The sequence below is a fragment of the Citrus sinensis genome, chromosome 1, assembly GCF_022201045.2.
Source record: "Citrus sinensis cultivar Valencia sweet orange chromosome 1, DVS_A1.0, whole genome shotgun sequence".
Lineage (NCBI taxonomy): Eukaryota > Viridiplantae > Streptophyta > Magnoliopsida > Sapindales > Rutaceae > Citrus > Citrus sinensis.
The window spans coordinates 14877876-14949964 of NC_068556.1; the positions used below are offsets into that span (position 1 = coordinate 14877876).

At 33.4% G+C, this 72089-nt stretch overlaps 2 protein-coding genes across 2 annotated transcripts; both read left to right on the forward strand.

The window, feature by feature from the left end:
• Positions 1-24030: 24030 nt before the first annotated feature.
• LOC127903231 (secreted RxLR effector protein 161-like) lies at positions 24031-24711 on the forward strand. Its single transcript, XM_052443893.1, has one exon. The coding sequence runs from the start codon at positions 24031-24033 to the stop codon at positions 24709-24711; it is 681 nt and encodes a 226-aa protein (XP_052299853.1).
• Positions 24712-37155: 12444 nt separating this feature from the next.
• Positions 37156-38883, forward strand: LOC102613234 (protein MOTHER of FT and TFL1). The gene is made up of 4 exons (XM_006490681.3): positions 37156-37418; positions 37561-37622; positions 37744-37784; positions 38394-38883. Exons 1-4 carry the CDS (start codon positions 37224-37226, stop codon positions 38612-38614), a joined length of 519 nt encoding a protein of 172 aa, XP_006490744.1. The 5' UTR covers positions 37156-37223; the 3' UTR covers positions 38615-38883.
• The last annotated feature ends 33206 nt before the right edge of the window (positions 38884-72089 follow it).

The window sequence follows — 72089 nt, forward strand, 5'->3', positions numbered from 1 at the left end:
AGTTTGTTTCCAAATCTTTATAAAAACATTTTATAAAACTTGTCAAAATAGATCCATTTACAGGATTTGAAACAATATTTGTTATTATCAAAACTCTCAAAGCTTTTTCAATTGAAAACCATTAACATGAAAATAACCAAAAATCATTTTCATAGAATAAAAGTGAGAATGATGATTTAAAAAGTATATGAAAATTATTTTGAGCTTTTAAAAGATTAATCAATCTAAATCAAGTTTGTTATCATCAAAATCAATAATAAAGAAATATTTATGTTTAACAATCTCCCCCTTTTTAATGATGACAAATTGTTCAAGAATATATTTGTGCAATTTTGCTCCCCCTAAATATGTGCTCCCCCTGAGTAAAGATTTTTAAGGAATGTAACTTCCCTTAAATATGTGCCCATCAATTTTTAATCTCATAAAAAATAATTGTAAACTGAATAGATAAATTATCTCCCCCTTCATCATAAAAAGAAATGAGCATGAAAAGATTTAAAAGCGAAGTTCAGAGATTAATCATATTGGAAAAATTTCGGAAGAATCTCCCCTTAAAAATGAACATATCCTCAACAATACAAATAGTTTAAAAAAAAAAACTTCCATATATATATGCCAACTTATCAACCAACCTCCATCCCAACAATCAAACATATCATCAGTATAATCAAGAACAATTATCAAACATATCATCAAAATCAACGCAATCATAAATAAAGTCCACATATCCAACAAAAAAAATCATAAAAGCATCACAAACACAATAAAAAAATAAGTGTCACAACGAACTACATGAAATGAGTAATGTCTGTGCGAAAATCAGAGGGGCAAAACACTAAGACGGGGGCTGTGAAGAAGAATTGCCTGGGTCATAACCAAAGTAACCAAGAATGCGGCGCTGGCCAGCAATTAACTCCATTTGCTGATCTAACATTTACTGCCAAAAGGTCGCAAAGTCAGATTGAAGCTGCTGGGACAGGACATCCACTTTGTTAGAAAGTTGCTGAAAGCGATCCGCAGGAACGGTCGATGCTGTAGGAGGGACGACAGACTTGGCTGGCACGTCATCCTGAGAGGAAGCTGTTGTTGATGCTGGTGCTGGTGCTGGTGCTGATACTGCTGGTGCTGCTCTGCGAGAGACACGTGGTCTAGCCCCAAGGCAGAAATCGGGTAACTCATCCTCGGAATAGATGTCATTTAATATACGATCATTCGCTGGTGCAAGCAGAGTATCTTCATTCTTAGAGGATATTGTTTTTTCCCACTTTCCACGTTTCTTAAAAAATTCGATCACAGAAATAATCTCTCGACCGAGCTTACGGGTCTCGAGATAAACAGGCTCAGTGATAGGTACTCTAAAGAATTTCAAGATCCTAGTAATGATGCTGCCATAGGGAAGAGATCGGTTGGAGACTCTAGGTGTGGACCACATATGACAAAGGATAGTGTAGGATAAACTCACATGCTGTCTATGGATGATGGAATCTAATAAACCAACATCAAGTCAAGTAACCTCATTAGTGTGACCCTGTCTAGGGGTGACCATGTGTTGGAGAATGATATGAAGTATTCGAATTTGGAAAGTGAGGAGTTGAGACCTAAAGGACAAAGAACAGACTACGTCATCGAAAAGTTCCTGACGCCTACAAATGTTCCGTACACTATCCACATGACAGAAATCACTAAATTCAAGTTCTTTCCTAGCGGTGTAAATGTTTAAGCGTCCATAAGAAATTCCAAGAATACTACATAATTCTGATTCATCAAACGCAATACGAATTCCTCCTACGTAAGTATAAAGTTCAACTTGACGGGAAGAGGAGAGTTCCATATTAGAATAAAAGACACGGACTAGATTTTCATAGATGGGCTCTTCTATACTTAAGGCTTCACTCCAATGGCTAAGCAATTGAGTAATAGTACGACCACAAATGGTAATATCTGAAAACTCTGTAATGTTAAGAGAAAATGAGGGAGTTACCGGTTTGCCCATGAATTTGTCACGAAATCGCTAAGTAGAGGTGTCATTGGAAAATTGGAGGCTCTTAAAGTCCTGAGAGGGAGGCTTGGAGGGACTGGAACGACGCGGAGCAGTGTGCTTGGCTCGAGCACGCCTCTATGGTCGTTCTGCCATTGATGAGTTTGGAGAATTTTGAATTGGGAGAAATAAAGTTTGAGTGATGAGAGAGTAATGACAAGTTGAAATGTGATTGAAATTGGAAGAAATTTGGCTCAATTTTGGCGAGAGTACGGCTGGTTTCTAGGGTTGGAAATTTGGGATTTCTCAAATTGTTAATCAAAAACGAGTTTTGATCGGTTAAAAAGGTTCTAAAGAAGATGAGAAAGGTTTTGAATGGTTAGATTTGGTGAGAGAGAGTAAGAAAAATGGTGGATTTGAGAGAGAGAGAGCAAGAACGAAATGAGAAAGAAGACGAAGGACTGTTCACTTATCGCGGGATAACGGCAAGCCGTTATAGATATATCGGTGAGCCGACAGCGTCCAGAGAGCTCCCCAAAAATTTTCATTAGGACAGCGAGCCGTTTATAGATATATCGGCAAGCCGACAGAGTCCAGAGAGTTTCCCCAAAATTTTTCATCAGGACGGCGAGCCGTTAATGTGTTATCGGTGAACCGATAGCTTCCAGAATGCTACCCATTGTTTCTGCCCTAAAATGGTTAGCTGTTTATTGAAATAACGGAAATCCGTTTTCTACAACGTATGATTTCGCACATTTATTTTAGTATTTGGCCAACAATTAATACATTTCAAGATCATTTCATTGATCCAAAATGATTTAAGTGCCAATTCAGTGCATAATTCATGTACATGTATATATTTCAACAATTTATTTATACATTTTTCAAAAATACACACACTTCACATGTATATTGAGCATTCCATAGATATTAAAACATCAAATCATAAATCAATCAATTTTAATAGACTCAATAACATGAATTAGTATGTTAATGCGAAAATTTCATCATCCCAAGTTCATGCCGAATTTTTGAAAATTGTTCTTCGCAAAGTAGTTTTGTAAAAATATCAGCAAGTTGTTTTTTCGTAGAAATAAACTCTAATGCAATATCTCCCTTTTAAACATGATCTCTTAAAAAATGATGTTTTATTTCTATATGCTTGGTTCGAGAGTGTTGAATGAGATTCTTTGAAAGATTTATAGCACTAGTATTATCACACTTAATAAGAATTTGTTCTAGGTTAATACCATAGTCTCTAAGTGATTGTTTCATCCAAAGAGCATGTGCACAACAACTTTCTACAGCTATATATTCAGCCTCGGTAGTTGAGAGTGCAATAGAATTTTGTTTCTTGCTAAACCATGAAACAAGTGAATGACCTAAGATATAGCATGTTCTACTAGTGCTTTTCCTATCAACTTCATAACCAGCAAAATCCGCATCCGAATAACATGTTAAATCTATATGAGTTCCCCTAGGATACCAGCATCCGAATAACATGTTAAATCTATATGAGTTCCCCTAGGATACCAGAGGCCAATATCTATGGTTCCACTCAAATAACGAAAAATTCTTTTAACAAGCAACAAATGAGATGGGGTCTACTTGCAGTTAAATAAAGTAAAGATCCGATCATACCTCGATACATTTTGATATCCACTTTCTTGCCTTTTTCATCTTTGTCAAGTTTGGTTGTTGTGCTCATTGGAGTGTTTTTGGTCTTTGAGTCATCAATGCCGAATCTTTTGAGTAGATCTTTTACATACTTGGCTTGATTTATGAAAATTCCTTCCTCATTTTGTTTTATTTGCAGCCTAAGGAAGTACTTCAACTCTCCCATCATACTCATTTCAAATTCATTACTTATGCAAGATGAAAATTCTTTACACAACAATTCATTAGTAGAGCCAAAAATAATATCATCAACATAAATTTGAACAAGTATGTCTTTGTCCTTATATTTGACAAAGAGAGTAGTATTCGCTTTACCCATTGAAAAATCATTTTCCAACAAGAAATTTTTAAATCTATCATACCATGCTCTAGGTGCTTGTTTTAAGCCATACAAAACTTTAAATAACTTATAGACATGATTTGGAAATTTTTCATTTTTAAAACCAGGGGATTGTTTTACATACACTTCTTCTATTATAAAAAATTCAAAAAAGCACTTTTCACATCCATTTGAAATAAAATGAAATCTTTATGACATGCAAAAGCCAACAACATTCTAATTGATTCTAGTCTAGCTACGGGTGCAAATGTTTCATCAAAATCAATTCCTTTTTCTTGGTTCTAACCTTGAGCCACTAATCTAGCTTTATTTCTTACAACCACACCGGATTCATCCATCTTATTTCTAAATATCCATTTAGTACCTATGACGGATTGATGTTCCAGTTTAGGAACTAATTCCCACACATTGTTTCTTTCAAATTGATTTAACTCCTCTTGCATTGCCATAATCCAAGATTCATCATTTTCCGCATTCGCAAAGGAATTGGGTTCAATTTGAGAAATAAATGCGTTATGCTCACAAATATTTCTAAGTGATGATCTAGTTATAACACCTCGTGAGGGATCTCCTAAAATTACATCCTTAGGGTGAGAAGAAACATACCTCCACTCCTTGGGGAGTGCTTGAGAAGTACCTTCATGTTGCTCCATATTTGTTTGCTCTTCTTGTTCATCCTCTTGATTTCTTTGTGGTGCATTATGTTGTTTATCCTTTGATGGTTCTTCTTGTAACTCTCCATCTGCATCATCATAATTTATTCATTTCTCCGCAGAGGAAGGGTTAGACTCATCAAATGTAACATGCATAGATTCTTCTACAACTAGTGTATTTTTGTTATAAACTCTATAAGCTTTGCTTGAGTTTGAATATCCAAGAAAAATACCAACATTAGATTTTGGATCAAATTTGCCAAGATTGTCTTTTGTGTTTAAAATAAAACATTTGCATCCAAAAACTTTGAAATAACCAATATTGGGTTTTCTATGTTTCCAAAGCTCATATGGAGTTTTGTTGAGGTTAGGTCTAATCAACACACGATTTAAAACATAACAAGCGGTATTGACGGTCTCGGCCCAAAAATACTTAGGCAATGAATTTTCATTCAACATAGTCATATCCATTTCTTGAATGGATCTATTCTTTCTCTCAACAACTTCATTTTGTTGTGGAGTTCTAGGTGATGAAAATTGATGCTTAATGCCAAAATCATTACAAAAAATCTCAAATGTATGATTTTCAAACTCTCCTCCATGATCACTCCTAATGCATGCAATACCATACCCTTTTTCATTTTGTATTTTCTTACAAAACACTTTAAAGGCATCAAGAGCATCATCCTTATTGGCTAAGAATAATACCCATGTATATATAGAATAATCATCCACTATCACAAATGCATAATATTTGCCATTTAGACTAGCATATCTAGAAGGCCCAAATAAATTTATGTGAAGAAGTTGAAGTGGTTTTGAAGTATAAAAATGATTTTTATTTTTGAAAGATGTTTTGATTTGTTTTCCAAATTGACAAGCTTCACAAATCTTATCTTTTTGAAAACCAATTTTTGGAAGACCTTTAACTAAATCATTTTTCAAAATTTTCGAAATCAAATCCATACTTGCATGTCCTAACTTTTTATGCCATAACCAACTATCATCATGCAATGTGGAAAAGCATTTATCAAGAGTAGATGCACATTATATGTCAATGATATAAACATTATCACATCTATTCCCAACAAATAAGATTTTGCCATCACATGAATTCTCAATAACACAACTAAATTTATCAAAGATAACTTTATAACCTTTGTCACATAATTGACTAATACTAATTAAGTCGTATTTCAAGTTCTCAACCAAACATACATTCTCAATTAGAGTTAAGGAAACTTTACCAACATTTCCAATTCTAAGAATTTTTCCTTTTGAGTTGTCTCCAAAAGATACGTCTCCACCATTTTCAATTTTGATGAATCTTGAGAACCATGCGTAGTTTCCGGTCATATGCCTTGAACAACCACTGTCCAAGTACAATTTATTTTTCTTCTTCTTCAAGCCCTAGAAAGAAAATCTCAAGTTTTAGGTACCCAAAGCTATTTGGGTCCTTGAGAGTTAGTAGTGATTCCTTTTGGAACCCAAATGCATTTCATACCATAATATGCATTTCTTTTTACTGGACATCTATTTTTCATATGACCATCTTAATTACAAAAATGACATACAATTTGATTGTTACTAGATGTACTCTTCACAAAGTAGTTTTTATAATATTTTTGTTTCAAGTTTGGCTTATAACCAATACCTCCTTTGTCAAACACACATTTTTGTGAATTAAGCATGTTATCCAACATCTTTTGCCCATTTGTAAATTTCAAAACAATCTCATTCAACTCATTGCTCTTTTTCTTAAGCGTTTCGTTTTCATTTTTCAAATCATCTATGTGTGATTCTAAATGCTCATGTGAGATGCTAGGTGTCTCATTTGATAATGCAATTTCATTATGCAATGTTTTGTTCTCTACTTCTAGGCATGTAATTTTTGCATTTAGAGATTCATTTTCATTTTTAAGCTTTGCCATTTGTTTTTTAAGACATACATTCTTTTTACCGATCTTCATCAACTCATTATGCAATTCTTTAAAGGCATCATACAATTCATCATAAGTGGGATCACTTACCTCATTGAGATCATCATCCCCTCCTATTGTCATAAGTGCTAGGTTTGATACTTCTTGCGATCCTTCTTCATCACTTGAATCTTCCTCACTATCATCCCAAGTTGCAACCATGGCTTTCTTCTTGAGTTTGTTGATAAGTGGGCACTTCGATCTTATATGGCCAGGCTTCCTGCATTCATAGCATGTGATTACCTTTTTCTTTTCCCTTTGGTTCTTGAAGTTTCTGAAATTTCTTCGCTCTCTGGTTTTCTTGAAGAATTTTCTGAACCTCCTTGCTAGCATGACCAACTCTTCATCATCCGGTTCACTCTCCCCATCACTCTCATATTTTGAAGCTTTGAGAGCAATGCTTTTCTTCTTCTCCTCATGCCCTTTTTCTGCTGCCAAATCTTCTTCATATGAAATGAGAGAACCAATTAAATCATCAAGAGATAAAGTATTTAAATCTTTGGCCTCTTCAATAGCGGTTCTTTTAGGTCTCCATTATTTTGGAAGTGACCTAATGATTTTCTTAACTTTTTCGCTATTTGAGAAGGTCTTTCCTAGGGCTTTTAGGGTGTTTACTATGTCCGTAAATCTCGTATACATAGAGTACACACTCTCATTTTGTTCCATTTGGAACAACTCATACTATCTAGTGTACCTATTAATTTTCGACTTTTGCACTTGATTTGTGCCTTTATAAACTACTTCAAGTTTGTGCCAAATTTCATTGGCACTTTCACAACTAGATACTCGATGAAATTCTTTCTTATCAAGTGCACAAAATAAAGCATTCATAGCTTTGGAATTTAGAGAAGCTTTTATCTTTTCCAATTCATTCTATTCCCTTAAAGGTTTTGGAATATCTTCCCCGAATTCATTTTTAGTTAGGGGCAAAAAGGGACCATCACATACAACTTCCCAAATTTCATAATTTAGTGCTTGTAAATAAATTTTCATCCTAGTTTTCCAATATAGGTAGTCATTTAAGTCAAAGAACGGTGGTCTAGTTGTGGACTGTTCTTCCCTAAAGGTTGAGTCATTTTGGGTTGTCATGGATCTTTTACTCTAGACGGTTAAGTCCTAACAAGAGAACCAAACTCTGACACCAAATGAAATTCTAGTTATGCAACCCAAGAGGGGGGTGAATTGAGATTCTAAAAATTATTCAATTCTAAAACAAAATATCATGCAAATCTAAAACGAATTTAAAGCAATAATAATTAAATCAATCATAATATAAAAAGATAAGGGAAGAGAGATTCAAACATGAAGATTTTTACGTGGTTCGGCCAATCTTGCCTATGTCCACGCCTCCAAGCTTTCCGAGCTTGAGGATTTCACTAAGCAAGCCTCCAAGGCTTCAAATGCTTACACTTGACTTCCAAGGTGTCAATGAACTTTTACAACAAGAGATTATCCCCAATCTCTTAACCCAAGCGTATCCCAACACTTACAATCACTCAAAGTAAAAGATTACAAATTGTTTTTCTCTCACACAATATTTAAGATTACAAATCAATGCCCAATGTGTAAATAGATGAAGCAAGAATGTGTTTAAAGCTCTATGAAGATTGTATTCTTGAATATAAGCTCAATGGTCGTGTTGTGATCAAATTTTGTTTGAATTTAAATGAGCTTATTTATAGTTGGAGCTGAAAACTAGCCGTTATTGACTTTCTGCTCACTGTCAGATCGCTGTTAACTAGATGTCGGATCGCTGTTTGACTGGTCAATATGACCGTTGGGCTGAATTTTCAAATTGTCGAATCTCCGTTATCTAGATGTCGGATCACCGTTTAGGTCCAGAGGCTAATCTTCAGTTCTGTTTAATATCGGCGAGCCGTTTATCAGAATTGTCGGATCGTCGTTTAGGTCCAGAGGCTAATCTTCAATTCTGTTCGATTTCGGCGAGCCGTTATCAAGCTTGTCGAATCGCCATTTTCCACATTTACTACTGCAGTGAACATTTTGCAATAGAACAATTTGTTTCCAAATCTTTATAAAATCATTTTATAAAACTTGTCAAAATAGATCCATTTACAGGATTTGAAACAATATTTGTTATTATCAAAATTCTCAAAGCTTTTTCAATTGAAAACCATTAACATGAAAATAACCAAAAATCATTTTCATAGAATAAAAGTGAGAATGATGATTTAAAAAGTATATGAAAATTATTTTGAGCTTTTAAAAGATTAATCAATTGAAATCAAGTTTGTTATCATCAAAATCAATAATAAAGAAATATTTATGTTTAACAGAAACATGTGTCACCCAAGTGACATTAACTCTTTATTGTTTTTGTTATTTATATCAATTGTTCTCGTTTTACCCTTTCATTGTTACAATTAAGGGCAAAAGTTAACAAATTGTCAGATGTCTGCCTATTTTTAAAAAGTGTAGCACCTTTTTTATATTTGTTAAAATGTGTGTCATCCAAGTGATATATATATATATATATATATATATATGTGTGTGTGTGTGTGTGTGTGTGTGTGTGTGTGTGTGTATGCATGCATGTATGTATATGAGACAAGATTATTCCATATAGATGTCAAATCCAAAAAGAAGTACAAAATTGAATTTTATTTAAATGTTATAAAATTAAGTTCTTGTTTGTTGATCAATCTACTATAATAAAAAGGGCTAATATATGTAATGTTTTTCCCTTAAAAAATAGTTTATAACAATTTTCTTATTGTTTGAAGTCCAAATAAATGGAAGTTATATATATATATATATATAGACACGCACACACACATATACATATATACACACACATATGAATATTCATTTTAAGATTTAATTGTCAAATTGCTTGTTTCTACCAACAAAAGGAATTTCGGAACTAGTAATTTATTAGAAATATTTGAGAGATTAATTTTATACTGTAACTTTAAAAGATTATCAACATAAATAGCCCATTTTTTTTTCATTTGGATGAAAATATTTAAAAATACGATACAAGTTATAGAAATAAAAAAAAAACTTGATATTTTGAATGGCTTATTTAGTTACGAATCAAATTTCTTACACACAATTATAGCTTATTTAAATTTTTTCTTTTATTTTGCCCAAAAATTTAAGAATATGCGTTTCTTTCTAACAAGAAAAGAAAAAATAATGAATAACAAGAGGAAGAATAATTTTCATACCTCTCTATAGGATATTTTAACTTCAATGTACGTGACCCAAATCTTAGTTTTTCCGAAAAAGTTAAGAGTGTCAACCAAGCCATTGGCTGGGTGACTAAGTGGCAAAGACTCTCTCAATCATAAAGGCAATGAGTTTAAGTACCATTGAATTCATATTTCTTTGAAAAAAATTATTTATACATGTGGGCTGATCTCGCTTATATTTGGGGTAAATTTTCGTACTATGTTCAGTAGACCTCCCAACTATGTGATAATGGTATTAAATATGTAATTATTTAACTTAGAAGATGATCATTTTGTTAACTTATAAAAAAAATGTATAATAATCTTTTTAACAATCTTGTCAAATGCAGGATAGTCTTTTCATCAATCATGTGCAAGGCATTTGGTTCTTGTTACGTGGAAAATTAACGTGAGCCCAACTATTAATTGAATTTAGCTCTAATTAATAATATTTAAAATTCAAAGTGAATTTAATTCATATTCAAAAAGTAGCTCTCAAGAATTAAGGTTGCTGGAAGATTAACAGAGCAATCCAACACAATAACAATTAAATTAACGAATATATCGAACAATAAGTGATTAAAGTAAGAGTAGAGAGTTTAAAGAAAGAAAATGTAACAATTTTACGTGATTCAAAAACATTAAACTGAGAGTTCCAAACCAACTGAATTTAAGGATCCCACGAGAATAACCTTCTGCCTCCAAAGCTTAATTCTTTACAATTGTCTTCTAAAATAAATCAAAGGATCTTTACAAGTGAGGTGTATCTTTTACACTCAACCGCAAGTGTATTCTAAATAGTTACAATCACTCAAATAAAGAGCTTTTTACAATCAAGAATTAAGTTCTAGATCAATATGGAATTGTATAAGTATGTAAATGAACGCCTTAAAGTATTAAAAATGATCCAAGTTTTTGCTCAGACAAAAATGATCAAACTCGTTACATTTAGGTTTATATGGGTTTTTCCAAAAACTAGCCACTACTCTCATAAAATTTAAATAGGTACGATATTGGTTAATCGGTAGAAATTAATGACTAGCAGCTGATTGTTGACTTATCAAATGATTGTTAGGAAGAGAGTTCACGTTATCGGTTGACCTGTAAATTAAAGTAGTTTTTTTTTTTTTTTGAGAAAAAGTAGTTAATCACTAAAAAAATAAAGAGTTTTATCGGTTAACTAGTAAACGTTATCAGTTAGCCGTTAAGCAAAAGCAGACTTTGAAAAGTTTGCATTCTGGTCCATGATTCTCGAACTTTGATGAAAGTTTGAAAGTTCTCATAAGATTTCGAAACATAAGAAAATAGGTCTTCTGTCATAATATCATAAATAGCATTAGAACCACATAATCTGCCAAACTTTTTCAATTTTAGCCCATATACTCAGTAGAAATTCCTTTTGATAACACATTTAATAATTTTTTTTCTTCAAAACAATTTAAAACAAATAAAACGATATTGTCGCCTCTTGTTCATTCAAATTCTAAATAAGAACTAATGATTTTCAACCCAAGACTATAATCTCAATTTAACAGCAAGCGCGTGCAGCATGCGATAGCGGTTTGTGGATGAAAAAAGGGCTGGAGGGTTGACATTTAGTACGGGTTTCAAGTCGGAAAAGCGAGAAGAGTTTTAGTGGGCTTGCGGTCTGCAATGGAAATAGTTGGTTCTTTTGTTTGGAGAAGATTTCAAAGGAGACCACATTTTTTTTTTCCTTCGGTTGAGATTAGTAAATTCAAAAACGATAATATTTTTAGCTGTGTTTGAGATCTGAGTGGGGTTTGAGTAGACATATATTATTTCTCTTCCTTGTTTTTTTTTGTGTGGGACCCACAATGTTTTTTTATGGAGTGGGACCTGTTAACATTTAAAATTGTTAAAATATGTAGGACACCTACATGGGGCCTACACTCTATAAAATACAAGTAGGAAACAAATTTTGTCTGTTTTTCAATTTTTTTTGGTCTCTTTGAAATTGATAAATCTCGCAAAAATGTTCCTCCATCTTCATTCCAGAAAAAAAAAAAATGTTCTTCCACCTTCATTTTTGCAAATAAAAACAGTGTACTAAACCAAATACACCCTTAATTCTTTTACAAAAATCATATTGCATGTCAACAAGCTGCTGTTACTTTTCAAACTAGCCAAGTGTCCTTACTCGTTAACCATCACCATTTTCAATCTTTTCCTCTTTTTTGTTTCTTCTATAATTATTTTAAGTCTACAATTTTAAGTGGAATTTTTCACATTTCTCTAGTCAAAAGTGTTTATTACCTTTTTTTTATTATTTAGAATTTTTTTAAAATTACTGAATAAGTTCAATCAATTATTTAGTTCCAATAATCATCTTACTGTAATCTTTGATTGCCCAGAGAATTTGTACACAACAGTTATGGATGTTGTTTACACTAGATGAATACACGAACTACCATAATTTCTCTCAATGATTTCGGCATCAACTTTATTTTCAGGTATCGATTCTTCCTTAAATCTTTTTTTTAATATAAAGAGCATTATTATAATTTTTTCTTTAATTTTAAGTTTTTTTTAATGTTGATGATTATTTATTGATTTTCGTCAGTCGCATGGGATATGCTAGAGGATCTTTCAAAAATAACTGTGTGCTTCTGTCTATCTTTAGAACTAATGGTTACGTCATTAATGATTAATTTCATTATATATTGGTCCATTTATTCTCATTTCCTCTTTTCTTTATTCCAATTAGAATTTTTTTCCTAATTTTACAAATTGCTCTAATTAATGTTCGTGGAAGAAAATTGGAATAGATTTATGAGTGCCCTTGATTGGTATAGTAGAAAATTAGATGCTAAGCTTTTGTTATAAAATCTTTAATTATTATTATTTTTTGGATACCAACTTGCTTGGAAAAATTTACGAAAAATAGCCATAAAATTGTAAGATTTTTCAAATTGGCCCGTCAAACTTTTTCCTATTATAATTAGCCAAATGCTATTTTTTTGGACTAAATAGACCTCATCACTTTCACTTTCAACAAATTCATAAACAAATGTCATTGCGACAAAATCCATAAAAAAATCAACACCTCAATACTCCCAATAAATTATCAAACCTCATCACTCTCAACAAATCACCAAACCAAGTCAAAAAAGTATTACATAACTGAAGATATAATCATCATTGGAGAGCTTCTTATGATTAATATATGATCTTACACAATGTAGACTTTTAATATATTAAGTTTAGGATATAGGATCAAAATTAACATAGGTTTTATTGCAAATGTTGTTATTTTTCATCATAAAGCAACATAATTTCTTAAGATACTTAGTTTGAGTTGAGAAATCCAAGAAAAAAAATCATTGAAAACAACAAAATTTGAGGTAAAACAAAGCCAAGATAATGTGCAATGGTAGTGGGACAAGTGCTTGTGGCACATAATCACAGTATGTGTGACAACCATGTAAAATATGTCGGGTACCTTCCATAGGTACATTCTACATCTGTCTACTTTTGGCATATGATATATCGTTTTGAAACTTACAACGAGACAGACCAAAGAATATGCATTCACACAAAAAGATAGTTTTAGTATGACTGTCTTTTGGTGCTATAAGTCCTATCACTTTAATATGCTTTAATTTATCTCATCGTAAATTTTGAAACAGTATATTATACACCTAAAACGGGCACATGTAACCTAAGTTATGACCTCCGAAAGGTGCTTGACACATTTTACATGGTTGTCACACATACTATGAATATGTCAACATGCAACTTTATGTGAATGCTTGTCGCACATGAACTTCCCTATCGCACAAAATCTAGGTTTTGTTTTACCTCAAATTTATATTATTTTCAATGATTTTCTTGGACTCCTCAACTCAAACTAAGTACCTTAAGATATCACATTGTTTTATGATGGAAAATAATAACATTTACAACATCAATTTTGAACCTAAATCTAAAACTTAATACATTAAAAGTTTATATTGTGTAAGAACATACACTAACCCTAAGAAACTCCTCAATTAATAATTATATCTTTAGTTATATAATACTTATTTGATGGGGTTTGGTGATTTGTTGAGAATGATGAGGTTTGATGATTTGTTGGGAGTGTTGAGAGTATTGAGGTGCTGATTTTTTCTGGATTTTGTAAGAGTGGTGTTTGTTTGTAAATTTGTTGAAAATAATGAGGATTATTTGTTTGTAAATTTGAGGGTTCAAATTTGAAAAACCCTAAAATTTGCATAAATTTGCCATTTGTTTGACACATTTCTTTCATGTTCCAATAATTTTGTCATTTCTTAATGAAGGTTCTTAAAACCTTCAATTGTCTGATTCACAAAGAATTAAGAAAGAAACAGATAATAGATAATAATTTGAGATCAATACAAGTTATATTTGTTATTCAAGCTAGTGATGTTTGTTATTCAAGCTAGTGATGTTTGTTGAACATGTGGTGCGATATAAGTGGCTATATTTTCGATATTCACACCATTCCCTCAGTGTATTCTACACTAAATTCATCCGTTGTGACAGGCGTGTCTAGAATGCATCCGTTGTTCCACTTACCACTGCATACATGTCTATATTTTTTACATGCAGAAATGCAAAAGCCATTTTCTTGGCTTTTGCATATATGTACGTTTTTCATTCAAATTCTAATAAGAACTCAAATGATTTTCAACTAAGAATATAATGTTAATTTAGCTACAAGGGCATATGGCATGCGGCGTCTATTTTTTGATGAAGAAAAAGGCTAAAGTGTAGTATGGGTCACAAATCCAAAAAGCAAGAAGCATTTTAGTAGATTTATGGTCTGAAAGGAAAATAGTTGATTCTTTCGTTTGGATAAGAATTCAAACGAGGCAACATTTTTTTGGTTGAGATTAGTATATCCAAAACAATAATTCTTTTAGCTCTTTATTCGAGATCTGAGAGGGGTTCGAGTAGATAGATCTTATTTCTCTTCCTTTTTCTTCAGTATGAGATCCACAAATATAATTTTGATAAATGGGACCCACAAAATTAGCATTTAAAAATGCTAAAATGTGTAGAACATTTACATGGACCTACACTCTATAAAATACAAGTAGAAAACAAATTTTATATGTTTTTTAATTTTTTTGGTCTTGTCAAAATTGATGAAACCAGTAACAATATTCTTCCATTTTCATTTTTGCAAATATAAATAGCGCATTGAACCAAACACACCTTTAATTCTTTTACAAAAATTATATTGTATATCAACAAGCTGCTGCTACATTTCAAACTATTCAAGTGTCTTTAATCGTCACTCTGCCTTTACCAAATATTTCAATCTTTTCCCTTTTTTTCTATGATTATTTTATTTATGCAATTTTAAGAGGAATTTTTCATCTTTCTCTAGTAAAAGGTGTTTATTACTCTCGTTCTATTATTTACAATTTTAAAGAATACTAAATGATCTTAGTTAATTCTTTAGTCCAACAATCATCTTACCATGATTTTTGATTGCTCAGAGAATTCGTACAGAATAGTTAAAGATGTTGTTTACATTGGATGAATACATGAACCATCATAATTTCCCTCAATGATTTCGGTATCGACTTTATTTTCAGGTACTGATTCTTCCTTAAATCTTTTTTTTTTAATATAAAAGAGCCTTATTATATTTTTTTCCTTTAATTTTAAGGTTTTCTAGAATGTTAAAGATTATTTATTGATTATCATTGATCATATGGGATAGTTGGAGCATCTTTCAGAAATAACTATGTTCTTGTTTCTACTTTCAAAACTAATGATTATGTTCATTAATGATTGATTTCATTATACATTGGTCCATTTATTCCCATTTCCTCTTTTCCCTCTCCCAAGTAAGAATCTTTTTTCCCTAATTTTGCAAATTGGTTTAATTAATGTTTGTGGAAGAAAATTGAAGAAGATTTATGAGTGCCCTTCATTATTGTAGAAAATTAAATACTAAGTTTTATATGTAAAATCTTTATTTATTATTATTTTTTCGATACCAACTTGTTTGTCGTATTTCATTCATGTTCCAATAATTTTGTCATTTATTAATGAAGATTCATTAAACCTTCAATCGTCTGATTCCCAAATAATTAAGGAAGAAACAAATAATAGATAATACATGTTTACTTCACAAATTTTGAAGTTGATTAGTAATTCTTGAAGATTTCTCGTATCTGGGTTTGAGATTTACTTGCAAAATATACTTAGATGCTCAAGTTATTTTTTGTGCTTGGAGAATTTTCTAGATTTGGATTTCACTTGACACTGCTATAAAATTCATTGAAAGATCGTTTTCTTTTATCCTTTTGGTCTTTATTTATAGACCGCAGATGCGGAGTGGGTGTAGATTTCAAATTTGAATCTAAATCTCTACCATTCGTCCCATCCATTTAATTTTCACCATAAGATTTAATAACTATTTTTATCCAAATTTTAATTGTTTGTACATGATTCACGTGCTGTTTATTGGTTATTGCTAATATTGGTAGGTTTCATCATTGCTAGTTTTCTCTAGATTTTTCATATACATTGTCGTATATTTACTAATCTTTAATTCAAGATTAACGTGAACCATACATGTAGTGATTTCTAATCCAAAATTAGTAGAAGTCATTTTTATGTTGATCTATTAGTCTGAGATCAATACAAGTTATGTTCGTTATTCAAACTAGTGATGTTTGTTGGATAAGTGTAGTGTAAGTGACTATATTTTTTGGCATTCACGCCATTCCCTCCTTAGTGTATTCTATTCTAAATTCATCAATTGTGACATTGTTGCGTAGAATGTATCCATCATTTCACTTACATTGCATACGTGTCTATTTTTTTATCCATATAGGATTTATTTATTGTGACATTTGCGTATAGAAACGTATCAGTCGGTTTTTTTGCTTTTGTAGATGTGTCCGTTTTTCATTCAAATTCTAATAAGAACTAAAATGTTTTTTTAACCCAAGAATATAATCTTAATTTAGCTATAAAGCCATATATCATGCGGCTACTTTTGGATGAAAAAAAGGCTAGAGGGTTGACTTTTAGTGTAGGTCACAAGTCTTAAAAAAGGACTTTTGTGGGTTAATGGTCTGAAATGGAAATAGTTGATTCTTTCATTTGATAAGATTTCAAACAAGACAACATTTTTTTATATTGAGATTAATAGATTCAAAATAGTAATATTTTTAGCTCCTTATTCAAGATCTGAGTGGGGTTGGAGTAGACAAATATTATTTTTCGTCCATTTTCTTCAATGCAGGACCCACAAATATTTTTTGATAAGCAGCACCCATAAAATTAGCATTAAAAATTGTTAAAATCTAATATCTGCACTCTTATGAAATACAAGTAGAAAACAAATTTTATGTGTTTTTCAATTTTTAGTTTCTTTGAAATTGATGAATCCTGCAAATATGTTCTTCCATTTTCATTTTTGCAAATAAAAACAATGCACTAAATCAAGCACGCCCTTAATTCTTTTACAAAAATTATATTGCATGGCAACAAGTTGTTGTTACTCTTCAAACTAGCCAAGTGTCTTTAACCATCATGCCTTTACCAAATTACTCAATCTTTTCCTCTTTTTTTTTGTTCTATGATTATTTTATTTCTATAATTTTAAGAGAAAATTTTCATCTTTCTCTAGTAAAAAGTGTTTATTACGCTCTTTCTATTATATATTTAGAATTTTAAAGATTTTTGAATGGTTTCAATTAATTTTTCAGTTATGATAATCGTCTTACCATGATCTTTGATTGCTCAGAGAATTCGTATCGAACAGTTAAGGAGGTTGTTTATGCCAAATGATTACATGAATCATCATGATTTCTCTCAATAATTTCGACATCAACTTTATTTTCAGGTATCAATTCTCCCCTAATTTTTTTAATAGTAAATAGCATTATTATAATTTTCTTTAATTTTAAGGGTTTTTTAGAATATTAAAAATGGTATATTAATTTTTGTTGGTTGTATTGGATATGTTGGAGGGTCTTTCAGAAATAACTATGTGCTTATGTCTATCTTAGAACTAGTGGTTATGTCAATGATGATGAATTTCATTATATGATGGTCCATTTATTCTCACTTTCTCTTTTCCCTCTTTAGTTTTTTTTTCCTAATTTTGCAAACTGCTTTAATTAATGTTTATGGAAGAAAATTAAAAAAAGATTTATGAGTGTCTTTGATTGGTATTATAGAAAGTTAGATGCTAAGTTTTGTTATAAAATATTTATTTTATTATTATTTTTTCTATACCAACTTGTTTGACATATTTCATTCATGTTCTAATAATTTTGTCATTTCTTAAGATGCTCAAAATATAGTTGCGTTACACAATTTCAATTAGCTAGAATCTATCCCAAAAAAAAAAAAAAAAAAAAAGCTAGAAAGTCTTGGGATGTTTCCAAAGTTTAATTTTCTAAAATTTTAAATGTTAATTTTCACTAATAACTAATGATGCACATAAGACATGAGAATATCTTTCCTACTATAACGTATATCTTGCATTTGATAATAATTAACTATCTTTTAATGTGACATTCAGTTTTTCACTTTTATTAATGATAAATGTGTCATTAACATGCATGTCCTCATACTCTCCATGTAGATCTCATCCAAAAAAAAAAAAAATTCAAACACACAACTTATCAACTAGAACCATTTCCAACACCAATTAAGTTCGCACAAAACTTGAATTTGCCTGTTGGAATCACCTTGTTAACATGTTAGCATGATTCACATTTGTGCAGATCTTTGTCATTGTAGCCTTATCTCTCTAATAAAATGTAGCTTCACATCAATGTGTTTGGTCATTTCATGATAAACCTGGTTTTTAATGAGCTAAATTGGACTTTGGTTGTCACAAAAGATATGAACTACTTTTTGTTTCAACTAAAGCTCATTTAATAGCCCTTTAAGCCACATGCATTCCTTCACTGCCTTTCTTGCTACAATAAATTCAGCCTCAGTAGATGATACATACATTATAAGTTGCAAAGTTACCTTCCAATTGACCAGGTAGTTATCCAGCATGAACAAGTAACCTGAAATTGATTTCTTTCTGTCCAAATCTCCTACGGATCAGAGTCTACATAGGCCCTAACTTCATCAATTTCTCGTTTGGACTTCCCAAGCACCATACCATGATCAAAAGTACCTCTCAAGTACTTCATAATCCACTTCATAGCATCCCAACGTTCCTTACTAGGATTACTCATAAATCTGCTTATTACAGTTTCTACATAAGCTATGTCTGCTCTAGTGTAAACCATTGCATACATTAGACTCTCAATAGCTTGTGAATATGGTATTTTACCATTTAAAACTTTTTAAATTCTAAACTAGTAGACATATCATCAGAGAGCTTGAACTAAACTCCCAAAGAGGTCAAAGCTAGTTTTGAATTCAACATCCCGAACCAGTTTAACCCCTTATTGATATATCTTTCTTGGCCTAACAATAAACCTATCCCTATTTATATCTATACCAAGAATCCTCTTGGCACTGCAAAGTCTTTTATCTCAAACTCTCTTTTGAGCAAATTCTTAAGCTTCTCAATATCACTAGAATTGTTGCTAGCAATGAGCATGTCATTAACATACAACAGAAGATACACTACTCCACTTGAGTTATGCTTGCATAATAGATATAACTATCAAACTTATTACTTTGGTAACCATTAGAGAGCAAGAACTAATCAAACCTCTTATACTACTGTCTAGGAGATTGTTTTAAACTATAAAGAGCCTTGTGTAAGAGACAAACATAATATTTTTGTCCCTTTACTTCAAAATCCTCAGGCTGCGACATTAATATATTTTCTTCAAGATTGCCATAAAGGAAGATGGCCTTTACATCCATTTGTTCAAGTTCCAAGTCAAGTAAAGCAACCATTGCAAGCAGAACCTTAATTGAACTATATTAGACCACTTGCCAGAAAATTTAATTGAAATCAATTTTTTTTATTCTATATGAACTCCTTGCCACTAGTCTTGTTTTGACCCTTCAGTCTTCAACACTTAGAATGCCCTCTTTTTCCTTGAATATCCATTTGCAGTGACAACTTTCTTATTCTCTGGATTTGGAACCAAGGTCCAAGTTTAATTCCTTGTCAAAGAATCCATTTCTTCTCTCATTATTTTAATCGAGTTGTTGTTATATTTACTATTCACTACTTTTGTATAACTATTAAGTACCCCAATGGAAACATCCACTGCACTCATCTACGTATATGCAACCATGTCTGCATAGGCATATCTTGCTGGTAGTCTAATTTTCCTTTCTTCTCTATCCTTAGCTAATTGATATTGTTGTAAATCAGTTGCTTGTGGTATTGCATCATCTGTTAATGTTATATTATGAAGCAAATTAGTTGGTAAAACAACCAGTTGATGTCGTGTTTTGGAAAGCAACACACTTACTCTTTTGAACGACAAGAATGAAGGTCGTTTTAGTTTAAGTGATGCACGAAAGTTTCACATGCACGGATAAGTTGTTTTATTGGTTCGTTAGAATCAGTTAATTCACATGCCAGTCACGTGGGCTTCTGGGTTCGTTACTGATTTGTTAACAAGTTGTTATATACAGCTGATTCTGCCAATAGTGAGTGAGCTATTGTGAGTTGAGGAGATTGAAACAAAGGCTTCTTGAGAGACTCTGTAATTAGCTAGAAAAGCTCTTTGTAACTTCTGTGAACAATCAATAGAATTGGGTTATGTTTCTCCCGTGGATGTAAGCTAGACTAAAGCTAGCTGAACCACGTTAACTCTTGTTCTTTTCTTAATTCCTTTTAGTTCTAGACTTTCTTGTGTATTCTGCTGGATTGATTCTTGGTGCATCTTGTTTGTTTGATTTGGATCTTGGGAAGTGTTTCGAGTTGATTAGATAATTAGTCACTCTTAAACACTACAATTGGTATCAGAGCCTGGATTGCAAATTAGATACAAGTATGGCTGGTTCAAAGATCGATCTAGAGAAGTTTACAGGGAAGAATGACTTCAACATGTGGAAGGTTAAGATGGAGGCACTACTAATCATTCAAGGGCTAGGTGATGGCTTAGAACTTATCATCAAGAAAGAAGGATTAGAAGCCTCCACATCATCATCATCACTAACACCACAACAAGCTACTGAGATTGACAAAAAGGCAAGGAGTACCATAATCTTGAGTCTTGGAGACTCGGTGATCAGAGAAGTTGCAAGAGAAAGAACAGTGGCTGATCTGTGGGCAAAGCTTGAAATGGTGTATATGACTAAATCATTAGCCAACAGACTTTACATCAAGAAAAGGATGTTCACACTAAAGATGGCTGAAGGATCATCTCTCGAAGACCGCATTGATGAATTCAACCAAGTCTGTGATACACTGGAAATAATTGATGAAGGTTTAGCTGATGAAGGTAAAGCATTGCTTCTGGTTAGTTCACTTCCATCCTCATATTCAAACTTTGTTGATGCACTCATGTATGGGAGACAGACTTTATCATTGGATGAAGTTAAGGCTGCCCTGAATATTAGAGGGCTGCAAGAAAAGTCAGGGAATATGAACCTTGGAGAAGTGTTGGTAGTAAAAGTAAGAACTGATAAGTATGATGGAAAGAAAAAGAAGCAAGGGAACAACAAACAAAAGACTAAAGGCAAGAAATGTTTTCAATGCCAGAAAGAAGGGCATTTCAAGAGAGATTGCCCAGATCTCAAGAATAAGAAAAAGGAACAAAATGAAGCTGCTGCTACTGTTGAGGAAGATGGGTATGAGTCAGCAGGAGTATGTGTGGCTACAGAGCATGTGCAAAAAGGTACCTGGATTCTAGACTCAGGTTGTACATTTCATATGTGCCCTTTTAAATATTACTTATTAAACTATCATGAAACTGATGGAGGAAAAGTTATGATGGGTAATAATGCTATTTGTAAGATTGTGGGGATAGAAAATGTAAACCTAAATTGCATGATGGAACAATAAGAGAGTTAAGGGAAGTTAGGTATGTTCCTGACCTTAAAAGGAACTTAATATCTCTAGGCATGCTTGACCAAATGGGGCTTAGCATTAAGCTTGAATCTGGTGAGCTGAGAATTTCAAATGGTGATGGGGTAGTTATGAAAGGTTACAAAAGAAATAGGGTTTATGTTTTGAATGGAGAAGCTATAATTGGTGTGTCAGGAGTGTCAATTAGTTCAAGCTGTGACAACACTTTGCTATGGCACCTTAGATTAGGACATATGAGCTTGAGAAGTCTGAAGGAATTACAGAAGCAAGGGGTTCTAGGTAGCAGTCAAATCTCAGAACTGGATTTTTGTGAAGACTGTGTACTAGGCAAAGCTACAAGAAATAGCTTTGGAAAATCAGTTCATTCAACCAAAGGCATCCTTGAATACATACACTCAGATTTATGGGGACCAGCACAGACAATTTCACTAGGTGGCTATTTCTTATCTTTAATAGATGATTATTCAAGGAGAGTATGGGTTTATGTCTTAAAACACAAGGATCAGGTATTTGGCAAATTCAGAGAGTGGAAATCCCTGGTTGAAAATCAAATTAGATTGAAGGTGAAGAAACTCATAACTGACAATGGTCTTGAGTTTTGCAATCAGGAGTTTGATAACTACTGTGCAGATCATGGCATTGCAAGGCATAGTAAGGCTGACTCCTCAACAAAATGGTTTAACCGAAAGAATGAACAGAACCCTGATGGACAGAGTAAGAAGTATGATGATCTAGTCACAACTTCCCAAAGGATTGTGGGCTGAGACTCTGTTAACAGCAAGCTATCTAGTAAATCTAAGTCCCTCTGTAGCACTTGACTTCAAAACCCCATTTGAGAAATGGCATGGAAAACCAGCAGACTATGGCATCCTCAAAGTATTTGGATGTCCAGTTTATGCACATGTGAGTCAAGGGAAGTTAGCTCCAAGAGCCCTTAAAGGAAAGTTCATTGGGTATCCTGAAGGTGTTAAGGGATTCAAACTGTGGTGTACAGACCTTAATCCCCCCAAGTGCATAATCAGTAGAGATGTAATATTCAATGAGAAAGCTGCACTGGAAATAAAGAAACCTATTGACATAGATGCACAAAAGGATAAGGAGAGAACCAAGATTTAGTTTGAGGTGGAGCCCTACACCAGAGAAGCTTTAGAAGATAAAGATGAATCTTATCAAGGAACTGCTGATCAAGAAACTGATCATGTAAAGCAGACTGAAGCTTAGCATCAGGAGTACCAGCTGACAAGAGACAGAGAAAGAAGGAAAGCAAAAGCACCAGTCAGATATGGATATGTAGATCTGATAGCCTATGCATTGACAGCATCTCATCAAATTGATGATGATGAACCCAAGAACTACAAAGAGGCTATCCAAGGACCATACAAAGATGAGTGGAAAAAGGCCATGGATGAAGAAATCTATTCACTGGAAAAGAACAATACATGGGAGCTGGTTAAAAGACTTGCCAACAGCAGAACAGTATGATGTAAATGGATCTACAAAGTCAAAGATGGACTAACAGCTACTGAACCTAGAAGATTCAAAGCTAGGTTAGTAGCTAAAGGTTACACACAGAGGGCTGGAGTGGATTTCAAAGAGGTGTTCTCACCAGTAGTCAGACATACATCAATCAGAGTGCTACTAGCTTTAACAGTTGTAAAAGACATGGAGCTTGATCAACTCGATGTCAAGACAGCCTTTCTGCATGGAAGACTAAATGAGGACATCTTGATGACACAGCCTGAAGGGTACACAAGTCCTGAATCTGCTGACTGTGTGTGTCTGTTGAAGAGGTCACTGTATGGGCTGAAACAATCACCCAGACAGTGGTACCTTAGATTTGATGAGTTTATGGTCACTCATGGATATCTAAGGTGCAGTTATGATGTATGTGTTTACTACAAGATCATAGATTAAGGTAACTACATATATCTGTTGTTATATGTAGATGATATGTTGATTGCTTGTAGTGAAAGAGAAGAGATTGAGGTTTTGAAGCAACTACTCAATTCAGAATTTGATATGAAAGACTTGGGTCCAGGTAAGAAGATTTTGGGAATGGAAATAATAAGGAACATGAAGAAGGGTACTATGATTCTGTCTCAAAGAAAGTACCTAGATAAGGTACTTGGAGTTTTTGAGATGTCAAGCAGCAAGTCAGTAGTAACCCCTCTAGCATCTTACTTCAAGTTGTCTTGTTCACAATGTCCCAGTACAGATTAAGAGAGAAGTGAAATGACAAAAGTTCCTTATACAAATGCTGTTGGTTGCATGATGTATGCAATAGTACTTACAAGACCAGATTTAGTTCATGCTTTAAGTGTTGTAAGTAGGTTTATGGTTACACCTGGAAACGAGCACTGGAAGACTGTTAAATGGGTGCTGAGGTATCTGAAAGGTACACAAGAGTATGGCCTGGTATATGGAAAATCAGTTGGAAAGGTTGCAGGTCTCTGTGGTTATGTTGACTCAGACTATGCTGGGGACTTAAACAGAAGAAGATCTCTAACTGGCTATATGTTTTTCTTGGATGGTTGCCTTGTTAACTGGAAGGCAAGTTTGCAGCATGTTGTTGCCTTGTCAACAACAGAGGCTGAATACACTGCCGTAACAGAAACTGCCAAGGAGGCTCTGTGGCTGAGAGGGTTGATAACAAAACTAGGAATGAAGCAGGAGATTGTTGAAGTTCATTGTGACAGCTCAAGTGCAATTTACTTGAGTAAGAACCCAGCCCACCATGAAAAAACTAAACACATTGATATAAAGTTACAGTTCATCAGAAATGTAATCTCAAAAGGTGTGATTAGTATGGTGAAAGTGCATACAGATGATAATCCTGCTGACATGCTTACTAAGGTCGTAACTACAGCTAGGTTCAAGAGTTGCTTGGACAAAGCTGGGCTGAGTGATTTCTAAAATACTCAAGTTGGAGAAACCAGGATCAGGGAGTGATTTGTTCAAGGTAGAGAATTGTTGTATTATGAAGCAAATTAGTTGGTAAAACAACCAGCTAATGTCGCGTTTTGGAAAGCAACACACTTACTCCTTTGAACGAAAAGAATGAAGGTCGTTTTGGTTTAAGTGATGCACGAGAGTTTCACGTGCACGGATAAGTTGTTTTCTTGGTTCGTTAGAATCAGTTAATTCACATGCCAGTCACGTGGGCTTCTGGGTTCGTTACTGATTCGTTAACAAGCTGTTATATACAGCCAATTCTGCCAACAGTGAGTGAGCTATTGTGAGTTGAGGAGATTGAAACAAAGGCTTCTTGAGAGACTCTGTAATCAGCTTGAAAAGCTCTCTGTAACTTCTGTGAACAATCAATAGAATTGGGTTCTGTTTCTCCCGTGGATGTAAGCTAGACTGAAGCTAGCTGAACCACGTTAACTCTTGTTCTTTTCTTAATTCCTTTTAGTTCTAGACTCTTTTATGTATTCTACTGGATTGATTCTTGGTGCATCTTGTTTGTTTGATTTGGATCTTGGGAAGTGTTTCGAGTTGATTGGATAATTAGTCACTCTTAAACACTACAGTTACTTTTATATCTTGTAGGTTACCTCCAACAACTTATAAATCATCTTCAACAATCTCTAGTTGCATATTATCTTCATAATCACTAATTAACTCTACCTTAATCTTATAATCAAGATCAACAGCTCTTGTAACTTGTGTTTTGTTTGCATTGATATTGGTGTTTGAAGTGACTTGATTAGACTTATTGATTATAGCAGCTTTAAATAACTGAACGTCAGTCCTTATTAAACACCTATAAGCTTCTCTACATTATTTATTATAGCCTTCAACCCCATTTAGATAGCCCACAAATAAATCTTTAATTGCTCTTGCTTTAGTTTTTCTTTGTTTAATAGAATATATGCAAGACATCCAAATATCTTAAGATGTTTATAGCTTGTAAACTTCTCATACTAAATTTCTTCATGGTTTTTTAACCCAATAGCTATAACCTATTCACTAAATAATAGACTGTAGAGATAGCTTTAACCTAAAAACTCCTTAGTAACTTGGAGTTTATCAGTAATCATCTTGTTTTATCCACAAGGGTTCTATTCATCCTCTGAGCTAAGCCATTTTTCTGAGGGATGAATCACATTGTCTTGTGCCTTATGATCCCTTATCTTTGAAAAAAATCTTCAAACTTCTTATTGCAGAATTCAAAGCCATTGTTAGTTCTTAAGCACTTCAATTTGAAACCAAATTGAGTCTCCAACAAAGCCTTCCAAACTTTGAACTTTTCTAAAGCTTGATCTTTGTTTTCAATATGTATATCCAAACCTTTCTTGAGTAATCATCTATTACAAACATGAAGTATCTCATACCATTTAGAGAAGGAACCGGAGCAAGCCCTAGATGTCAACATATACATAATCTAACACTTGTTTAGACTTATACAACCCTTCTGAAAATTTGGACCTATGTGCCTTACTAAAGGTATAATTTTCTTAGAACTCTAGCTAATGTATCTTATCATGAGAAAGTAACCCTTGTTTACTTAGTTCTTGCATCCCTTTAACACTCATATGCTCAAGTTTAATATGCCATAATTTGGTTATGTCTATATCAGAAATAGCAGGCATAGCAGCCAACACGGATACTGATGAACTTTCTAACACATAAAGGCCATTCTTCTTTGCTTTTTTCATCACTATTTCAGTTCCTTTCATGATCTCTAAACCATAATTTTCAAATCTAAGGAAGTATCACAAATTATCCAACATGCCTAAAGAGATTAAATTGATCTTTAGCCTAGCTGCATGCCTTACATTATCTAGAGTCCTTATAGTTCCATCAAACATCCTAATTTTGATAGACCTTATACCAATAATCTTATACATATTGTTGTTTCCCATAAAAAATCTACCACTGCCTATATATTTATATTCATAAAATAGACTTCTATCAGGACACAACGAAAAGAACAACTTGAGTCAAGGACCCATTGATCTCTTATATTGCTATTTGAAGCCACCAATAAGTCAGTGCTATGATATCCATCATTATATGAATCATCAGAAGCTACTACTGCATCTATTGTTCTTTCTTTCTCATCTTTTTTCTTTTCAGCATAATCTTTAATGTACTGATCTTGTTGTTTATAGTGAAAGCATTTCCTTCTCTTTATCTTCTCTTTTGCCAATTCCTCGTCTTTCTTTGCTTTATTCTTATTCTTTTTTTGTCTTTAGTTATTTATTCTGCCATTAAACCCTTACCATTACTCACTTCATGTCAATCATTCTTCTAAATCTCCTTAGAGCTTAGAGAAGCCTTGACATCATCTAATGTTATTATTGTTCTACCATACAACATGGTGTCCACAAATCATTCATAAGACTTAGTGAACTCAGCAGAAAGAAGGCCTTGTCTTCATAACTAATTTTCATATTTCAACTCTTTCATGATCAAGAAAGATCTCGTTGAAAGTGTCTATGTGTTCTTGAATGGATACCCTTCCTTTTATTGATAAATTAAACAAAATCTTTTTCAAAAAATGCTTGTGAGCTAAGGATTTCTTCATGCATAAAGCCTCCACTTTATTCCAGATCCTCAATGTTGCATTCTCATTAGAAATTTTCCTCAAGATTGAGCCACTAAGACTTGAAATTAAAGTACTGTGCACCCAGTTCAAGACCTATTTTCTCTTCTCTTCAAATACAGAGTTTGATGCCCCCCAAAATCTTCTTATTCTGATGCTGATTTAAGACCCTAATGGACAAGAAGATCCCTCATCTTCATCTTCTACAATGAAAAATCACCACCAATGGTGAATTTTCCAATTTCTGACTCTATAAGTGACATTGTCTAGAACCAATCAAGGATCTGATACCACTTATTGTGTTTTAATGGCTAGTTCACTAAGAATTTAATCAATAAATCAATTAAGATAAAAAAAAGAAACAAAGAAATAGAGAAAATAATAAATTGAATCAAAAACCCAAAAAACAACACTAAAGACAAACTACTAAGTGAGAAGAAAGAATTCAAAAGCCTTTTATTACTCAAAACTAATTACACATAGATCAAATCTCTAGAGAACATTACAAAGATTGCTCTAAAACAAGAATCACATGATTTGGTAAAGAAGTGAAAGAGAAAAAACTGTTATACCATGCACTGTGAACCAACCTATTTATTTTGGAAATTTTTCTAAAAACAGTCTAACAACCTTAATGTCCTCTAGACCACGTTAGCATCATATTTGCAAATTGACCCCTCAACTAAAGTTGATATGCATTAAGGCCTAGAAACTTTCTCTTGATTGCATTTTGGTCCCCAAATCAGTATACATTCCTCACAATAACCTTATCATTTTAATAAAAAGCAAACATATCTTATTTTTCCATAAACTATTGTAGACAAACAAAAGACAATTTAAACTTGTAAGTATTTTTGTAGTTATATAATAAAATAGCATTTTCGTAATGAAAGTTACTAAATTCATGCACATTTCTTTTCAAACTCATAGCAACAACAATATCATAGTTTATCAAACATTAAACTAGTTTTTTTAATTAGTAACTTCTTTTATCCGCAAAGGAGAAGTAATTTATTTCATCAGCCACCACAATCTCAAACTAGCCTTTAAAAGTGAACTAACTTATTATTATAGCTTTGAAGATATGTAGGCCAATGGTGAAATGCAAGTTATGTAACCTAAGAGGGGGGTGAATTGAGATTTTAAAATTTACGCAAAATAATTTAATATATTTCCTTAATAAAATAAAAAATAATAAATTCAATAAAGCACAATAATAAAAGAGTAAGGGAAGAGAGAGCAAACACAATACTTTTTACGTGGTTCGGCAATCCCCGCCTACGTCCACACCTCCAAGCCAACCAATCTCGAAGATTTCACTATTTAAACCTCCCAAGACTTCAAGTTCTTTACAATTGACTTCTAAGGTGTCAATAAACCTTTACAACCAAGAGATTATCTCTCAATTTCTTCACTCAGGTGTGTCTCACACTTATACACTCACAAATTTGATGAAAAATAAATGGGAAATTATCATTCGTATACCCTATATTTGCTCTGTTATCAAAAATACTATAATACTTTGAGGGTGTATCAATTATCCACCCTTAGTTAACAAAATGTATCAGCTGACCACCAAACCGTTAGTTGCCGTTTGAAAGTTAACGGAATTACAGTGAATTGACGATTTTACCCTTGAAAATTATCACTTATATACTTTAAATTCTTTTTGTATCACTTGTATACTCTTAAATTATCACTTGTATCATATGAAAAGACCAAATTACCCTTCTGACGTCATCATACTTTAACGGCAACTAACGGTTTGGTGGTCAGCTGATATATTTTGTCAACTTAGGGTGGACGATTGATACACCCTCAAAGTATTATAATATTTTTGATAATGGAATAAACTAAGGGTATACAAATGATAATTTTCCAAAATAAATATTACAACAATGAAACTCTCTTTAAGAGTGGATGTACAATTGATAGCTCAATAAAGATTTAATCTATGGTGATTTTTGAATTGGGAGCTCAAAATATATTGTTTCAAACTTGTTTATGCTTGCTGGATTCTTAAAATTGACGTTGGAGTTGAGTTTTTATAGCTAAAGCCCAAAAAACTAGTTGTTATAGGCAAATTCCAACAAGCAAGTGGCTAGCCGCTTAATTTATCTAGTTCACCGTCTCAGAACAGTAAAGTCACCGTTAAATTTGAATTTGCTACAGTAACATTGTTCACAAAATTACATTTTATGCACAACTTTTCTATAATTAAATTATGGCTCAAAACGTCATAAAACTTTGCAAACAGGTCCAATTTTAGAATTTCTAAATAATACTTGTTATTTCTAAAACTTTTTAAAATTGTGATATGACCCAATACATGATATATATTTTTTAAAATAATCCTTTTCAAAATTTAACATAATACTTATAAATTTTAAAGTTTTCAAAACTTTTTTAATTTAGTTCAAAATTTGAAAATGTGAAATTTTCCTCAGGTAGCTAGTCGTTAGCCCTCAGGCGGTTAGCCGCAAACTCTCCGTCCACTTATGATATTCACACTCAGGTCCTTAAACTTTCATAAATTATAGTATGACCTAAACAAATTCAAATGTTTGCAAATAAGTCCAACTCTGGAATTCAAAACAATACTTATTAAAATCAAAGATTGCAAAACTTTTTCATTTTAGTCCACACCTTGAAAAATAACTAACTTCATAAAATACTTAGCTTATACTTGTAAAACTTTTGATTTATGAAAAAAATAATGATTTATTAAACAAATTCTTGAGTTTCTCAAATGCTAAACTATTCATCTATTGAATCATACCGACTTTACAAGAATTGTCAGAATAATGAGTCTGTTGAGCTCTAAACTTTATTTTTGATCGCGCCGTTGTCCATTGAGTGTCTTGAACTTGATTTAACATGATTCACTTCATCATAAACATTATCCTTCAAGAACTAGAGAAAATGCGAAATACAATATTTATCAAATCACTTAAGACACATGTTTGTTATCATCAAAATTACAATATGTGTAGCCCTTTAGGCTAACAAATGAGCTATGAGCCCATTAGCAACCCATGCACTCAACAACTTTGAGCACGTGGGTTCGAGTCCCAACCACTCTCCTCTTACTAGGGGTCTACTTGTTTCCCCACATTTAGGGTATAATAGATCTCCCTCCAGTATTAAGTGAGGGTCAACCTTTGAGTTGTGTCATAATAAAATTATTAAAGAGAGTCTCAATCAATTTCTGATTGTAAATATCAGTAAAACTCTTATTGTAATATATTAGTATATCTAAAAAAAGAAAAAAAAACTTTGAAGATTGGTATTCTTTTGCTTATTCCCTTAAGAAGACCAACAAGTCTTAATTAAATTAAACTTTCGAATAATTACTTTTACTAATGCAATGGTATAAGAATTGTTATTGGATAATTTTCTTTACTTGTTTCAAATTCTAATGAATATTTTTGAAAAGGTTGTCATGATATATATATTTTTTGCTATCCTTGGTATTAGTTATTTATCAAAAAATAAATATTACACGATTTTTCTATCTTTCATGTTCTATATATATATATATATATATATTGCATAATAGTTTTAGAAGTCCTATCTCATTAACCTCTCATGATAGGTTTGTGTTTATGAAAGTCAAAGTTATGAGAATAGACACAACTACTCTAGCATAATAAGCTAGAAAATCCTATAAAATCTCAAAAGTCCCCTAGATTTTAGTGATTTTGTATATAGTCCATTAGGTATTGACTCTATATTTGAGTTTTCACAAAATCAATTGGTGCACACTGTCTTGTAGCCAATACAGTAGTTCCAAGCAACTTTTAAAATGAAGACAAGCCTTGGGAATCTTTTATTTAAATCCATAGAAAACTATCTTGGTTGTATCCTTACTATCAATATCCTCCCTAGTTCTCTCATAAGGGCACACAAGCCTCAATTTAGTGTCATAGCTTCTACAACACCAAGGCCAACACCTTCTTATAGTGCCAAAATTCCCACTTCTAATGGTGTACAAAGTATAGCACGCAAGTCGTCTTTATAGTTTCAACACCATGTAATAACAAAACTACATCCACTTGCATGCAGACTTGTGCAAAGTCAAACGGGTTGCAAACGAAGGCTGTAGTAGCCAATGTAATGAAATTCTTTACAATTGTCTAATAGAAAGGGTTGTTAATGGAATCCAATATTGTTGTGTAGTGCAAAAAAATTTGCTCGAGCACTGGAGCTGTTAACCTCTTGTGTCAAGCATAAACACTTTCTTTCCTGAGCAAGGTCTTCTCTATAAATTTGTTGGATCGTTGATCTAGTTGTTTCCTAACCGTGTTTCCACTTTCAAATATCATAAAAAAATCTTTCATATAATCTCGAGTAAAATTCTTTTATTGTCTTATACAATTTGGTTCTCATTTTCTCTCCTTGTCTCTACATTCCTACACAAATAACCAAACGCATTTTCAATTTTCAATTTTCAAAAACTGTTTTACAAAGAAGCTACCAAGTGCAATTTCTAAATCTATAAAAAAAATTAATAATTCCTTATAAAAAAAATACAAAATTATCATTTGAAAAATAACGCCAAGCACACCCTTAACATCCAAAATATAAACAGTGAACATCTAAATGTGGACATCTACATTATAAGTAGCCGACATTGATGTAGTGAAAGATATTATTAACATAAGAAGATGCAATGATAAGTAGGATGATATTTTTTCAATCATTTATCTAGTATAAGAATACACATCATAATGAAATAAAACTAAATTTCATGTTAATTCTATGAATACTCATGAATCTAGGTTGCTAGATCTTGTTGATTTTATAGGATTCTGATAAATAACAGACGCTCAAAACTCACACTAATTTATAACTAAAGTTTGATATAAAATGCTATACTATTTTAAAAGTTACATAAGGCTGACACCTTTCATAGTGTCAAAACTCATACATCTACTTGTATATGGATTTGTGCCAAGTCAAAGGGGTCGTATACAAAAGCTTTGATAAATGAAGTGATTAGAATCACCATAATTGTCTAATAGATAGGGTCGTTGATGGGATCCACAATAATTTCTTCATTATTCTTGCCATTTGATAATGTTGTTGTGTTGTGTGAAAAATTTAGTTTAGCATTGTAGCTGTTAAACCCTTATTTAAGGCATAAACCCCTTCATTCTTAATCAAGGTTTTTGCTAGAAAAGTGTTGGATCGTTGATCCAATTGTGTTCTAATCGTGAATCCACAACCATATACCATAAAACTATTTTCTAATATAACCTCCATTACAACGCTTTTGTTATATTATACAATTTTTATTCTTATGCTCTCTCTGATTGTCTTCATATTCTTAGTTAAACAACTAAATACATTTTGACTTTTTTAATTTCAAACACTACTTTAAAAATAAACTACCAACGGAGTTTTCAAATTTATAGAAAATTGATCATTCTTATATTTTAAAACAAATACAAAATTTCATTTCAAAATAATACCAAACACTTATTTTCAAAAACAAATAAACCTTATTAATGTCATCTTTATGATAATAGAGAACTTCATTAGTAAGTTTAGAAAATCCTAAATAAGGAACTCTCTTAAAAATCAACTTATAAGGCAAGGTGTTTAGGAGCTTATATTCCTACAATGATTGTTATATGTACCCAATATAAGATTTAGGATCATAACATTCCATCAAACTTCAAACAACAAAGGTTCATGATATTCTACTTTACTCAACCAAGTGATAGAAATCCTCTCTTATTAGCCCACTTTAGGTTGCCCAGTTCGCAATGACAGTCATGAAGCTACACTAATACTAATCTTATACTTGGCATGGTATGTCTAATCTCATTCTCGTCATGAACCTTTGTTTTGACACCAAATGATAAGAACTCATAAGTGGAGCTCACCCCAAAAAAACCAACTTGTAAAGAATGGTGCAATAGAGCTATTTACCTTTTAGCACTATCAACGAGGATCCAAAATGCATAACCTCTCATTATTACTCATTTGAGCTTTCAGTTGACCAAACTTATGCAAAATAGAATAGTACCTTAATTCTCAAGAAACTAGGTACAATTGCATCTTCTAATTCTTAGGCGAAGCCTCATTATAATCAAGAACAAATCATATGGCCTTATCACATCCCAATCGCATTTTTGGAGTTTCGTAACTTGAGATTCCAACATTTCGTAATCCTTAAGTTAAGATTTAGCACAATACCTTATCACAATATATGTATATGAGTCCAGGTGGCTAAAACCCTAAGCATCTCTACTATCTCTTAAAAATAGTTAGTCCTTACCATAATTCATCATTATTTGTTTAGTGTAAAGATAGATATTTGGTCTATCTAAGTTCGATATCCATATATTTAGTCTGACTATTTAAATTCTTTAAAAAATGAATATGGATATTTAAAAAAATATCCAACTGGATATTGGATGAAATCTATTTACTAGATATCTAGATTAAAAATGAATAAATACAAAATTGTACTAAACAAAAACATTTATTCCCAAATAGACCCTCATAACAAAATTATAGAAAATATTAATTTTAGAAAATTTAAAAAATAGATTACCTACTAAATAATTAAATTTTTTTCTCTAAAAAGTATCAAATGCTGGCATTATTGTTTCGTCATCAATGACCAAAAAACTAATCAAATTATGACAAATCTTGTACCATCAGATTCAAAATTTCGCGATCTATGAAATAAAACTAATTTTTTTTTAGAAAAAAGAAATTGATTACGCGCAAATGCCACCCAAAAAGTGGCGACAACATGCCGTCGCTGACTAGGTGAATCAGTGAGATGTACCGCCCCCTCCATCAAACTCGTCAGAAACCATAACATATGATTGAGGCGGCACTGCAACTCATCACATCATCGTTAGGCGGTGACATTAAGTTGCCGTCAACCTTCTGGGTAGTATTTCCGCCGCCATCATTTACTTTTTCACCAACAAATTCAATACCATTGATAAATTGTAATAGAATCCGATGGTACCAAATTTGTCATACTTTGTTCACCTTTTTGGTCACCAGCGATGGAATAGCAATAGCGGCAATATTTATTTTATTATTATATTTTATAAAAAATAAATTTAATTAGTTTTTAAAATTAATGATTTTAGAAAATATAAATAGAGATAAACAATTAACGATAATTTCTTAGAGTAATGTAGTATTAATTAGCTTTTGTTATATTAACATGTTACATTATTTTTATTTTAAAAATATAAATTTAAGGTTGATGAACATCTCATGAATATTCATATTTATGTGAATAAAATTTATATCCATATCCAATATTTAGAGCTGGTATGAAATATGGACCTATTTATCATAGGTAGTTATAAATTTACACATAGAGGGATAATAATATCCTGAAGCCTGACTCCTGAACTCGCCACTCCTGAATCACTAAATCGTTAGCAAGCAAACCCTAGCCAAATATTTGCCCTCAAGGGCGTGGTTGGATTAGTAACAACATGAAGCTTATGGCCGCTGATTAACCGGATTCGATCCTTGGGGGAGTAGGGGGAAAAAAACAAAAAAAAATTATTTGGACTTGGCCCACCTCTTACTTTTTAAAATAAAAAAAGAAAAAAAAAACCCTAGCCAAATATTTTTATAGCTCAGTCAGCTCGAGACCTCAATACCGTGTCTAACCAATCACCACGGGACACGTGGAATAGTTTAGTTCCCTCCTCAACAGTAGTTAATTGCGTTGAAGGTAAGAAATTTCATTTTCCGATGGAGTTGCATCTATTTCTTATTTCCATCTTATGTGAATACTTTCCATTCAATGTAGACCTTGAAATTCAGTACCAGAAATTGAATTTGTGAACTGAACAAATTTTGAGGGGCTTCAAACTAAATAATGAATTTGATGAATCATTTTAGACCTGATGTATTTGAGACATTGCTATAGATTTATTATATGCGATGATCTATTTTTAGACACTCTTTCTTCCTGCTATTAATTCCTTTTACATCTAAGGTTGCTTTTAGCTGGACAAGATTTGCACAAGCACCTTCCACAGCGTGGCTTTTCTCATTCAAATCCTGTACAAGCATTTGGAATACGGGAAGAATCCCTAAGCAGGTATGATTATGTTTCCATGTTGATAATTTTATATTTTATTTGGTAGTAATAATTGGATTTGTTAGAAGAAAATTAGAAAATGTTAATTCTTGTTTTATTTTTTATTTTCTTTTAGTTCTTTAATTTTCTAAACAAATGGATGATACATTTAACTGGACGTACGCTTGCAGTGAGCTTTGCCCATAAAAATTATACCGCCTAAGAGTTGTGAATAGATGAAACACAAAAAAACAAACAATTTCTTGTCAAATTAAAAAATCAATAAGGCCGAGGAAATGGTGTTGTTATGAAACCAATCAAGAAAACCGTACGTAGCTAGCGAAACCGTATGATTGAAAAAGTTTTTACCAAATTTTTATTCATTTATATGATCAAAAAATTAACGACCAAGTCTAACCTTGGCAACAAATACAAAGAATGAGGATGCCATTCCCTCAATTAAATTTCTTATAAGGATTTAGATGATTTTTGTATGGTTCTTTGCCCTTTGGATGCATGCATGATCTTGTTTCTTCATTTGTTCTCCGATGGAATGTTTTTAACTTATTTTTTAAGAATAAGACATATTATGGCCAATTTGATTAGATGTTATCTTTATCTTCATTTTAGTAAAATTATCCGTTCCACCAAGGTTTAAGAAAAAAAAGTTAAAAAGTTTTCATAAGGATGAAACCGGGCACTGGAAAGACATATAAGTATGTATGGACGGCTAGAAATTTCATAAAATTTGAAGAAAAAATGCGCAAACTACATACTTTAAATATATAGTAGGCAACCACGAAGTAGATTTTCACGATTACATGTATATTATCAATGGAAAATTTCTTAAATAGAAATCATTAATATATTAACTGATTTTGCGCATTTACATGAAAAAAAAAGAATACATGGTCTGACCATATATTAACTGTAGTCAAGATTTATTTAATTATTATTCTTTTATTTATTAACCGTGTATTTTACTCATTAATATATATATATATATATAGGTTAAGAAAGAATCCTAATTCTTGCATGAAACAGCTTCGCTTCTCGGCCGGGAAAACATTTTTCATCGAAAGTATCGGACACCCATGAAAACGGCTAATTACGTGGCATGCTGCCGTTGGTAGGAAAAAAATTCGACGATCGCATAAAATTGGCCCCACAATAGAATGGAAAAAAAATTAGCTGTATCCAACCTCTACCCATGTCTTACGTGTGTTTCTACGACAGAAGAATACTTGCCACTTGTCACAATCAAAGGCTGCATCACCTAAAACCAATGGCCGACTGTACAATTGACACAAATTTCGTCTACATTCATTCTACACTCAAAACTTATCCACAATCGAATCTCACAGATTAGTACCACTAGGTGTAAGAGCTGCACTACCCTGTTTCATGGTCCACTTTTTCCGCCAATGATATCATCAAATACCGCTGATTTTTTTGTGGACCCCACTATTGTCTTTGTCTTGATCTGGGTTTTCATGCTTATCTTGATTTTGCATGGAGCAATGAAACAATACACAAGCACCAGAGCATTTCTGTTGGCTTAATACAAAATTTTGTAACCGTCGGCCTTGATGCCACCACCTGTTACAAGTAAAAAAACAAAAAGGGTAGTGGTTTTCTCTTAGGTGCCCGAGACCACGTGTCAGCCTCTGCTTTCATCAACTTTATAGTGCCCTATGCATGTCCTATGGGTTAACGCTATATAAACCCTACCTCTCCTTTCACTTGAAACCCACACCGAAACTTACTCATCTTTTTGTTCTTATTTTCCTTTTCTTTGCTTCAATGGCTGCTTCAGTTGATCCTCTAGTCGTCGGCAGGGTCATCGGCGACGTCGTCGATATGTTTGTCCCAAGCGTTGGCATGTCTGTTTACTATGGCTCAAAGCATGTCACCAACGGATGTGACGTCAAGCCTTCAATGGCTACCAGTCCACCAAAACTCAACATAACCGGCCACTCTGATGAGCTTTATACTTTGGTTCTGCTCTTGCTCTCTATCTTCTATTCTCTCCAGTTGCATTCATATATATGTTTTTCTTTTATTGTTTATTCATTCTCTCTTACGATTACATGCACGCAAGGTGATATTTATAATATAAATTTGTTTGCTGCTTGTGCAGGTGATGACTGATCCTGATGCTCCGAGTCCAAGCGAGCCACGCATGAGGGAGTGGGTTCACTGGTAAGAAATTTTATGCAAACAGAATAATTTTAACAGTCAATTAAATTTCACTTCCATCAGAGCGGTCTCTCTTCACCTTTTTTCTCTCATAAATCTTCATCCAATTTGCTTATCATTTCAGGATCGTCGTGGACATTCCTGGTGGCACTAACCCCGCTCAAGGTGAAAACGGATAGCTATAACATTTTTTCTTTTTATTCTTTCCATGGTAAAGTTTATGCATGAAAAAGAAAATTGTTCTTGAAACCATTTCTTTCTTTAAAATTTTCCGGAATATTATTTTTGTTATTATTGTTCCTAATTTTGGGTTATTTCTAAATGCATGCATGCATGCAAGTTAGTGCAAAAATTTCTCACGCGTTATATCACATCGACGATATTGTGCCCATTTTCTTGAAGTAAGCCAGTACCCAACGGGTGTTAAACATTAGTCACTAGCCGCAAATTCTCTCAAATGACTGATACAACTCTTCTGTGTGTTGCACATCACACGTGTCACCCATGAAATTATCCCCACCACGTGCTGACGAAGGATTTTGGAGAACGTCCAGTGGATGGCGCCACGTCCAGGCCACTTGTACAGATGATGAGTGTTATTACTGGACACTCGTCTGGCTTCTCTGTCTCCACGTGGCATCCATGTAGAGACACACGAGTCAACCAAGAGTGGGGAAAAAATAAAGCAAATTCGGACTAACGTAACTTTGTAATATGTTTCGATGTGTTAAATTTTACTGTCTAAATATTCATTGCTTGCTGTTTGTAATGTAGGGATGGAGATTCTGCCGTACATGGGGCCACGGCCACCGGTGGGGATTCATCGATACATAATGGTGCTGTTTCAGCAGAAGGCTCCATTGGGGCTGGTCGAGCAGCCACCAACGAGGGCTAACTTCAACACTCGGCTCTTTGCTGGGAATCTGGATCTTGGCCTCCCTGTGGCCACTATTTACTTCAACTGTCAGAAGGAACCGGCAAGCCGCAGGCGTTGAACAATCAAGGAGGCGCTAGCTAGTGCTCAGCTCAAGTGTAATAGACAAAGAGAGTTGTGGTGTCTTTAATATGTTTCTCTTTTGGTTTTGGTTTTCCTTTTCCTTTCTTTCTTTTTTTTTCCCCGCAAGTGTACTGTCTCGTTTTAGTCTTAGCATGTAGGTGTTGGCTTTGTTTAATCAGGCTAAAGTTCATGTAATGTAAGCTGTTTCCCTTGTAATAAGCTTTCGTTTCAATAGAAAAAAAAATCTGTTTTGTCTGTTTTTCCAAAATCTTGACGCCTTCTGTTTCTGGTTTTAAGAGCTGGCCTTTTTAAATATTGATGCGGATACTACCAATGCACGTGTGGCAATGAAAGATATTAAAGAGTTAAGTAGAGGGGCTGGATTATATAACATGTATATATAATTCAATTATTTCACATAACGTAATTTTTGGATTTTGGATCATAACTCAAAGATTGCTGTATATTAGATATGCTATAACATAATATGATCACGAAATAGTTAACTTTATGATATTTTAATTGTTATCATTTTACCATAAAATAGTTAACTTCATTTAAAAAACGATGATGTCACAAGAGTATTTTAAGTATTTTAATTTGATAAATTTAAATATTTAATACAAAATCGAAAAGGCATGTGGTAATTTATAAAGCTATTTGCACCGACTTGCACCCCAACTTGCGCCCCGAATGAAACATGTTGTTTTGAGATTGAAAGGATGCGCCCCGAATGAAACACGTTGTTTTGAGATTGAAAGGAAACGCACCGTTTCGAAGCATTTTTTCTTTCGTTTTGAAGAACCACACACAAACACTTTGTCCTTGCGTTTTACTTTTTGTTCTGCAAACAGCAGCAATAGTTCTTGCACCTGCAAACAGAGACGCCCTCTCTCATAGCCGGCACAGATGACGGACGAGCCACAGACGACGGACCACCGCCATCATGCAATCAAGGTCTCCATTGCCATCACTGACAGTCACACGACCATCCTCATCCACTCACAAAGCGCCAAACCACGGCTCCCCTTGGCCAGGTCTCCGTTGCCATCACTGATAGTTCTGCACCTGAGGTAATGGAATAATTATTTTAGAGTTGTAAAATTTTAGAGTTGAGGAATCGTTGATTGATATTTTGGCTGATTGGGAAATGATTATTGGTGCTGGAATTGTCTTTTGGGTGTTTGATAATTTTAAACAATTTAAATGATGGCATCTTTATGTAGGCAGTAGCAGTCTTAATCTGTCAAAGAAATAATGATAAAAATAATAAATAGATAATTAAGTATATAGAGAACCGATTTAGTGCGTGCGTCATGAGATTTGATTATTGGTGTTGGAATTGTTGTTGTTGGAAGTGATTATTGGACTTGTTGTTTGATAATTTTAAATTATTTGGCTGATTGGGAAATGATTATTGGTGCTAGAATTGTTTTTGTGCCTTGAGATGGAGTGTGACAATTTTTGTCTTTTTTTTTTGGGTAAAATGACTAGAATTCTTGTAAAGAATTGAGTTGTGAATTTGGGGACTAAATTGTAAACGAAAGAGAGTTACTGGGCCATAGTGCAGATAGCATTCAGTGTGGGGTTCTATTTGCAAATACTTTGCTAATGTGGCAAAGTCTATTATGGTCGTTGGGAGTGCTTCTGTAAAATTGGCAGAAATCTCAGTATAAAAGAGGCTGACGAACTGCCTCTGGTGTGTGCGTAATTACTCTTTGTTTTCTCATCCAATTTATGTAATTCTTGCTTTGATTGGAAGCTTGTAATCTCCTTTTGGATGTATGATTGTTTGTAATCAGTTTGAGTAATAAGAACGTGTGACTTTTTCCTTCAACCAATGTCGGTTTGGTTAAAGCTCTTTAGCTGGTTAATTTTCTTTCTTTGTTTCTTTTCTGGTAATTGGTTCACAAAATTAACAAGTGATATCAGAGCCTTAGTGGTTTATAGTGATGTCTCTTCCAAAGCATGAAATCGAGAAGTTCACCATTGGTGGTGATTTCTCACTTTGGAAACTGAAGATGAGGGCCCTTCTTGTGCATCGGGGGCTTGAATATGCTCTTGAGGAAGATGATCCAGAGGCTCCTTCAACTTCAATGTCCGATGAGAAGAGGAAACAGATTCAAAACAGGACACACAGTACTCTCATCTTGAGTCTCAGTGACTCAATCTTGAGAGAAATTTCTGAAGAAAAGACAACCCTAGGAATCTGGAACAAAGTTGAAGCTTTGTGCATGAAGAAGTCTTTGGCTCACAGACTATTCTTGAAGAAAAGACTATATACTTTCTCAATGAGGGAAGGAGTCTCAATTCAGGATCACATTGACACTTTCAACAAGATCATCCTAGATCTCGAAGGGGTCGAGAATGTGAAGATAAGTGATGAAGACAAAGCCTTCTTTCTATTAAGTTCACTGCCAAAGCCTTATGAAGATTTTATAGATACTGTGTTGTATGGCAGAATCTCTTTGACCTTGGAAGATGTTAAAGCATCTTTGTGTTCTAAAGAAATCCAGAGAAATGAGAATGATGAAAATAGTGGTGAGGGATTGGTTGCTAGAAACGAAAAGAAGAAAGATCAGAAAGGTAAGAACCAATGGAAGGGGCAAGGAAAGAATCAAGAAAATGCAGACAAGAAAAAAAAAGAAAATGAAGTATTTCTATTGCAGAAAAGAAGGGCACTACATTAGAGATTGTGCAGAGAAAAAGAAGAAAGAAAGCCAAGAAAGATCTAGAGATGCAGCTGTAGCCTCAGATGATTCCACAGATGAAGGATATTAGAATGCTGATCTACTGATAGCTTCAAAAGGTGATTTAGAATGTCAGTGGGTGTTGCACTCAGACTGTTCTTTTCACATATGTCCCAATAGGTTACTTTATCATGAATATCATTCTGTTGATGGGGGTAGAGTTCTCATGGGTAACAACAATGGGTGTAAAATTGTTGGGATAGGATTAGTCAAAATTAAGATGTTTGATGAGGTCACAAGAATTCTACATGGGGTTAGGCATGCTCCTGAGTTAAAGAGAAACCTGATCTCTTTAGGCATGCTAGATAACTTTAAGTACTCATTTAATTCAGATAATGGGGGGATAAGAGTAACTAAAGGGGGCACTATAGTTATGAGAGGTGAAAAGAAAAACGGGTTATATGTGTCGATTGGCTCTTCTATTCCTGTAAATGTTGTAATGACAGTAGAATCTGATGTAGATAAAACTAAGGTTTGGCATCTCAGGCTTGCTCATATAAGTATGAAAGGGCTATAAGAACTAGAAAAACAAGGGTTATTATGTGGGGACAAGATGTGTAGTCTTGACTTCTGTGAGAATTGTGTTTTTGGTAGAGCACATAGAGCTAAATTCCCAAAAGGAGTGCATAGGTCAAAACATGTATTAGACTATCTATATACTGACTTATGGGGGCCAGCTCAAGTGTCATCACTGTCAGGGGGCAAATACTTCATGACTTTAATAGATGATCACTCAAGAAAAGTGTGGCTTTATATTCTAAAAACAAAATATCAGGTTGTAAAGAAGTTCAAAGTCTGGAAAGCACTGGTAGAAAACCAAAGAGGTAGGAAGCTAAAGGCCTTAAGAACAGACAATGGCCTGGAGTTTTGTAACAGGAAATTTGAGACCTTCTGTCAAAAGCATGACATTTTGAGACACAAAACAGTCAGATTCACCCCTCAGCAAAATGGCCTAACTAAAAGAATGAATAGGACTATAGTAGACAAAACAAGATGCATGCTTATAAACTCAAAGCTTTCAAGGTGCTTCTGGGTAGAAGCAGTGAGTACAACCTGCTACTTGGTGAATAGAAGCCCATCAGCAGCTATTGATTTCAAGACACTAAAAGAAATATGGTTTGGGAGACCACCAAAGTTTGAAAATCTTAGGATTTTTGGATGCCCTGCTTATGTACACATCAATCAAGGTAAACTGAATGCTAGAGCCTTGAAAGGATTCTTTGTTGGATATCCAGATGGAATCAAAGGATACAAGGTCTGGTGTGGTGAACAAAGGAAGTGCATTATCAGCAGAGATGTAGTGTTCCATGAGGCTGCTTTATTGAAAGACAATACAGCTAGTAATGTTGATATTCTTGCTAATAATGACTCTGAACAGTCTGCTGAATCACCAAAACTCAAGGTGGAGTTTTCTGGTCATGAAAGAGTAGCCTTTGATAGTGAAGACATGGTATATACTGAAGATCAAGACATTGAGTCACCAACCTTGCAGCAAACTGATCTACAAGATTACCAGCTGGCTAGAGATAGGGAAAGAAGGCAAATTAGAGCATCAGACAGACTTGGTTATGCAGACTTAATTGCTTTTGTATTAGTAAGTGCTGATGAAATAGCAATTGAGGAACTAGGAAGCTACTCTGAAGCCATTAGTGGTAAGGATTGTGATAAGTGGCTTGCAGCCATGCAAGAAGAGATGGATTCCCTGCAGAGAAATAAACCTGGACAGTTGTGCCAAATCTAAGAAACAGGAAGCTAATCAGTTGTAAGTGAATCTTTAAGAAGAAGGAAAGTATTCTAGAGGTTGAGCCCTCTAGGTACAAAGCAAGACTTGTGGCTAGGGGGTATACACAGAGGGAGGGCATAGATTTCACTGAAATTTTCTCCTTTGTGGTCAAACACAACTCTATAAGAATCATCTTAGCTATGGTAGCTTTGCTAGATATGGAGCTGGAGCAAATGAATGTTAAGACAGCCTTCCTCCATGGAAATCTTGAAGAACAGCTACTGATAAAGCAACCTGAAGGTTTTGAACACAAGGGGAAGGAAGACCATGTTTGTTTACTACATAAGTCATTATATGGACTCAAACAATCTCCTAGATAGTGGTATATGAGATTTGATGAGTTCATGTTAAATAATGGCTATGAAAGAAGCAAGTTTGATAATTGTGTTTATTATGGTGGCTTAGATCAAGGTGGAGCTATATACTTGCTTCTTTATGTAGATGATATGCTAATTGCAAGCAAACACAAATCTGAAGTAGAAAAGTTAAAGAATCTGCTGAAAAGTGAGTTTGAAATGAAGGATCTAGGGAGTGCAAAAAGGATTCTTGGAATGGAGATATTCATAAACAGGGCTGCTGGAACTTTATTTCTAAGTCAAGAAAAATATATTAAGAAGGTTTTAGAAAGGTTTGATATGCATAATAGCAAACCTGTTCTGACACCTCTTGGTTCTCAGTTTAAGTTGTTAGTTGCTCAACTCACTGAAGCTGAAAAGGCTCAAATGGATGGGATACCATATGCTCAGGCTGTGGGAAGCTTAATGTATGCAATGGTCTGCACCAGACCAGATATAGCCTTTGCAGTAAGTGTGATTAGTAGGTTTCTGAGCTATTATAATAAAACTCATTGGGGTGCTGTTAAGTGGATTATGAGGTATCATAGGGGCTCTTCTACATATGGTCTGTTGTATGGGAAGTCAAGAAATGGTGTAAGTGAAATCGTGGGGTATGTAGACTCTGATTTTGTTGGTGATTTAGACAAACGAAAGTCCATTTCAGGGTACATGTTTATGTTGAACATGTGCATAGTAAGCTAGAAAGCAACCTTGCAGCCAATCGTAGCTTTGTCATCAACTGAGGCTGAATTTATTGCAGCCACAGAAGCAGTAAAGGAAGCTATGTAGCTTAAGGGGATACTCAATGAACTTTGGTTGGATCAGAAAACAGTTCAAGTTTTCTGTGACAATCAAAGTGCTCTGCAGTTAATTAAGAATCCAGTCTTCCATGAGAGGACTAAGCATATAGACGTAAAGCTGCAGTTCATTAGAGAGGAAGCTGCCAAAGGGACTGTATCAATGTCTAAAATTCATACTGATATGAATCCAGCAGATGCACTTACCAAAGTGCTTCCCACTGCAAAGTTTGAGTTCTGTGTGAACTTAATGGGTGTCTTGCCCAACTCAAACTGAATTCAAGAGTGAATTACAGGTTGTTAAAGGTTTTTTCGATGTTGCTTTGATGATTGTTCAAACTGAATCTGATCTGCAAGGTGGAAATTGTAAAGAATTGAGTTGTGAATTTGGGGACTAAATTGTAAACGAAAGAGCGTTACTGGGCCATAGTGCAGATAGCATTCAGTTTGGGGTTCTATTTGTAAATACTTTGCTAACGTGGCAAAGTCTGTTATGGTCGTTAGGAGTGCTTCTGGAAAATTGGCAGAAATCTCTGTATAAAAGAGGCTGACGAACTGCCTCTAGTGTGTGCATAATTACTCTTTGTTTTCTCATCCAATTTCTGTAATTCTTACTTTGATTGGAATCTTGTAATCTCCTTTTGGATGTATGATTGTTTGTAATCAGTTTGAGTAATAAGAGCGTGTGACTTTTTCCTTCAAACAGTGTTGTTTTGGTTAAAGCTCTTTAGCTGGTTAATTTTCTTTCTTTGTTTCTTGATCCATTTAACTCGAATCTTTTCTAGTAATTGGTTCACAAAATTAACAATTCTCATTTGATTTTACATTCTTCAGAGTCTTTAGTAAAAGTTTTATAATTACAGATATAAAACTCACAAGAGCTTAGATGAACTAAAAATTTAATTCTATCTAAATAAAAGTCTATTCATCTTAATTTTATGGCATCTCTTGTGAATAATTATAAGAGGAATAGATCATTTCACTTTTATTAGTATAGATTTTTTCATTATACTCTTGACTGACCTCAAACTAGCTTATAGTTGATATATTTAGACATATGTTACCATCCAATAATATTATCAACAGAAAACTTTCACATGTTATTGAAACTTTCTCCATCAAACCCAATGTGGAAGTTGGAAAATCCAGTCTTTTAATGTACAAGCTTCATAAAGCTATTGGACAGAAAGTCCACAGATTGAATGGCTGTGAGTACTTTAATGGAGATCCTCAAAAGTTCAACATTCTAACTTGGGTCTCGTTCTTCTCTTTTGAAATTTTCTCAAGTTTGTAGACATTTATACATAATGAAATGACTAAATGATAATTTCGAGAGCAAAGTTGGGGCATGGGGATTTAGATGAATTTATTCCCATTTGTTAGTGTTTGGCCTGGGCACAAATTTTTTTTTATGTTCTGATTTATTTTCGAAAATAAATTCTTTTGTTTTGTAGTTTCAGCATTCAATTAACCACAATGTCATCTAGCACAAGTGAAATTCGAAACACGCTGCAACTATGTAACTGATGCAGTAATCAGATGGAGTTATTAACGTCACATACAACAAAGAATCCAAATCGCAAATTTTGGCTTTGTAAAGGATGTAACAATTTTCAATGGGCAGAAGATTGTAAACCAAGCGAAGAGAAAATTGACTTGTTAGTGGAGGAGGTTAGGAAGTTAGCATTGGACATTGGGTGTTTGTTCGTTAAATTTCAATTATTTCATAAATAACTCGAGCATATGCAAGAATGTGAAATGTAAAGGCGATTGTATGAGGACGAACTTCGAAGGAGAAAGACAGCAAGATGTGATTATATTAAAATAGTTGTGATTATTGTGATGTTATCTATTTAAGTGTTATTTTTAAGTTGTTTTAATTTATACTATGTATTAATTAAAGACTAGTAGACATGTAATAACGTTTTCTTTCGAAATATAAGTTTATGAGTTATTTCACTTGGTTATGTTAGAAATTATATTTATTTCAATTGTTGTTGCAACAAAATAAATATAAATTGCATATACAGATATTAATTAACTTAGTAACTACATTCAACAACTAAATATCTCGTTTGGATTCAAACAATGAAAAAAAAAACAAAATAATACATAAAAAACAAGCTAACTTCGATCATGTGCTGGGATCATTAGCTGAAAACTCTGTCCGATTGGCATCCTCGAAATCTTGTTGTAGTAATTGTTGGAAGTTTATATGATGAACTCTCTATAATTTATCCAAGGCTGATAGTAAGGGGGAAAAAGGCATGTTGTGGGAGTGCCTGTTGTAGTAGCTATTGTACAAAAAGAAAAAAAAAACAAAAGAACACAAATTAATAACTTGACAATGAAACAACACTAACAGTAGGTATATTGAATAAAAAAATATTTACCATAACCATATTGCTCACTTGTGTTGGGATTGCAGTAGCCGCCTGAGAAGATAAATCGTGTGCCTTTGAGTCTTATGAAAGTAAGCAAGAAACATTTAAAATTTTTATTAAATTAATTAAAAATGAATCTATATGAAAATAATTTGTATTGAATTTATATGAAATTAATTTGTATTGAATTAATTAAAAATGAATGTAATAGAATTACCTATATAGTTGTACTGAATGAAGTATTGTTCGACTTTTGTTTTGACTTTTTAAATTGCCTTTGCTTTCTTTGAGAAGGTGGCCAACCTTTACGACGAGATACTACTGGATCCTATATGATTTTTGTACAACTTCCCGACCCACCAACAACAGTTGTATTTTCGCTTTGACAACGAACATTCAACAATACATCAATCATTGCTTTTTTGATCCAAGTCAAAACACTTTTATGACTTTCTTTATTTTTTGAAGCTACATCAGCAACATCATAAAAAGCAGCATACTTTTTTTTATATCGCTGGTGTTCAATGCTCGAACTTCTCACATCATAACTGACTTTCACTCGACTGTAGCATCTCCGCACATCGTTCCTCCATCTCCGTATAATATACTTCTCAGGAAGAAATGTTATACGGTTACGTATCAAGACTGCAATGGCGTGTCTGGAAACAATCCCTCTACATTCAAATAGTGAACACGTACAACGAATTTCACCATCATCCTTTTAAAAAATAACTTGAAAAGTCTTCTCTTTACTCTTTCCATCATTTTCGACAACTTCATATTCTGATTCCCTACAAGCGAAAACCTTACAACACATCTTATCAATTAGCTACTATTGAAATTCTTGAAACTTGGAAATAGTGTATACTTCCTCAACTTGTTTTTCCATTGCAAAACTGGTACGACATGGCATCCGTTGGCTGAAGCACCTAGCATCTGCTTGCCACTCTTTTTCAATTTTACTTTCCATTGCTTTCTCGTATTTCTCCACAAATTACTTTAAAGTTGTTTTTGAATTAACATACCCATAAAAAAATATTCATACTCTCATTACGTTGAGTGGTTGACATGCCAGCCCAAAAAGTTATTTTTACAAAACACGGAACCCAACGATATCTTTCCTCATATAAACCATTCAACCACTGATTATCACCAAGATCATAGTTATCTAACATGTCATGCCAAACTTCTTCAAATTCAATAGAAGTAAGTGAATCATAAACAACAGCATGCAATGAAAATCTAATGGCATGATATTCTGCATACCTTCCCAACTTCTCATGCACCTTTTTTAGAATATGCCACAAACATCATCGATGTCTAGTATTTGGAAAAACAATATCAATTGCATTTTTCATCGCTTTGCCTTAGTCTGTGATGATTCCAAGGGGAGGAGAGCCGAACATACATGATAATCATTTGTCAAATAATCACATAAACATCTCCATGTCCTCATTTGAAATCAACCCACATCCTAACAAAATAGAATGAACGTGATGATTTGCTCCAACAAAAGGAGCAATGGCATGTCATATTTATCCATAAGGTATGTGGTGTCAAAAGTAATAACATCTCTAAAGTCTTTGTAGGCTACCTTGCTTCTTGGATCTGCCCAAACTACATTTTTTAACCGACCCTCCTCATCCAAGTCAAGACTGAAGAAAGGCCACCATAGCCTTCTTCTTGAATTTGTTGAGAAGAGGACATTCCGGCCGTATGTGTCCGGGCTTCTTGCATTCATAACAAGTGATTGGCTCCTTCTTCTCCTTCTTATTCTTGTAGCCTCTAAACTTTCTCTGCTCATTATTCTTCTTGTAAAATTTTCTGAATCTTCTAGCCAACATAGCCAGCTCCTCATCATCCATTTCGCTTTCCTCATCACTCTCATGTTTTGAAGCCTTGAGAGCAATGTTCTTCTTCTTTTCCTCATGCCTTTTTTCAGCTGCCAAATCTTCTTCATATGAAATAAGAGAGCCAATTAAATCATCAATAAGTAACATATTTAAATCCTTGGCTTCCTCAATGACAGTTCTTTTTTGTCTCCATTCCTTAGGTAGAGACCTAATGATTTTCTTGACTTTTTCGCTATTTGAAAAAGTCTTTCCTAGGGCTCCTAGAGTGTTCACTATGTCCGTGAATCTAGTATACATAGAGTACACATTTTCATTTTGTTCCATTTGGAACAATTCGTATTGTCAAGTGTACATACTTATTTTAGATTCTTTAACTTGGTTCGTGCCTTCATAGACAACCTCAAGTTTGTGCCAAATCTCATTAGCACTTTCGCAACTAGACACTCTATGAAACTCTTTCTTATCTAAAGCACAAAACGAGGCATTCATGGCCTTGGAATTTAGAGAAGTTTTTCTCTTTTCGAAATCATTCCAATCCCGCGAAGGTTTTGGAATATCTTCTCCTACTTCATTTTTAGTCAAAGGCATGAAAGGACCATCATTAACGATTTTCCAAATCTCATAATCTAAGGCTTGCAAGTAAATTCTCATCCTAGTTTTCCAAAATGGTTAATCGTTTCCATCAAAGTAAGGTGGTCTAGTGGTGGACTGCCTTTCCCTAAATGTAGAATCATTTTGAGTTGCCATTGATCTTTAACTCTAGATGGTTAAATCTAAATAAGAGCACCTTGCTCTGATACCAAATGAAATATAAGTGTGCAACCCAAGAGGGGGGTGAATTGGAAATTTAAAAATAAACCTAGCAAATCCACACAACAAGCAATCTAATGCCTTAATAAAAATTGAAAGCAATAAGTTTAATAAAGGCACAATAATTAAAGAGTAAGGGAGAAGAGAAACAAACACACGAATTTTTACGTGGTTCGGCAATCCCCGCCTACGTCCACGACTCCAAGGAATCCAAGCTTGAGGATTTCACTATCCAAGCCTTTCCGAGGCTTCAACCGATTACAATTGACTTCGAGGTGTCAATAAACCTTTACAACAAAGAGATTATCTCCCAATCTCTTCACTCAAGTGTCTCACACACTCAAACTCTTACAAATGAAATGAATAAATGAAAGTTACAATCAAACTACTCAATGAGTAGATATTCAAAGATGAAGAACAATGAATGATTCAATGATTTGTGTTTTGCAAGTTGTAAGCTCAAGATATCACGTGTGCTTTTTGTTTTTGCTTGTTGGAGAGCTTGAAAATGAGTTGGATTTGAGTTCTTATAGTTTGAGCTCAAAAACTAGCCGTTATGCACATTTTGGTCGTAACCGGATTACCGGTTATGGACATCCGGAATTCCACTTAATGTTACCGTTACAGCCACAAATTTGAATTTTTGAACATCCGGATTTCCGCTTTGTCACATCCGGATTTTCACTTACGCTCAGTAGCTTACTGCCCAACAACCGGATTTCTGTTTGACAGGATCTGACCCCAAAACTTTATAAAACTATAGTGTGGCCCAAAACGTTATGAAAGTTTGCAAAAATGTCCAATTTCAGAACTTTAGAATAATGCTTTGTCAATCCCACAACTTTCTGAAATTATGACTTTGCCCAAACTTTGTGAAATTATAGAATTGCCCAAAAATATTTAAATAGTTTCAAATAGGTCCAAATCTGAAATTTAAAATACTATCAAAAAGATTTTAAAATTACATTCATTTTAGTCCAAAATGCTTTAATTCCATAACATCATTTTCTTATTATAAAAGCACAATTCATAAATCTTTACTCAATAAATACATGTGGTTTGTTATCACCAAAATCAATATTTATAGCCATATAGGCTAACAGAAATCCCTCTTGTTGGCCATAAGCTTTGTAATATTCAAACATTTTATCTGGACTATCAAAACACATCCCAACCCTAGGCTCATCAACTTTTTCCACAAAGTTTTCATTATTTCCTTCAAAATTAGCCTCCTGTAAATCTTGCAATTCCTCCACTTCATCAACCTCATCCATTATTGCTGCAAATTATAATAATTTAGAATATTATAATTAATTATCTCAAATTCAATAAGTTTAGAAACAAATAAAATTATAAACTGAATGTTATTAATTGCTTATCCCTAATTCATTAATTTTAGAAACAAATTAAAATATAAACTGAATATTATTAATTAATTATCATGGTTCAGTAAATTAATTATTATTAATTAATTACTGAATATCATTAATTACTTATCCCTAATTCATTAAGTTTAGAAACAAATTAAAATATCAACTGAATATTATTAATTAATTATCATGGTTCAGTAAATTAATTATTATTAATTAATTATCACAGTTCAGCAAACTGAAACAAAAAAAACACAATAATTTAGATACAAATGCTCACGGTTTAGCAAATTTAGATACAAATGCTCATGGTTCAGCTCAACAATTAAAACGAAACAACTCAATATTCATAAATTTAATTCATAAATACAAACAAGTTCTTACGTTGAGGAACAATAATAAACGTTGAGGAACCGTTGTTGGCTACCTTATGCCAAAGCCTACGTACAAGTTGGCGTTTAAATTTAGCACTCAACTTTCATGAACCAATTGGGAAGTTTGGAAGCTCTATATTTAGGGTTTTGCAGTTTGCAGTTTGCAGTTTGTGTAAGTTCTGGGTGCCGAGTGTTGTGGTTGGAAAGGAAAGCAAAAAGAAGGATCAAGCAAATGTTGGCGACGTCGTTTTGGTTTGAAATTAATTGAAGCATATGCTGACCCACATGTTGCCCACCTTTTTATTTGCATCAGTTGAAATTAAAAGGAAAAGGAATTGGCGACATTGTTTTGGTTTGAAATTAATTGATACATATGTTCACCCACGTGCTGCCCACCTTTTTCGGCTGAAATTAAAAGCAAAAGGAAACGACGTCGTTTTCACAATTCGGGGTGCGACTCGGGGTTTGACTCGGGGAGAGTAGTAGCGTTGTTTGATAAATTCCAATAAGTCAAGTGGTACATTGATAATTTTTTAATAAAATAATAAAAAATTATTTAGGATTATTAAATTAAATATTATAATTGATATGTATTTATTAAATTGATTTAGTTAATATATATGGATGTTAAAAAACAAGCAACTGAGATAATTAATTTTCTCAAAATACTTATTTATTTTTATTAAACTTATTATTATAATTCATTTATATTTATTTGAAATTGATAAAAATTTAAATATTAAAATAATATTAGTTTTCAAAAGTGTTAAACATTGAAAATATTTGATTTTTTGGTTTCTTTATTTTAGAGGAATCATTTTTCTATACACTTAAATAGTTGAAGGGCAAAATAGGTTCCTAATAAAAATTTTGTTAAATTTTTTGTTACTTTTAATGATTTGGTAGTAAAATAATAATAACTGCAATATTAAGTGGTAAAATATAATTATAAAAAAGTTTCAATACTAAAATGATATGTCAAAAATATTAGGTGGATATTTGATAATATCACATTCTTATTTAATAATTACTACACACATTTCTTCCAGATCAACTCGTTTCTTGTTCGTCTGGGGAAGTGATACTTCAAGAATCACAAAAGAAAACAAACGAAGTGGAAAATCTGCGAAGTAAATGTATGGGCAGTAAGATAATGTTATATATAAAAGTTCAATATACATAAGATATAAAATACTCACACGCGAAAAACTTGTATTTTTAATTAGTTATTATTGTGGCCGTTGACTTATCTTTTTTTTTTTTAATGTAAAATTCCAATGTTATAATCATATGGTAAATAGGGAATTCTTGGGGGTGCTCCCTATCGGCTATCTCTCCTTAAATATCTTTATCACATGTATACATGACCAAAAAAAAAAAAAATTAAATGGAGAAGTAATCCGCAAAAGTATTTATTAATGACAAAACATTTGTAAAAGAATGAGTAATAATACAATAAAGTATTCAAGATTTTCTCAGTAATTAGAAAAAAAAATTAATCTATAATGTCTTGGGTTAAGGAAATTTATAGAGAGGATGTGACTCGTCAAAAATATTTGTTATTGATATTAGGAAATTTTTAATCTCACCTAAGATCTTATAAGTAAAAGTATCAAATAAATAATAAACAGAAAATAGATAGAGAATAAAACTAATAACACAATATAAGAATTTACGTGAAGAACTCCTATATTGGAGAAAAACACGGCCGCCAAGGATGACAAAAAAAAATACTATATGAAAAATGATTACACACTCTCGTATTTTTCTCGCACCCAAAGTCCCAATAACATCCAATCTCTTAATAGACCAAACGTTTCTCTCACACTCGAAATTGTCTGCTTGCAAAGAACTAATTATTGTGTTATATGAACAAGTGAACCCAACCTCCTTATATATAGTGATTATTTCTTGAAGAAGAAGTATTCATTTTATTATACTAATTGTACTCCTCTTTGAATAAGTCAAATCCCAAAGGGGAAACTACTTGTTCCTTAAATAAGAATTTTACTAAATAAGGAAATATCCTAGGAAACCCTTATTGAAAAATAAGGCGTATTTCTTAACATCTCCACCTTGGCAAGTTTTTCAATTAAGCCACGAAACATGATCCACCATGTACCCACACAACCATGTCGTCTTTGCCTTTTTTACTCCATCCAAAGTTACACTCACATAGAGCTTATAAGAATCACTTCGCCGTGGATAAAATTTTGTCCTCTATCCAGTAGTTATAATTCCCTACACTAAGAATTATCATATTCCACCATATCCAAAATACATATATTAAGCACATATTGACCACCTTGCTGAAAATACACTCATATTTGGCTTCCTTGAGAGTTAGAATTCCACCACACACCTGCATAAATGTCAAACCATGCCTTGTGTGCAAATCTTGTGGACCCACCAGTAATAACACATCCTCTTCCATAGGTAAAATTTTGTCCTCTATCCAGTAATTATAATTCTGTACACTAAGAATTATCATATTCCACCATATCCAAAATACATATATTCAACACATGTCGACCACCTTGCTAAAAATAAACTCTCATGTTTGGCTTCTTTAAGAGTTAGAATTCCACCACACACCTGCATAAATGCCAAACCATGCCTTGTGTGTAAATCTTGTGAATCCATTAGTAATAACACATCCTCTTCCATGGCACTAGTGACTTCCCATAAGGATGTCTTCATCATTATAGGAGACCATCTTCTCCCACAATGATGAGACACTTTCTGCTAGTGATACTATCAGTATCTTCATATACTGATTTGGAGTCACTTGCCGAACTTGCTCAATTTACTTTTTGACAATCCCTTTTAAGGTGTTTTGATTGTCCACACACCCAGTAAACTCCTTCCTTCTTAAAGTTATTTTTCTTCTAATTACCAACTATCAATGCCGAATCATCAGAAGCTTCATTACTTCTACCACTCAGCCTTCTTTCTTCCAAAAATAAAGTAGGCAACAAATTCTTCTATAAAGTTAGAAGAAACCACAATAGCTTAAGCGTTTTGTCATCATCTTCAATTTTAACTTCAATTGCTTCTAATTCTGTCATGATGTCATTGAGAACACTAAGATGATAAAAAAAATTTGTACCTTCAATCATTCTCAACAAGTGAAATTGCTCTTTAAGGAACAAACAATTAGAGATGCTCTTTGCGTGATACAAATTTTCTAGCCTCTCCCAAAATTCTTTTACCGAACGAATTTTTCCTACGTTTGCAAGAACATTTTTTGCTAGATATAATCGTATGGCACTTGCAACTCTTTCATCTAATTCTTTCCAACCTTCATCGCTCATAATAGATTACCCAGAGTTACTGCTAGAAGTAAGGGATGGTTTGCCTTACAAAGCCTTGTGTAGCCCAGATTGAATCAATACGTCCTTATCCTGAATTAGCCACAAGCCAAAATTGATTCTTTCATCAAACTTTTCAACCTCAATCCTTATAGGATTTAAAAATACGTTTGCAGGTATATGATAACTGACACGACTCAAAAGTGTATTACTCTTAAGTATAAGAGTGTCTAGTTATAATATAACCCGGTGAGACCGGGGTCGAACCACAGGGAGTTTTAAAATCTAGTAAAACTAAGAAAATTAATTGCGGGGCAAAGAAATTATTTAAAATTGATTTAAAAATAAGTTAAGGCTACGGGATCCACTCTCGGTATTCAAACTATAATTTTAATACTCTCTCATTTTTAGCCTCACTTTTTCTAGTTAATTATTATATCATTTAATTATCAACTAACTATGTGTGTGGATAAATATGAAATAAAGTACCTAATGTGCCACACTATATTAATGTGTCGACATTATGTCAAAATATCATACATATCCAAATAAATTTATAAATTAATATAACATAAAAATAACTAGAAAATAATAAAATAAACTTTAAACTCATTTGAGAAAATAATAAATTTAATAGTTTCAACATTGAGCTTCAACCTTCACCTCAGCTTAATAAAATTAGCCACTCATATTGAAAGAAAACACAACACTCAATTTATTTGATAAACTTTTGAAATACGTTACAAGAAAGTTGATTACAAACGGAAACAAGAAAAGAAAAGAAACAAAGAAAGAAAGAAATTCTTCAGTTGCACTCTATTCTCTCTCGGCTTAAGCTCCTAAAAAAATAGCTCTACTAGCTCCTGGCTCTCGGTTCTACTTTCAATCGCTTGCCACCCCTTGCCTTTTATAGGCAAAGTAAATTATCTTCTTTTATTTTATTTTATTAATATTAATATTTTATTTTATTTTTATATTTTATATATATATATATTGAATTGTGTGATGGTTAGGAGGCATGATGGCCTCCTGACCATCACCAACATGCTTTTGTTCTTTTTTTATTTATTTTATTTATTTTATTTATTATTTATTATTACATCTCTTCAATTGTGTTCCAATAGTTCTTCTTTGTTCCCGCTTTTAATTCCAATTCCATCTTTATTCCTGAAAAATATTTACAAGATAAAAATTAACAAATTACGAATTAATTTAACATAAAATATATTTGGGGAGTATTAAAATAATTTAGAAATAATGAGCGTATTAATCAACACAATAAGTGAAAAACTAATAATTTAATCCTTATTAAATGTACACTTTTTAGTGTCAATCAATAACTCTATGGAATGAGAGTTATTATAGCAACCATAGACTCAAATCAGGATTACTTAGAGAGTAAATGATGTTTTTCTATTTCATTTTTGTTACATTTTGCATAAAAATTCATTTTAGTTTAATCTTAATAAATTTTGCTTGACTTAGAGTAATTCGTGATCAAATTATGTGCATAATTTTAGGTATTCAGAAGCTTATATTTCATGGAAGGAATGCTGATGCAATAGGCTTGCAAAAAGGAGGAAGAACATGGATACAAAAGAATTGAAACAAAATATGGAATAATGTAGTGTTGTAGCAGTTGCTAGAGCAACCATTGCTGTAGCAATCCTGGAACAACGACAGATAAAATTTGGCGCGGGATATATGTAGAATCGCGATCTACAGTTTCCTAATCTGATTTATGCGCACCTTAAGTTTTTGTTTACTCTAGTTTTCATATATAAAAAGAGCACGCATCATATGAAAAAGCGGTGGGGAATCAACATCGAAGGAATCAAGAGGAAAAGAAGAAAAAAATTAGAGTTCAAGGGAAAACAAGTCTACACCAGTGAAGAAATCAGTAGAACTATTTTTGGATTAAATTTTCATCGTTCTTTACATGTTCCTTTTCTTATTCTTTGATTGAACCGTTGTATATTATGGTTGCTACTTTGCTGTTTGTTTTTCTTTTTCAAAGTATGAAATAAATTTGATTGTAATTGAGTGACAAACAATTTCAATGGGTTTTTTTATTATTCTTATGAGTTGCTGCAAGATTGTTGTAGCATTTTACTTTGATAGCTTTTATTACAATCTTTATTTCGGTTGACCACCCATTTAATGGTTCAAGTTAAGAGAGAGCCGCAAAAAGGACTGTCTTAGTAAATTATTAGAGTAATACTTTATCTTAATTTAAATTTCCTTGATTCGGTTGACCACCCATTTAATGGTTCAAGTTAAGAGAGAGCCGCAAAAAGGACTGTCTTAGTAGAAATTATTAGAGTAATACTTTATCTTAATTTAAATTTCCTTGATTGAGTTTGACTTGAGTCCCAAAAGAGCCACACTTTAGTTAAGATTTGTGAAGAACTAGATATAAGAATTCACCTTGTAGGGTAGAGAGAGTGTATGTTCATAATGTCATACCTTAGGTGGAATAACAACTGGTCATTGTTAGGGTGCTTAAGGGTATGAGAAGTCCAACAAGCGACAGTTAAGGATGCAAAATAATTCTGCCCAGTGCTGTAGGAATTGTTGTAGCAACTGGTGTTAATTTGAACTAAAACAATCAGCCCATGAAGATAATTTGATCATTCAGCTACTTCATTCTCATTAAATTCTTTTTACGCACTTCATCTAGTTTACTTCATTACTGCATTTATTTGTTTTATTTTCTTACAATTGTTAATTTCAATATTAATCAACTTTAACTAGTATTCCTCTTGAACTAAAGGAAGTTTGCACTATCGTGATTGTTGTAGCATTTCTAGTAACATCAGTCCCTGTGGAAACGATCTTGAATATTCATCACTTTATTGCTTGTTGTGTACACTTGCAAATTGACATCAATAGCAATTGAGTAGAAATAACCAACAGTATACTTACTTTACAGAAGAAGCTTTATCCCTCATACCATTTTTGGGGAATTTTTAATCCCACCCAAGATCTTGCAATAAAATATATCATACAAATAATAAATAGAAAATAGATAAAAAAAATAAAACTAATCACACAACACAAGAATCTACGTAGAAAACTCCTATATGAAGAAAAATCATGGTTGCCAAGGATGACAAGATGAAAATCTACTATGTGAAAAATTATTACAACTATCTTAGTATTTTTCTCACATCCAAAGCTCTAACAACACCCAATCTCTCAATAAAGCTACCATTTCTCTCACACTAGAAATTATCTACTTGCAGAGAATTAATTGTTTTGTTACCAACAAGTGAATCCACCCTCCTATATATAGTGATTATTTTTTGTAGGAGAAGTATTCCTTCTATTATACTAGTTGTAATTATTCTTGAATAAGTCAAATTCCGAAGGAGAAATTACTTATTTCTTAAATAGAAATCCTACTAAATAAGAAAATATCCTAGAAAATTCTTGTTGAAAAATACGACATATTTCTTAAAAATTGATAAAACATTATATACAGTAGAGTGAGTAATGATGCATCAAAAAAATTCAAAACCTTCTCAGTAAGTAGAAAAAATTTAATCTATAATGTACTGGGTTAAATCATTTTATAGTAGAAGATGAATTTTTATAGTTTGTAATAGTTTATTGTATAATTTTACTAAAGACTTGCGCACTTAATTTGGTCTCACTAACAATTCTAATTCGCTTAGCTCGTAGATAGTTCACTCACATGACTTGGGTGTCTTTTGCACTTAGATTTAGGCCTTTTGGTCTTTTGCACTTCGGCTTTCCCTTTAGGGATGGCAATGGGGAGGGGAGGGGAGGGGAGGGGACCGATCTCCCCGTACCCATCCCCGATATTTTGCGTATGTCCCCGTCCCCTCCCCGTCCCCGTCAGAATTACTTGAGAGAATCTCCATCCCTTCCCCGAATAATAACAGGGGATCCCCGAGGGTCCCCGATCCTCGAATAACTAATACATTTTTTTTTTCAATTTTGAGTTAATCATATTAAAATAAAAAATTTAAATAAAAGTAAAGTTCAAAATATATCTTACATTAATATCTATTACAAAAGTCACATACATTAAATTAGTAAGTAACGCAATATGCAAGGGATACAAACTTCTTTTACAAACTATCATGAACAAATTAATAGTCTAATACAAAATTATTACAAATAAAATCGAATTTAGATTCAAAATTAACTTTTTCAATGGTGGCGTGGGCACTTTATAAATGAGGACTATTCCCTTTACAACACAATAGTTAAATCGGAGCAAATCAAAAGCAAATATTAGATTAGATATTAAAATTGTGATTCATTGTGGGCAATTATAACATCTAAAAATAAATAAAAAATAGATTTAAGTTTAAAATATTTAAAGAATATTAAAATTTAAAAAAATATTTGGCTATTAGAATCTACTCGGTCTTTTTAATGTCCTAAATAAAAATTTAGGACTTTAATTAGTTAATTAGGCCTAAAAGTTTGATAATATAAATATTTTGATATTTTTTATTTTTACCAATATTTATAATTTTATAATTTAAATTTTATTATTTATTTACTACTAATTTTAAAAAATTAAATGGGGAAATGGGTAGGGGATGGGGATTCCACCTCATCCCCGTCCCCTCCCCGAATACAAAATTGGGTAAAAAAATTTCCCCGTCCCCTCCCCAAATAAGAAATTGGGTATGAAATTATCCCCATACCCTCCCCAAATGGGAAAAATCCCCGAGGGTACCCGTCCTCGTGGGAATTTTTGCCATCCCTATTTCCCTTTGTGCATGGGTAAAGACCACTTAATTGAGCTTAGCCATAATTTGTGTGCCAATTGTAGGGCTGGCAAAAAGGCTCGGGTCGGCCATCCCATTCCCATGGGCTTTAGCTTGAGCTTTCATATGAAGAGTCTCGACAAGAGCTTAAGGGAAAAAAGCCCAGGCCAGGCCTAAGCGCTTTATTTTTTGAAAAAAATAAATTAAAAATTAGAATAACAAATTAAAATTTAAAAAATAATAGAACAAAAAAGAAAGCTTAAATCCTTAATTTATATATCAATAATGAATAAAAAAACCTAGGATTATAATATTTAACTCTCTTTTAAATGTTAATTAGTCAAAAGAGTGCTTGAATTAGAGAATTCGATATTAAAAAAAAATTATATCTCTAAACTTTTATTTGCTTTATTTTCTTTATATATTATTTTACTTTGAAAATTTCATTTTTTAATTCATTTTTATTATAACAACTTGTTGACTATTAACTCATTTCAACGTTATAACAATTTAAAAAAATGAAAAATAAATGAAAGCCCAAGCCTAATCCAAGCCCAGCCAAGGCCTGCAGTGAGCCCAACACAAGCCTGGCCCTTACACTTTCCCTCTAATGTGCTTGGGCTTGGGCTTGATAAAGCCCGACCCAAGCCTGAATTTTGTTATCCCTAGCTAATTAAACCTTGTATGAGTTCACTCATACTTCTACATGATTGTATCAATTAATGGAGTAATTACTTATCGGATTACTATGAAAATCCTGATAAATGAGAATTCTAAAATTGAGAGTATGCAATGGCAGTAGGAGTAAAATGTTTAATTATATTGGAATGAAAGTATCGACTGCCAATCAAAATCTCAATTATGTGTTGACTTTGTTTTGGATTAAGAGTGAATTGTTACAAATTACAATTTCAATCTTATGTAAAGAATATATAGCTTTTAATTAGAAAATAAATAAGAAACATTATATTTATAAAATAAACCTATTTATTTTATTATTAATTTTAGTTATATAAAAATAATAATTATTGTTAATATTGTTAACGATGCTTTGTGCTTGTGGGATTCTTACATGATTTCTTGGTACTTTAGTGGTCAAGCTGCTAAGACTTGTAGGCGCCTATTTCTTGATTGCCCACAAGTTAGAATGGCTTGCTCCATTTTCATTGTACACATAGTTTGAGGTTAGTTGCTTTTCTGACCCCTTATGCCTTACTTGTTCATTAGTGATAGTGTGCACTTACTCAAAGACATATTTGATTTCTTCTTCCATGCTTTATTTATGGCATGGTTGGAAGTCTCGTAATGCTTTTAGGTTTGATTTATTGTCTTTTTTTCTGTGGATATTGTTGTAAAAATTTTTGTTTCAAATCTTAGGCTTGCTAGGTCTGCCTTTAATTTTAAACCATCCTAATTGCAAGGGTTTTAGTCTTTGAGTTTGCAGAGGGGTTGAGAGTTATTGAGTCGATTAGGAGGTCATTTAGGCTAGTCTCCTAGTGCGGCCTCCATCTGAGGTAGTGAAGCTTTTAGTGGGCAGATGCTCTCGAGGCAATGCTAGGCTGTTTGATGTTGGCGGTACTTTGCTTAATCATTGGAGGTGTGGTTTTAGTAGCTTTTGGTTATTTTCCTAAGAACCAATCGATTTTTTATGCTGAGCTAATGGTTGTCTATAAAGGTTTGAAGCTTACTATTCAGCTTGGTTACTATGCACTTGAAGTCGAGTCTGATTTAGCTATTATGGTTTCCAAGATTACTTATCATGGCTCTGTGTGGTGGGATTATATTTATCTTCTTGGTCGAGTCCGAGCTATGTCTTTATTTTTCCTCCCTCTATCACTATTAGGCATGTTTTTATTGAGACTACTTCTGCAGCTGCTTTCATGGCTAATTGAGCTTGTACTTATCAAGTTCAATAGCAATTCTTGGTTTCTTAAGGTTTGCCTGTTGGTTTTTCTGGTATCATTCATCTGAATGGTGATAGGATCCTCATTCTAGGAGATCATTTTTATTTTCTTTTACTTTTTGCTAGTTTGATATTAACTCTTATTCTTTAGTGTATTTTATGTCTTCTTATATTTCTCTTGGAGAATTTGGTTTATGTCCCTTTTTTTTTTTTTTTTTTTTTTGCATTCTAATGATCTATATTATTGCTAGGGGTCCAACCTACCCCTCACCATCATGGTAGTTGTTGTGAAAATTTTATTGAACTCGCAAGTGCATGAATTTATTGTAATATAGATCAATGGTGACGAGTGTCGATTCCACGAGGAGGTGGATTTTAATTGTATATAGAATTAATTTTGGAAATGGGTGGTTGGATTTGTGGTGAAAGTGACTTAGATTATCTTAAAATTAGAATTGAAATGACGAGAATAAATTGAAGTGAAAATCTATTAAATTGACGTACTTGGGTATCTGAATCCGTATCAACATGCACCATGGGCTAAATATTCCTTATTAATGTCAATTAAATCATGAGAGGGAAATCCACACCTCATGAACCACGCTCTAATCAATATGGTGCTAAGGGCTTATCGTGCCAAATAATAATAACGTTATACTAGAGAGCCGATGTAACCAAGGCGGTATCTAGACAAGATTATTATTATTTGTTGACGAGAAGTCAAAACATCCACAAAAACTAGAGGGGAAGAGAAAATAAATTTACCAAATTAAGCCTACGACACATGTTGAGACTTCACCTTCAACCCAAGCTTGAAAGAAAATTAGCTACTCATAATTGAACTAGGGGCAAAACGGAAGTTTATTAAAATACACATAAAATACAAGATGGAGAAGGAATTACAGAAAATGGATCCCAAAAATGGATTCTGAGATATCAAATTAGGGGGGAAAGGCCCCCTTTTTATAGATACATGGAGTAAATCATGGTCATTGGATTAAAAACAGTTTGGACACTTAGGATTGCGCCAAGTCATCAGTCAACAGTACGCGGTTTGACCACGCGGGTGAACAATAACACGGTTTGACCCGGCTTTGAACAGTAACGCGGTTTGGTTGAAAATAATCTTGTGTAATGCATGTACCGTACGCGCAAGTTTTGATCCACTAATATGCTGCCACGTCACCATCAACAGTTCATAAGAATTTTAGACCAACAGGATCATGACACCTCATCAGTCAATGCCACATCATCGGTCAATGCCACGTCATTAATCCGTCTATGTGAACAGTGTCGTGAACAGTAACGTAGACAGTACCGTACATGTGAATAGTACCGTACATGTGAACAGTGCCATTTTTCCTTTTATGCTCCTCTTAAGATTTTCGACCGTCTTGAGTTCAAAAGTGATGTCTGTTTTGCCGTTTGATCTCTCGTTTATTGTGAAATGACTATGATGCCCCTAAAATACACAAACTACTTAATTAAAATAAAACACACATAATTAAATTACAAGAACCTTAAATACATAAAAGTAAGCGTTGTTAGTAAGACTTGAAATTTAAAATGACGATTTTCTCCTTTATAAATATACATTTTCTAACACTCAACAGTAGTCTTTGAGGGGAAAAAAAAACTAGGAATTATTGATAATGTTCATATGTATGAACAAAGATAAAATGTAAAATACTGGGCAATATTATTATATTTTGCCATTCATCTATACAAACAAAAGACAAAATTTAAAATATATTATTAGATTTTGCTATGGAGAGACCATTGCTAGCCTTTCTTCTTTGGTCAAATAAGAAACTGAGCACGTTTAATTCTTGCCAAGGGTTGGCAAAATCTGGATCCGGATCTATATATAGGTGCATCCATATTTGGATCCGCATTTATATTTATGCATCCGAATCCGTAAATTTTTTTGCGGATCCGGATTCAAATAAAATTCGTAACGGTTGTGGGTGAATATTTCGGATATCTAGATCTGCAAAAATTAAAATTAAATAATTTAATATATAATTTAAAAATTTTAACAATTTACCTAATAATTAGCTAATAATATCAAATGAAATTCAATCATAATTCAACAATTAACAATTCAACATACATAACATACAACAACATCATAAATCCACAGATAAAAATATCATAATATAAATCAAATATAAAAAAAATAACATAAATTCAAGTGCACCATTAAAATCCACAAATAAAAACACTACAAATCTAAGTTTAGAATCCAACACGTCATACCATTATATTGTCAATCATTAGAATCTTCCACTCATTTATCATTCATAATTTGTTTTACAAATTGTTTAAGTGGCTCAAGATCTAATAATGAAAACACGAAAAAAAATCATTAATTGCTCTGTTAGTGCAAACGCATAAAAATATTTAAATATATGAATAAATGAAATAAGTGTTTTTACTTTTGACTTTAGTCTAATACCAATTTTGAGTACACATCAATGCTTCCACAATGTTTTGATGAAGTCTATTATGATGAGTACTCAAATGCCTACCTCCGGTGCTGAAAGCAGACTCAGAAGCAACAATAGATATAAGAACGACTAAGAAATCTTTAGCAACCTCAGCAAATATTGGATATTTGCCTTTATTATTTTTCTACCAGAACAAAATGTCGAAATTACTAGTAGTAGGCAAAACTCCCTCATCTAGGTACGTGTCCAACTCAAACTTAGCTTGCTTATAATTGACTTATTTGGAAAAAAAAATGAGGAAATGGTTTGTGAAATAACCTAGTTGCATACTTTCTTATCTGCTATCAAATAAGAAGACAATAATATAGAAAAATGAAATCAAGTAAACCAGATAATAATACAAAGAATCAAGTTAGGTACTTTACCTTCACATACTTATTGTAAGAGCATCTCTAAAAGACTCTATAAATTTTACTCTTTAAATACCTATTTGCTTACCTATGTGGCAAATAGAAGGGTGAAAAAATATAATATTCTCTAAAAGACTCTTCAAATAGAAATAAATTAATATTATTTAATCATATAATTAGTTTTTTAAAGGAAAAATAATAGTAATTAAAGCACTTCTCTCTCTTTCTTTAATAAAAATTATAAAAATATAAATTAAAGAGAGAGAAATTAACTCTCCAAATTTGAAGAGAGAATCAATTCTTATTTGAAAAATCTTAATTGGAGTGTCTTTTGGAGCTTTAAATATTGATGTGGCTCTTCAAATAAGTAATAAAATCTTATTTGAAAAGACTTTTGGTGATGCTCTAAACACTTTTATCACATACTACTATTGACTTCTTCGAATTCCAACCAAACCCACTCAAAGATAATATGTCTGCCATAGCATTATTTTTTAAGTAGAAGTACTTTTCACTAAATTCAATATAAGGAGATGTTTTCAACCTACATCTTGGAATTTTGAGCTCCATCATACTTTTAAGTTAGTTTAAATACTCATCTTTGAATACACAATCCCCCCCCCCCCCCCCCCCGATTTTGATTCAGTTCATACAATGAATCAACTAATGCATCATTTTAGGCTGTTATTTAGTAATGCTTCACCATCCCACAAGCACTCTGACTCATGCTATTTACAAGGAAATAAAAGTGCCGTACAATAAATACAATGTCAACTATAATGAATTGCATAATTAAATCCAAAATATCAAATGAAAATAAAATTGCACAAATAATTCAACATACAAAACAAATACATTGTCAACTAAAAAAATCACAATTTCATTCAAGGAACAAACCAAACAAACACGTTGTCAAACAATATTACAAGTAATAATTACATAAACTACAATGACAATAAATAAAAAGTCTTTACGTAGATTCAACTATTATTCCTTATGTTCCACATTTCTTGGGCTAAATTATCCAGGCATACAATCCACTCAATAAATTATGCTTCATCAACATTGTCCTAAATTCTATCATTTTTTATTTCTTCTTCCATAACATCGATAGGTGTTTCATTTTTTATGAGATTATGTGGCATACAACAAGCAGATATTATACACCAATGTGGTATAATATCATAGAAGGCATAACTTCTTAGTATAGCCCATCTCTTATTCAATATCCCAAACATCATTCAATCACATTGCGAGCACTTGATGCTTCATATTAAAGAACTCTTTTGGTGTAGGAGGTGGTGTCCATCACGAAAGTCACTCAAACAGTAACGTTCTCCTCTATGTGTTGAAAAAGAAGTCATCCTATTAATGTCACCAGCATTAACCAAGTAATAATATCTTATTAAGAAAACAAGATACCATCAGACAAAAGATCTTCGCCAAATAATACATTCTTACAAGATTAAAGAAAAATTTGGTTAGATCTTTTACCATGAGGAACTCTTAACCTATTTCTTCTAGTTAAGGTATCTCTTAGAACATACATATCATGAGATCCTAGCCTTGTAAGACATATATAAATTGCATATATTGTGAATAACCTCCCAAGACATTTATTGCAATATTATCTTCCCTAGTTCTATGTATTGGTTTATCAACCTTTGAAACTGAACCTTTATATAAGTGTCATTTAAAGCTCCCAAGAAATTGTACAATAAGCAATTAAAATTAATGAGTCAATTAAGACACGAATTCAAAGAAATATTACACTTATCGTAAGCCACTTCTTTTTTAAATCCATTGATTCCAAAATTTCTTTTGACATCTGATCATTGCCTTTAAACACTCATGGAAACATTTATTAACGGTTTTTCCCAATCTTTTAAAGTTAAAACCAACAACCCAATTTTCAAAATGGTGTGCAAAATTTAACAATGATATTGCAACCATCTCCTTTAGAGACACCTTTCTACTTCTAACCAAACTCACTTTCTCACAAAGAAGCTTAAATGTTTATCTATCCATGCTTAATTGCAGCAAACATTTCACGTCATTTCCAAAATGAAGATCAGCATGAATGCTTATACTAGTATTTAATTTTCAGAAAATAAAAAAGAAAATAGAAAACATTGCCTTATTTGGTTCAAAATCAAGATGGGTCTGAAATACAAGTAAGCAACCCAAGAGGGGGGGTGAATTGGGATTCTAAAAAATTATTCAATAATAAAGAAAATCTTAATGCAATTATAACTCAAATTCAAAGCAATAATAATTAAGATGATCACAATATAAAAAGGTAAGGGAAGAGAGATTCAAACACGAGACTTTTACGTGGTTCGGCCAACCTCGCCTACGTCCACACCTCCAAGCTTTCCGGGCTTGAGGATTCCACTAAGCAAGCCTCCAAGGCTTCAAATGCTTACACTTGACTTCCGAGGTGTCAATGGACCTTTACAACAAGAGATTATCCCCAATCTCTTAACCCAAGTGTATCCCAACACTTACAATCACTCAAAGTAAAAGATTACAAATTTGTTTTGCCTCTCACAATATACAAGATAACTCAATGATGCTTAATATGTGAATAGATGAAGCAAGAATGTGTTCTAAGCTCTATGAAGATTGTATTCTCGAATATTAGCTCAAATGGTTGTGTTGTGATCAACCTTCTTTGAATTTGAATGAGCCTATTTATATCTGGAGCTGAAAATCTAGCCGTTACAAACTGTCGGGCAGAAAACGGTTCGCCGTTAACGATAAACGGTTAACCGTTTCGCTTGTTCAAAGTTACCGTTGGACCAGAATTCAAATAAACGGTTTGCCGTTTAGGATTGCCCTTTCGCCGTTAACTTCCAGAGACCTGCAAGATGAGCATTCGTTATACGTTTACGCTAAACGGTTAAGGACTTGCGTGAGGTAACGTTTCTGGATATTATCGGTTAACCGTTTGAACAATAATCGGTTAGCCGTTTGTCTCCAGTAACCTGCAAAATGAACATCAGTTAATCAATACCAGAGGCGGACAACCCTCAATTCTGGACGTTATCGGTTAACCGTTTAAGAAGAAACGGTTCACCGTGAGTTTCCAGTAGCCTTCCTATCTTGGGTGTTTTCTGTTAAGCGTAAACGGCTAGAGCTTAGGCAATATGATGCTCTCTGGTGATAATCGGTTAACCGTTTAAAAATAAACGGTTCACCGTTAGTTTCCAGTAACCTTCCCATCTTGGGTGTTTTCCGTTTTCCATGAACGGTTAGAGGTTAAGGAAATGTGTTACTCTCTGCCTTTAATCGGTTAACCGTTTAAAATAAACGGTTCACCGTTTATGACCAGTATTGCAATTTTAAACAAGTTTTTGCAGAGAATTTCTTTCTAATTTGAAATCCATCTTTTATGAAGAAATAAGGCAATGATTAAAAGAGTTTTCGTTTATTAAGAAATAACTCCATTATTTTTGTCAAAATACATTTAAAATTTGTTATCATCAAAATCAATATTATTAACATATTTATGTTAACAATCTCCCCCTTTTTGATGATGACAAATTTCATTCAAAGTTTTAGCTCCCCCTTAATATGTGCTCCCCCTACATGTATGGCCAAAATGAGAAATGTGAATAAAAGGATTCTTGCTTTAAATTTCCCATTTTAAATCCAAAAAAAATTCTCATTAAATCCCAAAAAAAATCATCTTCATCTTAAAAAGCCACAAAATATCTCCCCCTTCATCATCAAAAAGAAAAGAGGAAATAAGAAATACGGAAATCCGTTTAAAAAAAATTGTCCGGTTATGGCGAGTGGAAATTTCGGCAGAGTTTTCCCTTAAAAATGAGCAAAACCAGTAATACAAAGTGAGAGAAAAAACACTTCCAAAAATAGATTAACAGCAACTGCTTCTTCCAACAAGCCAACAACTCCATGAACAAACATATATCAACACTCCAATATCCACAAATAATCTAATATGATAATATCCAACAATCAGTCAATCACAAATCATCAATCATGTAATCATCAAGAACATCACAAATATATGCATCAAAATCCATGAGAGAAATATAAAAATGCTAAAAATCAAAATAAAGAATGTATGTGCGAAAACAGAACTCAGAAACTATGGAGGTGGAGAAGATGTGCTCCCCGGATCATATCCGAAATAGCTGAGGATAGTGCGCTGTCCAGCGATAAGCTCAAGCTGCTGATCAAGGCTCTGCCGCTGGTAGATCTGAAAGTCTGCACGCAGCTGCTGGTGGTCACGAGAAAGAGTGTCCAACCGATCAAGAATCATCTGCTGGCGCTTCGAAATCTGCTGAACATCAGTGATCAGCTGCTGCACGATGTCGGAGGCAGGAGGCGGAACTGGAGCTGGAGGTGGCACAGAGGCAGATGGCGGCTCGGGAACTGCAGAGGGCTCAGGAGCAGGAGACGGCTCGGAAGAGGAGGGAATGTCAGCATCCATCGCACGCTCCTCAGAGTCTGAGTCAGCTGGAGGCTTAGGAACAAAACGACGACGCGGAGGATGAGGATGAGCGCCTAGTCTAAAGTCAGGAAGCTGATCGGGACGATAGATATCATTGAGCATCCGATCGTCCTCTGGAGCAATCAAGGTATCCCGGTTTTTGGCGTTGCTTGTCTTTATCCACTCTCCATTCTTCCTAGAGAAGCCGATACTAGTCATGGCCTCGGGACCAATCCGTCTAGTCTCCATGTGACCAGTATCAAGAAGTGGAACCTCAAAGCGTCGCAGTATCTTAGTGATGATACTGCCATAAGGAAGCAAGCAGTGGTTGACCACTGGAGTACTCAACATATGTCGCACAATAATATACCCGAGGTTAATGGGACGGTCTGTAAGAAGGCTATCCAATAGGGCAATGTCCAACCTCGTAACCTCATCTGAGTGACCCTTCCTAGGAGTCACTATGTGCTGTAAAATAGAGTGAAGAATACGAACTTGGAGAGGTAAAAGTTGAGACCGAAATGGAAGCATACAAATCTCATCCGATAAGTCTCTACGACGACATATATTACGGACGCCATGAGTATGAGAAAAAGTATCAAAGGAGAGGGTTTTCCTAGAGGTATAAATGTCAAGCCCCTCACAAGGGATACCTAGAAAGTCAGCTAAGTCCGCATCATCAAATTCTATGGGTACACGGCCGACTTGAGTGACTATCCTATTTGGGCGAGTATCAGAGATTTCCATGTTCGAATAAAAGACTCGCACTAAGTTTGGATAAACTCGGTCATCAAAATCAATGCCAGACTCCCAAGGCTGAAGCATATCCCGAATACTTCTACCACATACAACCAAATTACGAAAATCATCAATGTCAACAAAGAAGGATTCAAGTACCTTTCGACCATCGAAGCGTTCTTCGAACCGCTTGGCCAAGGAAGGTGTGGGGAAGTGAATCCTTGAAAATTCAGAGACCTCCCGAGGTGGTATAGGATTCCTTGGAGGCACTGATTTACGCCTGGGTGTTCTCCGAGAAGGTTCAGCCATGGAAACCCGAAATAGAGTAGAGAAAAAGCAAGGGAGATGTGATGGGACAAAAACAAACTGATAAAAAGTTTAAGAAAGAGTAGAGGATGTGACTAGGATGATCAATTTGGTTGAAGAAAGGTGGAAATCAGATCAAGAACGAAGAAACTCGTCCTGCGACTGTTAGGGTTTAGATTTGGGAATTTTGAATTTTGGGCACGATTTGAAGTTTTGAATCGGTAGAAATGTTCTAAAGGTGATAAGAAATGATTTTGAAAGTTTGATTTGGTAAGAAAATCAAGAAAAATGAAGATTTGAGGACAGAGAAATCTTCGGCTGCGCAACAATGGTGGAAACGGTGAGAGGGTAACTGGAGAGGTAGAAGAGAACCTTTGAACAGTATTTATACTACGCGAAAACGGTTAACCGTTTATTGAAACGGTTAAAGGTTAACTTCCAGAGGCTAATGAAAAACAAAACGGTGTAGCAAACGGTGAAGGAGTAAACGGACAGACACAGAATCTCGTTTCTGGAATTAAACGGTGATCCGTTTATATGAAACGGCTAACCGTTTATTTTATCTGTAATTTCGCACATTTGATTTAATTTTTGGCCAGCAAATAATATATTCCAAGATCATTTAATTGATCTGAAAATATTTTATGAGCCAATTTAAATGCATGATTCATGAACATGTTTTCAACCAATTTATTCATACAATCAAGAGTAATTAATGCAAATTCATCATTTGTCTATCAAGCTCAAGCATTTCATAAACAATAGTCAATCAATTTAGTACACTCAATAGCATGAATAGAGATGTTAATGCAAGAATTTCATCATCCCAAGCTCATGCCGAATTTTTGAAAATTGTTCTTCGCAAAGCGGTTTTGTGAAAATATCGGCAAGTTGTTTTTCCGTGGAAATAAACTCTAATGCAATATCTCCCTTTTGAACATGATCTCTCAAGAAATGATGTCTTATTTCTATATGCTTAGTTCGAGAGTGTTGAATGGGATTCTTTGAAAGGTTTATAGCACTAGTATTATCACACTTAATAGGAATTTGTTCAAGATTAATGCCATAATCTCTAAGTGTTTTTTTCATCCAAAGAGCTTGTGCACAACAACTTCCGGCAGCTATATATTCAGCCTCGGTGGTTGACAGTGCGACAGAATTTTGTTTCTTGCTAAACCATGAAACAAGAGAGTGTCCTAGAATATAGCAAGTTCCACTAGTGCTCTTTCTATCCACTTTATAACCAGCAAAATCCGCATCCGAAAAACATGTTAAATCTATGTGAGTTCCCCTAGGATACCAAAGGCCATTATCTATGGTTCCATTCAAATAACGAAAAATTCTTTTAACAGCGAGCAAATGAGATTCCTTGGGACATGACTGAAATCTTGCACACAAACATACACTAAACATGATATCGGGTCTACTTGCAGTCAAATAAAGTAGGGATCCGATCATACCTCGATACATTTTGATGTCCACTTCTTTACCTTTTTCATATTTGTCCAGCTTGGTTGTTGTGCTCATTGGTGTATTCTTGGTCTTTGAATCATCAATGCCGAATCGTTTGAGTAGATCCTTTACGTACTTGGCTTGATTTATGAAAATTCCTTCCTCGTTTTGTTTGATTTGAAGTCCAAGGAAGTATTTCAACTCTCCCATCATACTCATCTCAAATTCGTTGCTCATACACGATGAAAATTCTTTACACAACAACTCATTAGTAGAACCAAAAATAATATCATCAACATAAATTTGAACAATAAGTATGTCTTGATTCTTATGCTTAACAAATAAAGTAGTATCCGCTTTACCCATAGAGAAGTCATTTTCTAGCAAGAAATTCTTAAGTCTATCATACCATGCTCTAGGTGCTTGTTTTAATCCATACAAGGCTTTAAGTAATTTGTAAACATGATTTGGAAACTTTTCATTTTCAAAACCAGGGGGTTGTTTTACATACACTTCTTCCATAATATACCCATTTAGGAAAGCACTTTTCACATCCATTTGAAATAAAATAAAATCTTTATGACATGCATATGCTAACAACATCCTAATGGATTCTAACCTTGCTACAGGAGCAAAGGTTTCATCAAAATCAATTCCTTCTTCTTTGTTGTAGCCTTGAGCCACTAATCTAGCTTTATTTCTTACAACCACACCAGATTCATCCATCTTATTCCTAAACACCCATTTAGTACCTATTACAGATTGATGTTCAGGTTTAGGAACTAATTCCCACACATTGTTTCTTTCAAATTGATTTAACTCCTCTTGCATTGCCATAATCCAAGATTCATCATTTTTTGCATCCTCAAAAGATTTTGGTTCAATTTGAGAGATGAATGCATTATGCTCACAAGTATTTCTAAGTGATGATCTAGTTGTTATACCTCGTGAGGGATCTCCTAAAATTACATTTTTAGGGTGAGAAGAGACATACCTCCACTCCTTGGGGAGTGTTTGAGAAGTACCTTCATTTTGCTCCACATTTGGTTCTTCATGATGTTCGTCTTGAATTCCATGTGGTGCATCCTCTTGTTTGTCATTTGATGCTTCTTCTTCTTGTTCTTCTTCTCCTGCATCATCATCAACCACGACTTTCTCCGTAGAGGAGGGGTTAGACTCATCAAATGTGACATGCATAGATTCTTCCACAACTAAAGTTCTTTTGTTATAGACTCTATAA

What these genes read in the sequence shown, in the direction of transcription:
- LOC102613234 (XM_006490681.3), top strand. Translation starts at nt 37,224, where the DNA reads ATGGCTGCTTCAGTTGATCCTCTAGTCGTCGGCAGGGTCATCGGCGAC. An exon ending in CTGATGAGCTTTATACTTTG is followed by an intron (nt 37,419 to 37,560) that starts GTTCTGCTCTTG and finishes CTGCTTGTGCAG; the next exon opens with GTGATGACTGATCCTGATGC. An exon ending in TGGCACTAACCCCGCTCAAG is followed by an intron (nt 37,785 to 38,393) that starts GTGAAAACGGAT and finishes TTTGTAATGTAG; the next exon opens with GGATGGAGATTCTGCCGTAC.
- LOC127903231 (XM_052443893.1), top strand. Translation starts at nt 24,031, where the DNA reads ATGACAAAAGTTCCTTATACAAATGCTGTTGGTTGCATGATGTATGCA.